Here is a 71,296-nt window from a genome sequence, read left to right on the forward strand (position 1 = left end):
AGCCCAAGTTTTCTCATTGGTAAAATGAGGGTGATCACCCCTATAATACTGCAAAGGAAGTAATGGCCATGGAGGCAAAGCTTCTCAAGTGGGATTATTCCGGTGGCGACTTACTGCTTGGAGCTGTGCTGGGGCACCATGAATATAGGGGGATTTTTTTTTTTTTTTTTTGAGACATGGTGTCCCTTGGTAGTCCAGGCTGGAGTGCAATGTCACAATCATGGCTCACTGCAACCTCCGCATCCTGGGCTCAAGCGATCCTCCCACCTCAGCCTCTCGAGACTGCAGGCATGCACCACGACCTCCAGCATTTTTTTTTCCTATTTTTTTGTAGAGACGGGGTTTTGCTACACACAGGCTGGTCTCGAACCGGGCTCAAGCAATCTGCCCACTTTGGCCTCCCAAAGTGCTGGGGTTACAGGCACGGGCCACTGCACCTGGCCATAGGGAAACAGCCAGTGTTTCCCACACCACCGCCACAGGCAGGACGTTGAGCGGCAATTCCCAAATAGCTACTCTCTGCTCAGGTTAAAAGGGCACCCCCCTCCCAATGGGCAACTTCCTTCGGGTATTTCCTAGTGGCCCCAAAGACCAATATTGGCCCATCCCAGTCCAGAGCTTGTGAACAGTTTGCCCTAAAGGGAAAATGCAAGGCTCAAGGCAGGAGGGGGAGCAGTGAGGAGCTAGAGAGTATTGAAGCCCACCTCCACAGGTGATGACAAAAGAAGGAGAAAACACAGGGTGCTTCTAAAAGCACTGGCCCTGGCCGGGACGGCAGTTCCAGTTCTGTCTGCTGCTATCTTGCTGTGCACCCTGGGCCAGTTGCTTCCTCTCTGTGGAAGTGACAGTTGTTTCATCTGCAAGTGAGCGAGGGAGGTGAGAATTTCTGAGGGCCCCTTCCACCCTTAGAACATTACAGCCATCCTCCCTTTCTCCCACTTTGAGACAGCAGCGGTTTGGGCTTCTGCTTTCTCTTTCCTTTTAGTTTTAAATTAGCCTCCATCACTTCTCCCGATTAAACTTTGGCCACAGAAGCAATCTCCAGTGTCATTTTGGAGAGACTGAGCAGGAGGGACACTCAGCGGAAGCTCCTTAAGCACCAGAACCACATTGGTTCATATGTTTTGCACCTAGCATGTGGCATGGAACATAGGAGCCACTCATTAAGTGTAAACTGCATGCATGCGTGCATGGGGTGCTCTGGTTCAGAACAGTGGCTACTCTCCTCCTCTGCTACAACTCCAATAAAAAAAATGTGGTTTGTTCAGCCGGCACCTGGCTCTTAGTAGGACTGTTGCAAAAGGCTCCCAATTGGCACCCTGCCTTCCTACATTGTCCTCAGAGCATAGCTAGACGCACACCTTCCCCACTCAAGAACTCCAAAGGCTTCCCCTACGTTGTCAGAGAAAATCCTGACATTTAAAGTCCTCCTTACTTGGAGACAAACTGTCACTTCTCATCTTGTGTACCTCACCTCACAAACTCTTAGGGTCTCCTTCCTGCTACTGACCAGTCCCAGAACGCAACTACCTTAACTGAAAATTCTGTGGAAAATGCATGTTGAGGCATTAGGGAGGCATTAGACAGCGAGTGTCCGATTTTAGCTGTCCTCATTCCTGGTTTCTAGGTCTCCTCTTCTGTGTTCCCCTCAGCCCCATGGGCTCTCCTCACTTCTATTCCCTGATTCCACTCTTCTTTCCTTTCTGCCCCAAGCCCATTTTCCTCAGTATATATTTTAAGGCACTTTTCTTTTTGGGTTCAAATGCCTTTGTGATCTGCAGCTGACTGACTTCATGAAATCAAAGCCATAAAGCATCATGGGCTCCACCTTTCAGCCCCTACAACTGAGCCTGGTTCGGGGCAGGTAGTGAGACTGACTCCAAGCCAGGCACGCACCCTGCCGAGCACCTCCACGTGGTACCTCCTTTTATTCCCACAAGGCTACAGGATAGGTGGAATTGGAATGAGGAGCCCTGTCTTACAGAGAAGGAAACTGAAGCTCCTGTGCTCATGGTCAGTTAGTTACAAAGATCTTAATCCAAATCTCTGAACCATTTTGTTAATTTATCTTTCAGTAACAGTTCAATTAAGTTAGACAAATATCCCAAAAAGCTCTTAGCTGGCCTTCAAGGCACTTGAGTTCATAGCCCAGAAGAAAGGAAGTAAAGACACAGTAAGGTAACTTTTCTTTGTTTCAGACTCATTATGTCAGAGATTAAGAGAGAGCTCTTCAAAATTGTTGGATCCAACCCCCCACTATAAAGATGGAGTAACTGAGGCCCATTGAGGGCAATGGCTGGTCTGAGGTCACAAGTGAGGGAGGGACAAGACCAGACTCTCTCACCTGCCTGTTGCTGTCTTCACAGCTATGAAAGCAAACACATGCGCCACACATGGCAGCTCACGCCTGTAATCCCGGCACTTTGGGAGGCCAAGGTGGGCGGATCACCTGAGGTCGCGAGTTCGAGACCAGCCTGACCAACATGGAGAAACTCCATCTCTATTAAAAATACAAAATTAGCCAGGTGTGGTAGCGCATGTCTGTAATCCCAGCTACTCGGGAGGCTGAGGAAGGAGAATTGCTTGAACCCAGGAGGCGGAGGTTGCAGTGAGCCAAATTCACGCCATTGTACTCCAGCGTGGGCAACAAGAGCAAAAGTACGTCTCAAAAAAAAAAAAAGAAAAGAAAACAAACACGCGCTAACCTGCAATAAACTAGTCTGGTCAGCCAGGGTAGGGCAGCGCCCTTTGGCCAGCAGCCAGCCCCATGCCATGGTCACTGGACAATCTTAGACCAAAGCCGCAGACCAGAAGTAGGGCTTGGGGGGCGGGGGGAAGGCAGAGGAACTGCAGTTGCGCCTACTTGCTTATCAGTGACCTGCATGAAGGTAACTTTCCATGCACCTCTCCAGATCAAGATCACATTGGGTGCCCTTGCGTAGTTCAAAAGAGGAAATTTGGGCTTGGTTGAAATGGATGAAGAGCATACAGAAATGTCCAGGCAGAGAGAGGGGATGAGGGGGTCCTGAGGCCCAGAGCACGGCTGGGCCAGCCTTCCCAGGCTTGCTGCAAACTCAGATTCTCCTGTGCGCTTCCCAGGAAACACCTTGCAAGAATTTAAAGATATAACTCACTCCTGGGCAGACTTTACAACCTCAAGCTCTAATGAGGAAAATCCAGGCTGCAGGCTCTAGGTAGAAGACAGAGGCCCTCACTGGAAATATGTTTATGTGTTTGTGCATCTCTTTTTATTTCTTCCTTAGAAATAAAAAGTGTCAAGGGAATGAATCGGAGGCATACTTTAGGATGTTAATGTTAGAAGGGAAGCCAAGATTTTTTTGTCCAACTCTCTCATTGTAGATTAAAAAAATAGAGACTCAGGGAGGGAAAGGGGCTGGCTTAAGGTCAGAAACAAGTGCAAAGCAGATGCAGATTTGAACCCAGGCATCCAAATTCCTGGTCCAGTACTCTAGCGCGGCCTGGATGCAGATGGGTGGTGAAATGGATGAGAAGATTTGTCAGTTTGCCCCAGCACATTTACTACCCTTCCCACCACCCCACCCAGCACATTCAACTGGCCCCTGCCACCAACCCCCTCATTCAAAGTACAGACACTACTCATTTTACAGACAGAGGTTCAGGATGTTTTTGGATCTGACATAGCCCAAACCAGGGCAGAGGCTGTAGCAAGGGGAGGAAGCTGGGAAAGGCTGAGGGTCAGAGGGGAGTGGAGGTGGACAGGATCTATGGCTACGGTTTTTCAGCCGCTCAGCCGTGCTGGGCCCTCGATGGCCCATGGGAGTGGGAGCCTTTCCTAAGCTCCACTGAAGATAAGAGCCCAACCCAACCCCTCCCCCCACCCCTGCCCCTTCCTTAGTCTCTGGAGCTGGAACAATCAGGCTTGGCCATGGCGGCTGGTGCTGATGACCATTTCTTGGCAGAGGTGCCCGCCAAAGCTGTGGCCCTAGTCCTCGCCACCACAGAGAGCCAGCAAGGCCTTCAGGAAGTCTCCGGAGGTGTCACCCTGGCAGAGACAGAGAGCAGAGTGAATGAAAACAGTCCTTCCAGCCTCAATGCCCCCTCCTCCCGGCTGCCCATCTGTCTGGACATCTCCCTCGGCCTCTCTCCATGACCAACATAGGATCCCATGCCACATATAGGCCAGTGGGATCTCCCAGACACATAAATGTGACCACGTCCCTTTTGTTTATCCCCAGGAAGATATGCAAGCTCTTGGCCTGGCTTCAAGGCCCTTTGGGATCTGACCTGTGCAGAGCTCTGCAGCTTCACCTGTTCGTTTCCCCCAGGAGCATCTCAGTCCTCTCTCCACCTGCCACTCCCCTGTCCAGCACGCCCCTGTGCACCCCCAATCCCGTCTGCCAGCGGGGCCCTCTCCTCTGAGAAGCACCCTGGCCACTCTCTTGAGTCAGGAGGCAGAGTGAACTCTGGCCTCCCTTGGTTCCCCTGGCACTCTGCTGATACCCTCCACCATGGCCCTTAGCATATCGTGTTAGGTGATTTCTTATTTGAACAAACAATATTGAGCGCTAACTGCCAGGCCAACTTGCTGGGAATGGGCACAAACACCATCACGCTCACCACATATCACAATGGTCTGGCATACGTTCAGACTGGGCAGGCCAAACTTCCTGACCCATATGGTATGCATCTCCTTTCTGAGGGACTCCTATCATTGTTATGAGACATGGTTTTTGGGATTTTGTTTGTTCTTGTATTTTTTGATGTATGATTTTAAAACATAATATAGTATCAAAATGTGCCAACAATTTACTTACATTCCTACTAAGTCTGTAAGAGACTGCCTGTGAGATGCCCATAGTCTTGTTAGCCAAGTAGAACCAAGCATCAAACTTTAAGATTTTGGCTGATCTCAGCGGTAACCCACTGGGAAAAAGTCCATGGGAATAAAGACTTCTAATCTTATATTAGGGATCTGACACTCACCCCCTTCCTGCTAACCTCTAGCCCCTCCCCTTACCTCAATGGCTTGGTGGAGAGACTTGTCGTATTTCTCAATGAATTCCCGCCGGATGTTGAGCAGGTCAATCTCACTGCGGGAGACCATGATCCTGGTGAGAGTCTTCTCATCTGTGCCAGCACCCTGGTGGAGCCAGGCAGGAGGGAGACACAGGCGGAAGGAGAGACAGAGCCCAGTCAGGCAAGAAACAGTGGTATCCCATCTGCCTTTCTCCCTTGTTCCTTCCAAAAACAGGGCGGATGTTCCACCTCGGTCTTCTGCAAACAGTCCTGACCAAAATCCCCCTGTGCCCAGGACTGGCCAGACTGACATGCAAAAAAGACGTGTATGGGTTGAATAGTGTCCCCATGTCCACCTGGAACCTCAGAACATGATGTAATTTGGAAATAAGGTCTTTGCACATGTAATTAGTTCAGAGGAAGGCACACTGAATTAGATTGAAGCCTAAACCAATAACCAATATCTTTAGAAGAAGAGGGAGGGCACAGACATACACACAGCAAAGTGACTAGGTGAGGACAGAGGCAGAGACTGGAGTGATGCATTCACAGCCAGGAAACACTAAGGACTTCTAGCAACCACCAGAAGCTAGGAGAGGTAGGGAAGTGTTTCTCCCCTAGAGCCTCCAGGAGGACCCAACCCAGGCGACACCTTGATTTTGAGCTTTTAGCCTCCAGAACTATGAAAGAATAAATTTATGTTGTCACCCAATTTGTGGAATGTGTTACACCAGCCCTAGGAAACTACCACTGGGCCAAAGGAGCAGGCACAGGGTATGGAATGTGTAGGCAGCCAGAGCTGCCTCTGACCCCAGGGAGCTACGCTGCCTCTGCCCCCAGGGAGCTACAAGCACCAGCCTAGGAGTCGGAGCTAGGTTCGAGTCCCAGCTCTGCCTCTTAGGAGCTACGTAAATGTGGGCAACGTTTTACCCTACCTAGGCCTGAATTTCCTCCTCTATCAAATGAGGATGCTACCACAATTTCACAGGACTGCCATGAGGGTCAACTGTGGTCAGAGAGATGAAGCCCTTGGCACAGGCTTGACACATAGTGAGTGCTCAATGAACGGTTGTCACATTTGGAGACTATGGGGTGAGGGTCTCAAGTTCCTTCCTACCCTTCCACCTGCCCAGGCTGTCAGCAGTTGAGACTCCAGTGGCTGAGAGGGTGGCCAGTGTCGCTTGGGCTCTCCCGGAAGGGCAGGCCTAGACTCAAGAGGGGAGTGCTTGTGACCTTTGATGACTATTTGTCATAGGAGACCCTGTGTCACCTGATAGATTGTGAGCTCTGGGAGGGCAGAGAATGTGTCCTACCCAGCCCTGTGTGCCTCCAGAGCACATTTCTCAACCTTGGTATTTGGGGCTGGATAATTCTTTGTTGCGCAAGCTTATCCTTTGCACTAAGGTTGTTTAACAGCATCCCTGTTCTCTCCCCACCAGATGCCGGTAGCAACACTCTCCAAGTTGTGATAACCAAAAACGTGTCTGGATATTGCCAAATATCCTCCGTGGGGGAAGGCGGGGGAAATCACCCCCAACTGGGAAATACCATCCTAGAGCCAGACAAGGGCAGATGCTAATAAATGTCAAATAGGAAGAAACAGCTGCCAGGAATCCTGATCTGGGGGATGGTGCACATCTGTTTGTTTGTGTGTGTATGTAAGTCAGTGCTTGAAGGGAAAGGAACGCCAGCATGTTTTCTTACCTTCATGGATTTGTAAAGTTTGTCGGCAAAGAAGAGAGGCTTGTTCTTGACACTTTGAACTGGTAGGAAGAGCAGAGAGATGCGGGGAACGTGGTAAGAGGCTGTGAACCCAGACTCTGGACTGGCCTCCCCCATCTCCCCACCTTGTCTATCCCTGCATGGGTCTGCAGATCATTGTCAACCCCAGCGTCATGCTCAGATGACACCTTCACTCCCCTTCCCCATGCTTCTTCCTCTGGCCCATCCCTAGGCCTGGCTGTCACTTGGTTGCAACTCTCTTCCTTCTAAGGTGCTTACAGCTAACCAAGGTCAGGAGAAGATTCAAAGGTAATTAACTCCTCATGAACCCAAGGCACGGGGCCTCAAACTTTTAAATGCATTGGAATCATCCAAGAAGCTTGTTTAAAACTCAGGGTTTAGGCTCCACCCTAAAGACTCAGATTTTGGAAAGATTTTGAGCAATGCTTCTCAAAGTGTGGTTTCCGGACCAACAACATTAGTATCGCTTGAAAACTTGGAAGAAAGGCAGATTCTCATGCCTCACCCCAGAGATGCTGAATCTGAAACTCTGGAGGTGAGTGACCAGCCTGTCCTAGTTTGCCTGGGACATTCCAGGTTTTATTAGGTTGGTGCCAAAGTAATTGCAATTTTTGCCATCACTTTCAATGGCAAAACTGCAATGACTTTTGCACCAACCTAACAGCGCTGAAAGCCTTGCGCAAATCAGGATGGTTGGCCACCCTACTCTGGTGCGGCCTAATGCTTGAGAGTTACTGATTTAGAGAAATATTGCTCCAAAGAATGACTGCCCAGGGCCTGAACCATCTTGCAGCATTGGCAGCCCCTGCTCCCTACCCTGACCCCAGATAATGCCTGCCTGGTTTCACCAACCCCGCCCTTTCTCAAGGCCTACGGTTCTCTAGCCTTTCGCAGCTGCTTAACTGCAAGGCTCCAGAGCCCATGCACGGGTGTCTCAGACAGCTTAAAAAGGAGGAACCAGACACCAGTACTATAGCTGGAATGACTCTGGATATAATGAGAACAGACGGCAAGAGGCTGGAGTTGCGTACCCCAGTGGCAGGGTCAAGCAAGACTCCTCTGCAACAGGCTCAGAAACCCCGTGGGAAAGATCACATCACACACCTCCCCTCTCCAGCTCCTTACATATCTGCCTACTACCTCCTAAACAAATCCCAAGCTCCTTGGCTTGAATGTCAAAGCTCCTGGCCTCCTTTGCAACCTCATGGCCCTTGCTCCCCCATTCCCAGAACAAACTGCAAATTCCTGTATCTCTCTGTCCTTCCTGGATAGATGCATTTCCTATCTGCCCTTCACTACATTATCTCTCTAAATCAAATCCCATCCTTCAAGGCTGTACTTGATGTCCATGTCCCCAATCATGACATCACCTCCAGGAAGCCTTCCCTGACTTCAGACCTAGGGCTTTATCAGTCTGGCTAAGAAGCACGCTGGGCAGAAACTTCTCTCCTCTGTAACCAACCCCACAAGCCTTCCTAAAAACTGAGCCTGTCCATCTGCCACAGGGGACCCCGATGCCTGCCACTGGATGGAGGGGTGTGAAATGGTGTGTTGTGGTGTGTGTTTGCACATGTATACCTGTTCAAGGTTCAAGGTGGGAGGAGAAAGGGAAGAGGGAAATACACGAGGAGGGTAGGAATCTGAAAGTGTCTCCAAAGGCTAATTATTCTGGTGTTAAGAACACGAGCTTTGGAGGTAGGCAGCCTGTGGTTTGAGTCCCGGTTCTGCTGCTATAAACCTCTCTGAACTCAGTGTCCTCCTTTGTAAAATAAACTGGTAAGAGCACCTGATGAGAATGTAACTAAACCTGCATGCAACTAACTTTGCACAGGGCTTGGTGGGAAACAATACAAACTAACCCTTGCCCAGTGAGTATTATATGCCAAGAGGCACCGTTCCAAGTGCTTTACATATAATTAACTAATTTCAGTCTTACAAAATCCACCCTATGGCCTGGGCACTATTGTTATTTACAAAGGAGGAAATTGAGACACAGAGGTTTTGTGACCTGCCCAAGGACATACAATGAGTAAGTGGCAGAGCAGGGATTCAATCTGGATTCCATGCTTTTACTCACTGGGCTATCCTGCCTCCTAGATATTGCTCCTGGGCGGTAAAGGCCCATCACACGCTAAACAACACCCCTACCACCAACTCTACTTCACCCAAATCTAACACACAAACACACACCCAAATCTAACACACCCAAATCTTCCCCCACATTTTAGTGTCTCTGAAATCAAGATGTGTTTTATAATTGATGGGAATTATGTGAAAATCTTCCACTGACACCTCTTGGTGAGATTTTTTTAAAGTGCATTGATGCAATGCGTTTTACAGTAAATGAAACAAGATACCACTAATGATGAATATTAATGAGAATAACTTCAGCCCTAACCCATATCCACTCATCCATATTTATACACGGTGGAATTAAGATCAAAAAGGGAAAAACCTTTTCAAAGTCAAGAGCTCAAATTATATAAGCGTAACCAAAAAGCCAGGTACTGAGAGGAGACGAGGGTGCGTGTGTGTGTCATCTGCATCTAGCGTGTATGTGTCTTGTATGTGTGTGCATGTGTGGTGTGTATATGTGGTGTGCATGGGTCACGTGTGCATAGTGTGTAAGTGGTGTGTGTGTAGGTGTAGTGTCTTGTGGGGGCGTAGCATGTATGTGTATGTATGTGTTCTGTGTGTGATGTGTGTATGTGTGGTATGCACCTGTCACATGCATATGTAACGTGTTTTATGTATGAGTGTGTGTCACATGTGAGAATGTGTGTGTGTATGTGTCTTGTATATGTTAGGTGTGTGTGTCAAGTGTGTGTGTGGTGTGTGTGTACACACCCTAGCTGTGCAGGACAGCGTGCCCCCTCCCCTGCCTGCCCCAGTCTTCCTGGTCCTTCCCCAGCGACAGTTATTTTCTCACCCTCTCCTGCAGTCTGGAACAGACCTCATGACACTCCTGCACAATCACACATTTGGCAGCACCCCTGGAGGCCAACTGTGACAGTATTTACTTTCCAGTACTAGCTTCAGAGGCTGCCAAGGTTCTATTCTTCCAGAGAATCTGGTCAAGTTCCCAGTGCCCCCAGCCCTTCCCTTAGTCCCTGCCAGTTACCAATGGCCACAAATGCGTCCCTGACATCCCCAGACATCTCCTTCTTGATGGTGTGCTCCACGTCATAGTTGGTCATCTTGATGAACTCCTGGAAGACTGGCCACAAGAGAAGCCCCAGAGGCGGGGGTGAGCTTCAGTGCAGGAGGGGGAGGACCCCTCCTCAGCCCCACCCAGCGCCTCCCACAGGCTGTGCCTGAGAAAGTGGAAGGGCAGCAGATATGGCCACAGCCCAGGCCAAAATGCATTGGGCAAGATCATCCTGATAGAGAAGCTCTGATATCAAGGCTGCCGTGGGCTCAGAGCCAAACCTGTCCCAAGTCAGTCCCCGTGCCTGGCCAATGGCCTTAGAACCTCGGCCAAGTTCTGGGAACCCAGGCTGGGGTAGTAAAAGGAGCACGGGTCCTAGTCATGGTTCTGCCCCAGCTCACTGAGGGACCTTGGGTGATCCCTCTCCTTTCTGGGCCTCCTCTTCCTCCTGTGTCTGCTTGGGATGAAGACACAATGATAACACTCAGGAAACACTCACTGAGTCAGGCATTGCGCCAGTGCTTTATGTGTTATGTTTTTTGTATCTTCACAACAATCACGTGAGGTAGAACTAAAACCCTGATTCCTACGTAAGGGAGCTCAGGCGCAGAGATTCGGTGACTTGCCTGAGGTCATATGGCTGTTAAATGGGGGATTCAAATCAAGGTGGTCCAGTGCCCAAGTCCATTCTTTTAGCCACTATGCTAAAGCACCTTAAATACTGAGAAGTGCCAGACAAATGCATGTTAAAATGTAAATGTCTCAGTGCAGGACACTTCATGATTACCGAGCGCCAGGGCCACTGCATACAGGTGTGCCCTGAGCATGTGGCAGCCTGTGGTTCAAAGATGTCTATGTGGGTCTTGTGCCGCCACCACCTCTTGCTGCCTTGCTCCTGGCAGGCATCGCCAGTGAATCATGACACGGGGCCCCAGAATCCTTCTCAACACAGCACTCTAGGCAGCTACTACCAATCTATCAGAGTTGGCCTTTGAGGTGAAATCCAGTTGCTATACCTAATCCCGGGCATCCCACCTGCTTCCCTAAGGAGAAGAAGGAAGGTGAGGTATAAGTGATAGAGCCAGGACTAGAACCCAGGGCTCCAGAGTCGCCATCACTCATGATATGCTACTGCTGGGTTAAGGTGGAGGTCAGGCCTCACCTCTCCGGAGGTGCGGATAGCTCCGGGTACACAGGATCGTCATGAAACGTGTCTCCAAGGAAGTTTTGTCTCCGCTGGGTGTGTCTGCTATTTCCTGCAGAGCCCCAGTTGGAGCAAGGATTTGGGAGGGGAGACATGAGAAAGCCTTGGTTATTATTCGCTTTCATGTCTTTCCCTGGGCTGAGGGCAGTCAGAAGCTGGGCTCACCCGGCCATCCAAGGGGGCCAAGACTGGTCCCCTCTTCCTTCCTCAAGCACAGTGGCTTCTATACTCCCCTCTCCAGTTCACAAGGACCCTGTGAACTGACACAGATGGGCTTAGCACTGGGTACTTCCATCCTAGCCTCACGGCCACGGGGCCGGGGCTCCTGGGAGGACCCACATAGACTCTTGAGCGTAGCGACTGGGAGTTCCCCTTCCATCCCTCAACCTTTCTGCAAGCCCCTCTGGGAAGTGTGTGTGGGGTCATATGCAGAGAAGATGGCCTGGCCAGTGTTTCCCCAAGCGGGGTCAAGGGCAAACATACCCGATCACACTGCATATTAGTGTTTCCATGGCTGTCTTCTAGGCAGCTACTAGTTCTATTTATACTGATACTAAATTCCCCTTAACTCATTTTGGGTTTAAAAGTGAGTCGATTTAAAGATCAGTATTAACAGCTGGTGGTTACACAGCACAAATCATGCCAGAGATGATTAGCTGAAGTTTGGGAAACACTTGCCTGGCCTATCTTTTACCAAGCGGGGCCCTGAAGGGGAGAGAGAGAAGCCACACAGCAAGCTCCCAAATCACTGCTCGATACTGCCCCGCTCGGCCCAGTAAAGGCAGACTTTACTCAGAGGCCGTTAAAACCCAAATGAAGAACAGGACACTCACCAAGATCTCAGCAGCCACCTGAGAGCAGGGAGGGGAGAGAGGAGGGAGAGAAGGGAGGCAAGAGTCAGAGGAGGTCGGGGAGGCTGGTGCTGGGGCCCTGGGGTGCAGGGTGAGGGGCCTGGCTGGGAGTGGGAGAGGTCCCAAGAGACCCGAGAGAACCCGGGATGCGATGGGAAGGAGGGTTAGGGACAAGAGAAAAATACCTTCCTATGACCTTTTGGGCTGGAGCTCAGAATGCGGATAGGCCTGGCAATAACTAAAAATGTGTTCACTTTAAGGATAAGAGAAAGACACAGAAATGGCGAACTCTGCCCTTCGCACCCCAAAACCCAGAGCAGATTCCAGGCCTTGGTTTCTTTGTCTGAAAGTGGAAATAATCCCTGCCACTTCCTTACAGAACCACTGAGATGTAAATGTGAGCAGTGCAAAGTTCTCTGCACCCAGCATATTCAGACTTCCAAGGCAAGAGACATGTAATTTTAGCCTTCATGTTACAGACAGGAAAGACCAGCCAGCTGAGGCCTTAAGGGGAGCTGACCTGCCTGGGGGCACAGAGCAAGCAGTGATGGGAAAGTCATTTTACAAGGGTTACTTTTAATCACTGCACCATGCAGAGCGCAAAATTCTGTGGTTAGGACACTATTTTGTTAGGCAAATAGCTGTGACTTGGAGAGCCTGGGAACAAAATACTCAGGCTCGTGTACTTAGGCTGCGTTATCGCTTTCGCCTTTCTCCCAGAAACTCTGCTGACTTTATTCTATTAGATAGACTGAACTCTTTATAAGCTTCACAATAGCCTATGCTCTGGAAACCTTCCTCTTCTTTTCATTGCATAATTGGCAATGTCCGTTAAAAGTTAAAAGGCATATGCCATTTGATCAAGCAATTATATTGCTAGGAATTTGCCCTACAGATATACTGGCAAAAGTCTTCCACGATAGAATACGAGATTGTTCACTGCAGCATTCTTTTTTCTTTTTGGAGACAGGGTCTTGCTCTCTAGTGCAGGCTGGAGTACAGTGGCACAATCTTGGCTCACTGCAACCTTGACCTCCTGGGCTCAAGCGATTCTCCTGCCTCAGCCTCCTGAGTAGCTGGGATTACAGGTGCATGCCACCAGCCCAGTTAATTTTTTTTTTTTTTTTTTTTGTATTTTTAGTAGAGATGGAGTATTGCCATGGTGGCCAGGCTGGTCTCGAACTCCTGACCTTAGGTAATCCACCCGCCTCGGCCTCCCAAAGTGCTAGGATTACAGGCACTGTGCCTGGTCAGCATTTTTCGTAATAGAGAAAAACTGTAAACCATCCTGAGATTGACTTATTAAACAGGCTATGACTTATCGAATCAATGGAAACAATCCATGCAGTTCTTACAAAGGATAAGATTATCTACAATGCTGATAAGGAGAATTTCCATTTAAATTAAGTAAAGAAGTAAAGTATAGCATATTTTTGTGTAATATAGTGTTTCTTTTATCTAGATTCAAAAAAAAAAATAAGACACTCATTTTCTCATATTTCCTGGGAAGTACTTAAGAAACTGTCAAGACACCTTTGAGGAGAGGGACTATGTGGGAAAGCTTTTGCATTTTTTTTTTATTCTTCCTGAAAATTTCTTAAATATGCAAATATATTATTTCATTTTAAATTTAAATGTTAAATAAGAGTTATCAAGGCTACTAGGATTAGGGGCTGCTTCTGGTTTTTAAAATATTTTTCTGTATTAAAAACAACCTATGCCAGGCACGGTAGCTCACACCTGTAATCCCAGGACATTGGAAAGCCAGGGTGGGAGGATCACTTGAGCCTATGAGTTTGACACCAGCCTGGACAACATGGAGAAACTCTGCTCTACCAAAAAATTAGCTGAGCATGGTGGCGCACGCCGTTAATCCCAGCTACTTGCGGGGCTGAGGTGGGAGGATGGCTTGGGCCTAGAAGGTGGAGGTTGCAGTGAGCCAAGATTGTGTCACTGCACTCCAACCTGGGTCTCAACCCTGTCTCAAACATCACAAAACAAACACCTAGTTGAACCCTGAGGACATCATACTAGGTAAAGAGAGCCAGTCATAAAAGCATAAATACTGTATAATTTCACTTACATTCCCTAGTCAAATTCACAGACATAGAAAGAATGGTGGTTGCCAGGGGCTGGGGGAAGGGAGAATGGGGAGTGACTGTTGAATGGGTCCAGAGTTTTGGTTTTGCACGACGAAAACAGTTTTGGAGGTGGCTGGTGGTGACAACTGCCCAACAATGTGAATGTACTTAATGCCACTGAACTGTATACTTTAAAATGATTGGCCGGGCATGATGACTCACGCCTGTAATCTCAGCACTTTGGGAGGCCGAGGCAGGTGGATCACCTGAGGTCAGGAGTTTGAGACCAGTCTGGCCAACATGGTGAAACCCTGTCTCTACTAAAAATACAAAAAATTAGCCGGGTGTGGTGGCAGGTGCCTGTAATCCCAGCTACTCAGGAGGGTGAGGCAGGAGAATCACTTGAATCCGGGAGGTGGAGGTTGTAGTGAGCCAAATTGCGACACTACACTCCAGCCTGGGCAACAAGAGGAAAACTCCATCTCAAAATAAATAAATAAATAAAATGATTAATATGGTAAAGTTTATACGTGTTTTTATCAAAAATTTGTAAAAACTTATGCTAAATAAAACTGTATCATTTTTAAAAAGAGAGAGAGAGGGACATGTTCAAAAAATTTAACAGAAAAGAATCCAAAGTCCCAACTGTTCTCACTTAGGCAGGTCAGAGAACCCTAGACATATTCGGTTTTTCAAAGCATCTTTAAGATAATATCTGTAATGTAAAAAAAAAAGTGGTGGGGCACTAAATTAATATTCACCACAAAAGCTTGTTCTTATTAGCCTAGCTACTTCATGCAAAAATTAATCTGGACAGTTCCTCAAATGGTTAAACTTAGAGTTCTCGTATGACCCAGCAATTCTATCTAAGAGAAATGAAAACATATGTGCACACAAAAACTTGTACACAAATGTTTTGAGCAGCATTAGTCATAATAGCCAAAAGGCGGAAATAACCCAAATGTCCATCAGCTGATGAATGGATAATAGAATATTATTTGGCAATGAAAAGGGACTACCAACATGCTACAACACAGATGACCCTTGAAAACACTGTTAAGTGTTTAACATTGTGTTTAAGTTAGTGTTTTCTTAAGTGAAGAAGCCAGTCCAAAAGGCCACGTATTATATCACTGTATTTACATGAGGTGTTCGGAAGAGGCACATCTGGAGAGACAGAAAGTAGATTAGTGGTTGCTTAGGGCTGGGGGGTTAGTAGGATATGAGGAGTGACAGCTAATGTGTATGGAGTTTCTTTTGGGGGTGAAAAAATGTTCTAAAATTGATTGTGGTGATGGTTGCATTAAGTCTGTGAAGATACTAAAAACCACTGAATTGTACACTTTAAATGGGTCAATAGTATGGTAGATGAATTCTATTTCAAGAAAGCTGTCATATTTTTAAAAGTCTGGGCCAGGCATGGTGGCTTACGCCTGTAATCCTAGCACTTTGGGAGGCTGAGGCGGGCGGATCACTTGAGGTCAGGAGTTCGTAACCAGCATGGCCAACATGGTGAAATCCCGTCTCTACTAAAAATGCAAAAAAATTAGCTGGGCATGGTGGTGGGAGCCTGTAATCCCAGCTACTTGGGAGTCTGAGGCAGGAGAATTGCTTGAACCCAGGAGGCAGATGTTGCAGTGAGCCAAGATTGTGCCACCGCACCCCAGCCTGGGCAACAGAGTGAGACTCTGTCTAAAAAAAAAAAAAAAAAGTCTGAGTATTGATTATCTAAAAATGACCACAATCCTTCATTTCATGGTGGGTCTATAATAATTATTTATAATTTATTGCTCAAATTGGGCAACAGAGTGAAAGGGGAAGCTATTAACAATTACTGTGGGGCCACAGTTGGAAACTGGACATATGTTCAACTGGTTAATAGCAGTCCCAGACTTCTAAGAGCTTGAGGGCGTTCTAGACATCCAGAGTGAGAGACCGCCAGGGAGGCAGTGTAAAACAGGCAAATACAAACTGCCAAGTACTCATGTGCATTATCTAAGGGGGAGCTTGACTCGGCCCTATCAAATGCCCTTAATTTTTATATACATTTTGCTCCCACATTTCCATTTCATCTCTGGAAATTCATTCTAATGAATAATTCATGAATGTGATAAAAGAGTTTGCTGCTAGGAAGAAGGCTGGTTAAATAACATGGTAGACTCAGATATGGAACAGTATATAGCCATTAAATGATATTGTTGATTTTAAAATGCACTAATATTCACATAGTATTAATTTTTAACTGTCAGAAATAAAGAATCCACTTTTATATATACATAGGGAAACAACTAGAATAATGTATGCCACAATACTGACAATGCTTATTACCATTAGGTTATGGAGTCTTTTTTGGCTTCTCTTTATTTTGTAGTTTCTATAAAAGAATGTACTTCTAGTTATAAGAAAATGAGCTTGGGTCTAGCATCCTAAATCTGGAGAAGCAGCCGAGTTGGGCAGGGATCTGACTCAAGGGTCCCTTAGCTATTTCCACCCGGATTCTCTCTCTCCACTTCTCTCCTTTTGCGAAGCAGCTGTCAGCAAGGCCCACCACTGCCCCCTGCTAGCGGCAATTGGAAGCACAGCCTCGTTGGCAAATCAGGCACCAGGCAGAAGCATTCCCGGGAAGATCAATTCAGGGTTGGAGGATGGATTTGGGGTGAGAGCTGAGATTTTTAAAAAACTCTCAGCAGCACACAAGGCTGTTCACAGTAATACTTAATAAATGTCTGTTGAATGAGTGAATGAAATGTGGCCTCAGCAAGCCACCCTAGTGTCTGGCTGAGTTCTCAGCCTAACCCCCATCCATGTGCCCACAATGTGGCTGAAATGCCATACATTTAAATGTAACCCTGCAGCTTTTGACAACCATATTCCAAAGCAAGGGTTGGACAACTGGACAACAACAGCTATTTGATGTGGAAGCTGCAGGGGACCTTAACTCTACTAGGTCTTGGAAGATATTACTATAAATGGAATTAAGCATAGACTCTGGCGTCAGGCAAGCCTGAGTTCAAATAAAACCACCACCACTTAGAAACTGTATCACTGAATAGGTTAAGGAGCTTCATTTTCCTCTAGTAAAAAGGGGGAACATAAAAACGTATAGAATAATCTTGGCATCATTCTCAATATATAGTATGCATTCTAATAATTATCATTACAGTTCTGTAACTGTCAGGTTCCAGCTAAGGGTTTTTCTAGCTCAGATGCTATTGTAGCAAACCACACTTCTGTTATGGGACCTGGGAACAGAAAAGTTGGTTCCCTGACTCTCAATCCATCAGTGCTCTTTTCAACTCACCAACTATAAAATAAGGGGGCTGGATGTCTATAAAAGTCTGTGGTGTCTGTGCCCCACATCCTTGGACACAGCTTTTGGGGGGTGGGAGAATGAGGCAGTCAGAAGAGATGGAGATGTGGACCTGGGTCAGGCTACTGGGTGCTGGGATCACGGTGCAGGTCAGTGGGGGACAATGCACTGGCCTCAGTAGGGACTGCCCAGCCACAGAACCCTCAGGGAAGATGAATTTGGGGTTGTCCAACCTCCATAAGAAGCCATTTCCAGACCTCAAGCTCACCAGGCTAAGGAGCAGGGCTGAGGCAGAGCAGCCAAGAGACTCCTAGAGAACCCTTTTCCCTGCTGTTCATTCAACAAATATTTACTGAGCACTGATCATGTGTTACTTTGGATATATCAGTGAACAAAATGAAGATTCCAGCCCTTGAGGAACGGACTTTCTAGGCTAGTCCCAGGACACTCCCTCCATTCTCGGTTCCATTTTACAGATAATAAACCGAGGCCTTTAGCACTCAGGTCCCCTTCTCAGCAAGTTCCCAGACGAGCTCTCTAGGGGTCAATTCTACGGGGGCCACTGATTTCCTGTGTGACTTTCAGAAGTCATTTGCCCTTTCTGGACCTCCATTTTCCCACTGTAACATGAGGGCTTTGACCTGGGTGATCTGCAGGTCCCTGCCAGCTCTGAGGGTCCTGCTATTCACCTAGGAAATGCCAGTAATACCAGCACCACACTTCTAAACCTCACTTCTACAGTCTAAGTATCAGCCAATCAAACCAACCACGCCCCCGCCAGGAGCCTTCACTCGCAGACAGGTCCTGGTGTAGACACGCATAAGCTGGACCTACATCTCAGGGACACCCGGCAGAGGTGACTGGGGTGGGCTGGGGGGTCTTACCTGGGCATCTTCCCGTGCCTGGTCCAGGTTTTCTCCTCCCTCCTCACGATTCCCCTGCAGCAGGAGCAGCAAGAAAGTTCAGTCCCCAAACATCGACCCATCTCCATCTCTGTACCACCACACACCCTGCTCATTTTCACCTCTCTGAACGCTCTTCCCCATCAGTTACACAGGGACGAAAATCCTGCCTCTATAAGGTAGGCTGTTGTGGTCATTAACTGAGAATGTGTGCAAGGCACTTAGCACCAATGCCTGACACACAGCAAGCTCTCGGTAACTGTCAATGAGGGTCTGCCATTTTGGTTATGGGAATTCAAGAGATGGTGACAGAAGCTCCCAGGTAACAACACAGGAGAGAGTCACCCATATGGCTTTGTCCTGTGAGCTGGGGGCCCAAAAAGCCAGGCCAAGGGCCACCAGGGAGGACTGTCTGGAGAAGGTGGTACCACGCCAGCTTTGACAAGTGAACCACGGGGTAGGCGGTGGGACTCCAAGGAGGCAAGTGGGGAGACACCCCCTCTCTATCAGGAGTGCACTTCTAACCCCCGTGCCCTCCACTCAGTAAACCTTCGCTTCCTCCCAGGCCTCCCGATGGGCAAGCCGACCTGGGGCCCACGAATTCACTCACTGTGGCCAGAGAAATGAGGATCCTCCTGAAGTGGCCAGATGTGTCTGAGCTCAGAGCATCCTCCAGGGACTTGTGATAGTCTGAGGCAGAGAAAGGGGGTGTGGGTAGCTGCTGGCCAAGAAGGATTTGGTTGCGGGGAGGGAGGTCCAGGAAACTCAGGCTTGAGCCAGGGCAGTATTGGCAGGGGGAGGTGGGAATGAAAGGGTTTGTAACTGGCTCATGGGGGCATCCAGCCATCCTCCTGCTGATTTTGTAAGACAATGGGCATTCCCATCAACCCATCACCTCCCCTCCATCCCCTCAGCTCTGTCCCAGTTAAGGTCCCATTGCATCTCGCCTTTAATATTTAACAGCCTCTTAAGTCACCTCCCTGTTGTCATTCTCTCTTCTACCATCCCTCCTGCATGGCAGTTGGTATACCCAAAAGCAGAGCTCTGACTATGTCACTCCTGTGCTCAAAAATTCTACCATTTTAAAGCTGCTTATAAGATAAAAAATTTAAATCTTTTTTTTTTTTTTTCAAGACAGGGTCTCACTCTGTTACCCAGGCTGGAGTGCAGTTGGCGTGATCAAGGCTCACTACAGCCTCAACCTCCTTGGGCTCAGGTGATCCTCCCACCTCAGTCTCCTGAGTAGCTGGGACTACAGGGACATGCCACCACACTTAGCTAATTTTTTTGTTTTTTGGTTTTTTTTGAGATGGAGTCTCGTTCTGTCTCCCAGATTGGAGTGCAGTGGCATGATATTGGCTCACCGCAACCTCTGCTTCCCAGGTTCAAGTGATCCTCCTGCCTCAGCCTCCTGAGTAGCTGGGGCTACAGGCGCATGCCACCACGCCTGGCTAATTTTTGCATTTTTAGTAGAGACGGGGTCTCACCATATTAGCCAAGTTGGTCTTGAACTTCTGACCTCAAGTGATCCACCAACCTTGGCCTCCCAAAGTGCTGGGATTACAGGGGTGAACCACCGCACCCAGCCAATTTTTATATATTTTGTAGAGATGGGGTTTTGCCATGTTGCCCCGGCAGGTCTCGAACTCCTGGGCTCAAGCAATCCGCCTGCCTCAGACTCCCAAAGTGCTGGGATTACAGGAGTGAGCCACCGCACCTAGCCAATTTAAACATTTTTGACTGGTACTCAAGATTCTTCAGAATGAAAATATGGGGCCACTTGCTTAAAAATTAAGAATTTCTGGACAGTGATAGCATAGCTTGCAACCAAGTGTGGGGCCCTTCTGGCTGTGGGGCCCTGTAGAACTGCATGGACTACACACCCCTAAAGTCGCCCTCTCTCTCCCGCAGGCCGGAATGTTCTCTCTTCCACTTCCAGCCAAGCCCTCTTCTACCTCCAGGCCTTTGTCCTACCGGGACACCTGTCCTTTCCCCAGACACAGGGATGGGCACACCCAAGAGGTTTATCAAATCCTCAAGGACCGAGGGAAAGGAGACAGGCCAGAGTCCTGGGCAGAGCTGTGGGCTGGGGTTGGAAGCTGGGGGGCTTGGCTCTTCTCCTCCCAGCATCTGGGCCCAGGCCTCCCAAACTCACCCTCCTTATAGGCCTCATTGATGGCCCGGATTTCAGCATTGGTCCGAGTGGCCAGGATTTCAATAAGAGCCTTTTCATCTGTGCCAGCTCCCTGGAATGTCAAGGCAAAGATGATCTCAGCCACAGTTCTGACCTCCTGTGCAGAGGTCCATGGGGCCCGGACGGCTACAGCTCAGGCCAAGCATTCCTGGATTTTCTCCTCACCTCCAGACATGGTCCCCAGGCCCAAGACTTTGGTACAACCAAGGCTGACTATGCCAGCCTCTCAAGATTCCCAGAACCTCCCATGTGAACTGCTTTGCCTTCCAGCCCCCACAAAAAGAAAAGGTATATAGGCATGTGTGTATAACACCACATATACACATGAACATCTGAATAGAAATTTCTGCTTGTAAGTATTGGAAGAGAACAGAAGGACACGCACATGCCTCACAGTGTTAACTAGTGGTTTGGTCTCTGTGTGAGTGAAGGATCACAGATGATTGCTATTTTCTTCCTTTTACTCTATATTTCTTCAAGTCTTCACAGTGAACATGTATTATTTTGTTAGAAGAAAAGAAGTTTTGTGTTTAAGATAAAATGCTACATTTTTTTTTCTTTTGAGACAGAGTCTTGCTCTGTTGCCCAGGCTGGAGTGCAGTGGCATGATTACAGCTCACTGCAACCTCCGCCTCCCAGACTCGGGTGATCCTCCTACTTCAGCCTCCCAAGTAGCTGGGGCCACAGAAGCATGCCACCATGCTTGGCTAATTTTTGTATTTTTTGTAGAGACAGGGCTTCACCATATTGTCCGGGCTGGTCTGGAACTCCTGGACTCAAGCCCAAAGTTTTAGGAATACAGGCATGAGCCATCATGGCTGGCTTACATTTGTTTACTCTTGGATTTGGTGAGTGATTTGTGAACTGAGACATTACATGCCCTGGACTAAGGCAGGCTAGGGACCTGTTATGCAAAGATCTGCACACAGGGAAGCAGGGAAACTATCAGGGAAGAGAGAAGGCAGGCAAGATTGATTGATTGATTGATTGACTGAATGAGTCAACAACTAATTCACTCATTCAGGTACTTGTTAAGACACCTATTATGTGCTAGCCACTATGCAAGGTGCTGGGGCTACAACTACCAAAAAAAAAAAAAAAAAAAAAAAAAGTCCAGGTGTGGTGGCTCACGCCTGCAATCCCAGCACTTTGGGAAGCCGAGGCGGGCGGATCACATGAGGTCAGGAGTTCAAGACCATGCTGGCAAACATGGTGAAACCCCTTCTGTACTAGAAAGACAAAAAAATTAGCTGGGCGTGGTGACAGGCACCTGTAATCCCAGCTACTCAGGAGGCTGAGGCAGGAGACTCGCTTGAACCTGGGAGGTGGAGGTTGCAGTGAACCGAGATCACACAAACGCACTCCAGGCTGGGTGAAAGAGCGAGACTCCGTTTCAAAAAAAAAAAAAAAAGAAAAAGGCAAGATGCAAGACATGTTCTCTGTCCTCAAAGAGGTTACTGCCTAGTGCTCTAATGGTCCTGCCTTCTCAGATCCTAGGAGATTCATCCTGATTGAGATCTTCAATCATTTCTTTGTTAGAAGCAGGTGTGTGGTGAGGTAATCAAGAAAGTCCTGAGACTGGGTCTAGCCCTAGTCTCCCCCTAACTCACTGACTTTCTGAGCCTCTCTGTTTCCCACTTGGAAACTTTGAAAATGGAAAGGATTGAGTTGGGTTAGCTCATTGATCTCTTCTATTTCTGAACCCCATGTCTTTAGATCATTTACTTTTTGGCTTAGGTATTTTAAGAAACAATCATCTCAATCTGCTTAGCCCAGGCAATGTTTTTATAAAGTCCTCTAGCTCCCCATTGCTGCCCTCCTCTTAATGCTCAAGGGGCCAAAAGCACTACTGGTTTTATGCGGTTGTCAAGACAGGCTCTAGAGTCAGAAAGACTGGTCTGAACCTCGGCTTTGCTACTTCATAGCTCTATGACCTTGATCAAGCAACTTAACCTCCAAGTCTCAGTTTCCTTATCTGTAAAATGGGGACAAAATAAGAGCCTTGCCTTGTGGCTTGAGGAGGCAACTAATTGAACTAATGTACCTAACCTGGGATAGTTACCATATGCTCTTTATAAACAGTAGCCACTAGTACAATTGGTACCTTGGGAAGCAAAGCAGTTCTAGCAACTTCTGGGCCAGGACATAATGCTTTCTTGTTTAATGTAGGGTCAGGTCTTCAGAGTTAACAATGCCCTTCATACCTGTGACCTTGATTGACCTGTCCTAGTTCGAAGGGCAGAGGTGACATTTCCATTTCCCAGATGAAGGCACAGAGGATTGGGAAGTGTAAGGAATGGTCCAGTCACACAGTGAGTGAGTGGCAGGGCTGGGCTGGAGTACAGACTCCAACTGCTGCTGCTTTTGGTCGAGACCCACCCCACTTCCTCCAGCGCCTCCAAGAGACCCTTCTGACACCAGTGGGCATGTGACTTAAGCTGAATCAACTTGGAGTAAATGCCAAGACTGTTGTTGGAGCTCCTAGGAAGAAGGAACTCTTTCTGCTGGAGCTGCTAGCTGGCGGGATGGACATATGCCACCATGGGGAGAAAGGCTGCCTGAGAGTGAAGCCATAAGAGAGGACAGCAGAGCCAAGACAGGGGTGAGCCAAGGGTCCACAGAACATCATTTGAGTCTCTGGACTCAGATCTAGTCCTGTAGTTTTCAGTTATAGGAGCCAACATCTCCTTTTGTGTTTATGCCAGTTTGAACTGAGTATGGGAGGAGTTCTACCAAGAAGTTACAGCTAATCCACCTGGGCTTATGAGGAGCACCTGTATCCCTACCGGCACCTGCAGACACTAGACCCTCTGGTGCCACACTATACCTCCATGGCCTTCTTCAACTGCTTGGCATCGTAATGGGCCGGTGGCATCATGAGCCCCAGAATCAGCCTTGCCAGGTCTCCAGAGATCTCAGACTTCAGGTCAGTCATTAAGTCCTGCAAAGGGCAGAGCCACAGTCACGCCAACATCAGCACTTGCCCACACATGACCCAGGATGGGGGAGACGGAAAGAGAAAACAGGGGTTCCACATGAGGGATCATGGAAACTTGTGTCTGTCTTTGCTGATGTTGCACTTATTATTTAGATGAAGCCAAAGAGGGTAGGGAAAAAACAACTGGGAGGAAGACCCACTCTCCTTGACACAGGAGACAGGAACAGGAAGGCAGCAGCGCTGAAGGACACTGTTTCCACCCAGGGGGAAATGCATCAACCTAAGTCAGATGCCACCAATGTGCAATAATCCCTCACACTCAGTTGGGGCCTTGAAGCCAGCTCTCTCTGTGCAGAGGAACTGCAAGATGCCCAAAGCACACTGAAAACAACTCACAGCCCTGAGCTTGGCCCCATGCTGCGCCTCTGAGTCCACTGAGCATCTCACACAAGTGTTGCCCATCACAAGGAACTGGGGGAATGGAAAGATATGTCTGCCCAAACCCAGTGCTGGAGACACTCTGCGATCATATGACCACACAGGGTCCCTCTGCCATGAAGACCCTGGTGCCCAACTGTGCAGAACCGATGGGAACAGGCTGAGCTCAATCAGGCAAGGTGCATGCATGTCACACCCAGAGCCCAGGAGGAGGTCCTTACCCGGCCAAAGTGAGACTTGAAGGTCTGCCGGATCTGCTGCCGTTGGGCATTGCTGCGGTGCGTGATGATATCGATGATTGTATCTTCGTCAGTCCCTGAGTCACCAAAGCCACATGCCTCAGAAGAAGGCCTGTGGCTCTCGGCTTTCCCCTTACACCACCCACTGATGGCCCCTCGTCGATCTTTGTCAGGGTAGAAGCCTGGCTAGGTGGCCATGTGCTCCTGAGTCCCTGCACTCCGCCTGCCTATGGCTCAGGCCACTAATTTCTGCTGGACTCCTCCCTCCCTTTCCTTTTTAACACGCTGAGGAAAAAGGACAGCTTTTTTTTTTTTTTTTGGGAGGTAGAGAGTACTGGGTTGGGAGTCAGTGCCTCTGAGTTCTAGTTCTGGCTCTGGCAATGGCTGCCCACCCTGGGCAAGTCCCCTTCCCTTGATGGGACTTGGTTTCCACATCTGTAACATGAAGAGCCGGAGTAGTTACCAAGGGATCCTTCCAACCCTGACAGTCCAACTCCTGTTAGCGACTCTATGTCCTTTCTCTTCAACTCTCTGGAAGCTGGACCCTGAGTCCCTCTAACCACAGCAGGTTGACTCTGGAAGGCATTAGGATACCACTTCCTGCTTCTCAGATTAATGCCATCAACCACAGATCCAGCACAGGGGTCTTTTACGGCATTTTTACCTCTATCATCCTACAGTCCCAGGTGAGCTTGGCAGGTATCATCATTCCCATGAGACATATGGAAAGGAGGCTCAGGAGGTGATGGATTTAACCTAAAGCCTCCTGGTAGTTGCTGTCAGACAGATGGGGCAGAAAAGGCAAAGAAAGCCAAACCCTAGATGGCCTGTCCCAGGCTGGACTTTCTGAGCACAGGCCCAGCTGATCTGAACCTGTGGGTGCAGTACTCTTCCCCCACTGGTGCCAAATGTAGGTCTGAAAGACCTGCCCAGCGGGGCACACTCCCACCACAGAACTGGGGCTCTTGGCTTCCAGGGTCCACAGCCCTGATTTTACACATGGGGAAATTCAGACCCAGAGTGGCGGAGAGGCTCACCCAGAGTCACACGGTGAGTCAGCAGCAGAGCCAGGGCACCATGCCGATTTTGTGACCTGGTACTTTCTTCAGTGCCAGGATACTGCTCCCAGGAGGCTGGGGGACACCTTGGTCCCTGGAAACGGCTTCTGCCAAGTTCCTTATGAACCCTCACCCGCCCCTCCTCTCTATAGTCCGGGAGCTAGGAGGGTGGAAACTTGAGATCAAGCCTTCCTCATCCTGCAGACTCTAATTCGAAACCTCACTCCGTCCCCTGCCAGCCCACGGCCAAACCCACCACACCTGCTGCCCCGGAGACAAACCCTGCTCCCTTCCCATCCCCCATACCGAGTCCCTTCATGGCTTTCCGCAGCGCTTTGGCATCTGCGTCAGGGTTGAAGTCATTGGCTGGGCGCACAGTTCCCTTCAGCTGTGAGAAGCAGAAAGAGACTCAGCAGGTGTCTGAAGGCCCCCCTGGGGGCCAGGCTGAAAGACAGCATGCGAGGGTGGGAAGCTCACCCCACGAGCCCAAACCAAGCGGCGTGGGTGGGGAAAGAGGCAGAGGTGAAGCCACAGCAGACAGACCCTGCACGAGAGCTGAGAGAGAGAGAGAGAAAGAGACAGAAAGAGAGAGAGAGAGGGAGAGAGGGACTCAGGGCTGGGAGCAGGGCAAGTCCTGGTCAAGGGAAATTGGCTAGGCTCCCGCCTGCCATAGGATCTGCCTCGGTTCTAATGCCCCTTCGCTGCTTATTCCACTGGGGCCTCCCCAATTCTTCCGAATCCTACCCTGCCCCCGAGGCCCCCTCTGCCTCTTAAAGAGTCATTCCCCCTGAAAAGGCAGCAGACATGTTCTGAAATACCAGAACAGAGTTTCCCAAATTTCAGTCACTCCTAAAGAACTTTCACTTTTCCAAATGAGCACACACACTATGCCATCTCTTAATGGTTTTATGTAATTCAACTTCTTTTCTGTCTACTTAAATGCATCCATTTTTGAAGTGCATTTAAAATTACTCCCAAAAGGCAAGGAATTGTTGTCTGTTTTATCCTGTTATATATCCCAGGTGCCTACAACAGTGTCTGACATAATAGGCACACTCAAAAAATAATTGTTAAGTGGATTAATGAGGCTTGGCACCATGCCTCATGCCTGTAATCTCAGCACTCTGGGAGGCCAAGGCAGGAGGATCGCTTGAGCCCATGAGTTCAAGATGAGCCTGGGCAACATGGTGAAACCCTGTCTCTACACAAATTAGCCAGGTGTGGTGGTGTCCACCTGAAGTCCCAGCTACTTGGGAGGCTAAGGTGGGAGGATCACCTGAGCCTGGGGAGGCTGCAGTGAGCCATGATCATGCCACTGTACTCCAGCCTGGATAACAGAGTGAGACCTTGTCTCAAAAAAAAAAAGAATGGATGAAATTAATTTTATATGACTACCATGAATTAGGAAGTTGATACCATGTATCATAAACTGACAATTTACCACAAAAATCAATGTAATAAAAACAAGAGAGGTGAAATACCATGAAATTTAACATGATGCCTCTACTTGCCAGAAGCTCTGAAACTTAAAGCGAGCTCTCTCAGCTTTCTCTTTGTGAAAAAGGAAAATCAGCAAGTGTTGCAGAGATGGCGGCACCAAACCGAGACTCCCTTTTTGACATAATCAGAAACACTCAAGAAAGTGGAAAGGAGTGCCTTTCTCATTCACTCTGTGGAGTTCAGTGTTATTCAACCCTGCCAAACTAAATTCACTTCTCACATCACCTACAATCATCTGCAAAGATCTCTTGCCTTATCATTTGGGGAACACTGTCCTAGAACATCAGAGCTCAAGAGCCCTAAGAGATCACCAAGATTGCCATGTTAACCCCTCACTTTAAAGATGGAGACATAGAGGCCCAGAGGGAGGGGGCACCTTCCAAAGGTCGCACAGCGAACAAGTAACAGAGAGCTCCAAGGTCCCACGCTTTTTTGTGTGGACCAAGTGTTGCAGTCTCTGGAATGGTTTGCCTAAAGTACTTTAGTGAAACCTTTCATTCCTGTCCTTTGTGGACCCCCAGTCTGAGGATGCTCAGGAGGACAACCTGAAATCCTCCAGTGCACCCAGGGATGCCCATCTGTTCTCAGCTTTCATGTCTCTGAGGCCAACTGTTTTGACTCCGGGCAGGACAGGCCCCTCCATGGAACCAGCCAGGTCTCCATTTTAGCAAGCCCTGTTAGTAAGTGGGCCAGAACCCTTTCCAGCGTGTCAGAAGCTAATGCAGAAACCAGGTGCACCCCTCCACCAACCGATTGATCACTCCAACGGAGAAAAGGAAGCTTCAGATGTGAGAATCAATGTGTCAGGTTGGCCACCAGGGGGCAGCTGGGTGCCAACCAGAGCAGCAGGAAGGTGCAAGCAGAGAAGCTGCAGTCAAGAGGTCAAGCAGGAGGAGGGGAAGGTCTGACCTCTACTCGGGCCACTGCACTAAGTTCCCACATCTGATAGGCCACCTGCGCTGCCTCCGGGAAGAACTGGCCAGCAGCACTGGAATGGAGGGGTTTAGGGAGAGGACAGGAAGGAATGTCATCACGGGCAACACTCCACACACCAACACACACACACACACCCCAACACATACACACACGTGCACACACCACACACACATTAAGCTTTCTTTATCTCCTCCATTCACCAGAGTCCTCCCTCCATTTCTGAGAACCTTCCATCTCTCTTGAGACCCCCTGCAATGCTGCCTTTTTTTTTTTTTTTGAGATGGAGTTTCGCTCTTGTCACCCAGGCTGGGGTGCAGTGGCACGATCTCAGCTTACTGCAACCTCTGCCTCCCAGGTTCAAGCGATTCTCCTGCCTCAGCCTCCCGAGTAGCTGGGACTACAGGCACCCGCCACCATGCCTGGCTAATTCTTGTATTTTTAGTAGAGATGGTTTCGCCATGTTGGCCAGGCTGGTCTTGAACTCCTGACCTCAGGTGATCCACCCGCCTCACCCTCCCAAAGTGTTGGGATTACAGGCATTGAGCCACCACATCCAGCCAATGCTGGCTTTTAAGGGCAGGCTTCCTGGCTGCGGAGTCCAAGCAGGATAGGATTTTTCCAATCCTTCAGCCTCCCCTTTCTTCCTTAGAATTTGAGTGGCTTCTACAACTCTCCCCTCTCAAAGAGGCCAATGAGCAGGCTATGGCCATGCCAGCCCTACATCTCCTCCTGCAAAGTGCCTGGATGCATCAGGAACTCAGTAATATCTGCTGAACTGCATCAACCCATAGGGTCCTTACCAAAGGTTCGCAGGAAATTCTTGCATCCCTTCTGTAATTGGATCTTTATAAGATCCAGAGAAAGGAAATCAGAGCACAGCCTGTTCCCTTTCTAAAACACAAATCTGGTCAAGTAATGTCCCAATTTAATATTCTGGGAAGAGGCCCCCAGGCCCTCCCACTTCTCTGCCTTATTTCTCTCTCTAGTACTCCATAAATGCATGACCTCGGACGTATGAATGAATCAGGCTGCTCCTTCTCACTCCTCGGCTTTTCTGTAGGTGATTTCCTCCACCCAAACACTGTCCCCAGACCCTCTTCACGTGGCTCTTCCCCTTCCTCCTTGGGTCTCACCACGTATCTCCAAAGAGCCTCCCCTTGGTCTGGGCTAGGGCATCTCTGTGTGCTTTTATATATACTTTCTACGTGGCTCAGCCAGTTCTCCCCAGCACAGGACTGCTCCCTTCTGGAAACTGGTCTATACCCCCTTCTGGGCTGTGGCCTTCATCAGGGGCTTCCTCATAGGGTCTGCACCCAGAAGGGACTTAACACAAATATGCTGCATAAATGAGTAGGCAGAGCAGGAATGTGTCCTTTTCCCATTTAACAGGTGATAAAACCGAGAAACAGCTATGAAATAGCAGGGCTTGGATGCTCATATTCCAGTTCCTGGTCCTCAACCCCAGATTGACTTTCCGGGTTCACAAGAGCAGACATCTCCATATACAGGAGACCATGCTCACGTTCAGACCCCCACACACGCTCAGACACACAGACCCACAAGCACAGCAGCTACCAGCAAAAGCCGCCTTTCACTTGCGTGATGCTCCTGGCTCAGGGGAATCCCCAGCTCATCCAATCCACCCATCATGATGTGAGCCAGGAGAGTCCCCGCCTGGCACCCCAAGGCCACGCCCTCCAGCCGGGGCCAAGAAGTCACTTACTCATCATCTCCCCCACACAGCTTCAGCAGGGTCTTCTTGTACTCGCCAGAGGTGTCATTCTGGAGAGAAAGAAAGAAAGGTTACCTCTCACCCAGCCCTGGGCTCCTCTCAGACAAGGAGGTGAAGGTTCTGCACAGCCTAAAAGAGGGGAAGGCTGAATGAACACTTATTCATAGCAGCCCTGGCCCTCCTGTGCTGGTTAATATTGAATAACTGGTTCTCAGCGAGCAGGTTGGGGGAAGCCCTAATTTATAGCATTTGCCAATTTCTGTGGTGTAAATACTTCCAGCAATGGACAATTTCAAGTTACCAATATGACTTCACTACCAATATGCGGAGTTGAGAAGAGATGCTCGCTGCCCTTTCAAGCCAGTGCCCCAGCACAGCACTGCCACCAGACAGTCCCCAGCCCAGCCCTTCCACGTGAAATATGCATGGAAATGGGGTTCCATGAGCAAAAATATTGGGAAATGCAAAAAATCAAACAAATATATATTAAACAGATGCACATCTCCGTATAGATGCATATTCTATATCCCTCTTGGGGCTTCATAATGGACTTCAAAGTGTGAAAGGCTGTGAGAAGTTCTGAGGTAAAGAAACTAGCTTATTTATCTTTGCTTATTCTGGTTTGTTACAAACTTATTTTCCCATAGAACATTTTGCACATAACACCTAAAAAAAGTTACCCTTTGGAAACATACTTTGGCGAACACAACTTGGATCTCTTTCTCTGTCACCCCATAAAGCTTTATTTCAGTCATCCAAAAAAAAAAAAAAAAAAAAAGGGAAAACCCCTAGCTTTACATATGTCTCCTGATAAAGCCTCAGGGGCCGGATGTCCCAGAGTCATCACCAATCACCTGGCCCAGGCCGAAGGTTCCCCTTTAACCCTCCTTTGTGTTCTTCAGTGTCTCCCAGCCTTCTTCTAGGAGCCTGTGAACTCTCACCGCCCTTGGGGCAGAGTCTTCGCACTTAATTCAGCTTGCGTGTCCTTCATGACCCAGCCGCTGCCTCCTTCTGTAGCTTTACCACTCACAAACACCCCTAATGCTTGCTTTTCTGTTGAATATCTTTAAATTCCTTGAATGAGCCACAAGGCAGGGGCTCCTGGAATGTCCAAGAGACTCCCACTTCCTAGGACATTTCCTTTTCCTGGGAATAGTCCCCAAGCCCTCTGTCTTGGCAAAAAGCTCTCTGCTCCCTTCTCTGCCCCCATGAGCTCTGCTGACCTTGATCATGCTGTAGAGGGACTTCTCATACTTGGTCCGGAAGATCTCCCGAATGTCGAGCATGTCCAACTCACTACGGGAGACCATGATGCGGATCAGGGTGTTGTCCCGAGTCCCCAGGCCCTGCAAGACAAGTGGGTTTGGGTAACATGGACTTGAGAGGAGGCTGGAGTGCTGATAGCTCCCAGCTTAGTTGAAAATCCTATTTTCATAATAAAAAGTTAAAATTTAGAGCAAAAGAAGCAGACATTGCCATTCCCATTGAAGCTCTCTCTATGCTCCTCTGTTTTTTGTTTGTGTGTTTTTCTGAGACAGTGTCTCACTCTGTTGCCCAGGCTGGAGTGCAGTGGTACAATCTCAGCTCACTACAACCTCTGCCTTCCAGACTCAAGCAATTCTCCTGCCTCAGCTTCCTGAGCAGCTGGGAGTACAGGTACCCGCCACTACGCCTGGCTAATTTTTGTATTTTTAGTAGAGATGGGGTTTTGCCATGTTGGCCAGGCTGGTCTTGAACTCCTGGCCTCAAGGGCTGCCTTGGCCTCCCAAAATGCTACGATTACATACGTGAGCCACCGCGCCTGGCCCTCTCACTGTTATAAACCTCTTCTCTCTTCATGTATAATTTCCACACTTGATTTTCCTTCTAATTTTACCATAGCTTTGTAACTCTAAGCAATACACTTAGATTTATACATTTTGGAACTTTGCAAATATACCACTGTGCATTTATTTTTTTGCCATACTATTCTTGACGGTCACTGGGTTGTTTCTAGCTTTTTCCTAATATAAGCAATACTGTTATAAGTTTTCTTTTTTTCTTTTTTTTCTTTTTTTTTTTTGAAGAGACAGGGTCTCACTCTGTTGTCCAGGCTAGTGTACAGTGGCGTGATCGCACAGCACTGTGTTCACTGAAGCCTCAAACCCATGGGCCCTGTGCTCAAGAAATCCTCCTGCCTCAGCCTCCCGAGTAGTTAGGACTACAGGTATGTGCCACAGACCCTGGCTAGTTCTATGTTATTTTTGCAGAGACAAGGGTCTTACTATGTTGCCCAGGCTGGTCTTGAACTTAGGGCCTCAAGTGATCCTCCCACTTTGGCCTCTCAGAGTGCTGGGATTATAGGTGTGAGCCACTACATGCACTCAGCCTTGTGATGGGCATTCTTATGATTTCATGCATACAGGCAAACATCTCTCTAGGGCTGAGCTGCCCAACCTCATTATGGCACACTGGTGGGCAGACAATGGCCGACGGTCTACTTTGTTCTTTCGGAATGGCCAACCAGGGCCAGGAAGGCCCAAGCTCCCGGGTCTCGGGCCTCAGGCCTCTGGCCTCTGGCAGCAAATAACTGCATTCATTTCCTCCAGTGCATCACAAAAATACCAGTTTCTTTGTGCGTCATATGTGTAAAGGCCTGGGAAGCTTTCTCAGAAACACACCCAGAGTGGAACTGTCACAGGGTGAGCATCATGAGTCTTAGCAGGCAAGGCCAAAGTGGTCTTGCCTACATACGCTGTATATAAACATTCTGGTTGATACTTCTTCAAAGTCCGAGCCGCCAACCCATTTGGCTGGAGGGATCAGGTGCAGGCTGCCAGCCTAAGTCCATCTGTTGACTCATGACGTCAGGCAGGTATGCAGGTGACAGGACATGTGACCAGCAGCATTCCTGGCTCTACAGCTCACCTAGGACAGAGCACCTTCACCAGGGTCAGTCCTGTGGCCATCCCTGAAGGGCTCTCTTTGGCCACTGGATCCCAAGGACTTGTCAAAGAGTCCCAATAGTCCTCTCCCCAAACCCCATTCACATCAGCCCCACCACGCACCTTCATAGCCTTGAAGAGCCTTTCAGCAAAATATTCCGGGGTGCTCCGGATACACTTCACTGTGAAGAGGGAGGAAGAGGTAGAGTTATTCTGGCTGCCTCAGAGGGGGGATGGGATGGCCTGACTCCCTCTTTGTTTCTGTTCCTTGAGGGCCACCTAGCTCAATACAGAAAGAACTGTGGTTCATGATAGCTCACAGCCCCAGAGCACCCCAGACCAACCCACTTTTACAGCACACCCAGGGAATAAACAGGAAATAATCCTTTTGAAGTCCATCACAAAGACCCCCTTTATCTTTCTAGTCCTTTTGGTTTTAACAGGGAATTGAGCTGGGGTGGGGGTAGGGTCTGGGGCGAAGGAGAAAAAGGTGTTTGTTTAGACCTGCTACACCAGAAAGGTACTGGCAGCTGAATCATTGTGAATCCCACTGAATCACTGTGAGTCCCACTGGCTGACTACTTCAAACAGGGAGGGCAGGGGATGGCTCTGGGAGGGACGATAAAGGAGCTGCAGGTTTCCCCCAAGAAATACAAACACACAACATATCCCTGACTCAGACATGCTAACTGCTGGAATGCCGGAATTGCAAGGGCTTCTGGGGAGGCAATTAGACAGTCCATCCTTCCTGCCCCCACCCCATACCCCACTTAACAGATGAGGAAATTGAGGTCCGGCAAGCAGAAGTGACTTGCTCCAAGCCCATTTGGGAGAAGACCTGGTTTGAATGTTGGCTCCACCACTGACTAGCCAGCTCCTCACATCCTCACGTTCTCAGTACCCCCAACTCATTACAAAACTACCCCTCAGCAAATGATCAGCCTGGTGAGACTCAGTCTCCTCATCTGTGAAATAGAGATCATGGCAGTGGCCACTCCTGGGTCTTTTTTAAAGATTACACACTCAGCACAGTGCCTGGCACGCAGTAGACGCTCCACAAAAGTCAACTATTATGATCATCATTATCCTCAACCCAAGTTCAAAGCTCTTTGTCCCCCTGCCATGGTGGAGAAGGGAGCTGGAGGAAGTCAGTACCTGAGGCTCAAACCCCCTTCCCTTCCCCAGCCTCAGCCACACTGCCCTGGAGAAACCTGTAGAATTCACGGCCCACCTGGTTTTCTCCTTCCCAATTCTATACCATGTAATTCCCCTTTCCATTCTCAGCCCCTTGTTCCTAGGCCAGTGTTCCAGAATCCCCTAAAGCCCCCAGGAGTGCAATGTCAGGACATACCTACGGCCAGCATTAGCTTCTCAAAGTCCCCAGACAGCTCCCCTCGGATGCTGGCTTCGATCGGCTTCCCTGTGGTCTTCAGATACTCATCGAACACTGCGTCAGACAGAGACAGGGAGGTTTGAGAGTGCCTCTGTACCCCCGAGAAGAAATGAGGACTTCCAGAGCAGTGGGGCGCAGCGGCCAGGACCTGACTGTCCACCATGAAGCTAGGGCTGGTGCTCTGATGGAGGCGACTGGGAGGTCACGCACATCACCAGCACTGTGCAGATGAGCTTCATAGCTGGTGAGGGACTGTGCCTCATCCCCTAACATGGAGACAGGACTGGCACTGAGATGGAAGGCCAAGCATCCTGTTAATGACTTTGCTGAGGGACTATACAAACTGCCGTCTGATATTAGGTTGGTGCAAAAGTAATTGTGGTTTTTGCCATTACTTTTAAAACGGCAAAAACCGCAATTACTTTTGCAGCAACCTAATAAACTCAGGACTAAAGTTTGGATTGGGAATGAAGTAGGTATCATGTTCCATCAGTGGTCAAGAAAAGAAAAGAGATAAAGAAAGGCATTATTGGCATAAACCCAAGGGAACAGCTTTAGGTCTCCTCTGGAGCTTACCCAACCGAAGATGCTGCTTGCTGCGATTTCCCAAGATGTAAATGAACTGGGCTTCATCTGTCCCCCATTTCAGTTCCCCTGCCTCGTATAGGTCCTAAAGGGGAAGAGGTGGCACTTGACTGAAAGAGGAAACCTCAGGAGACAGGACACGCTGACCAAGCCACTCAGAACTGCTGCCTGATCCCTGAACACACCAGTAATTGGTAGCCTGAGGACCTTTGCATATAAAACAGTCATGCATCATTTAATGATGAGGATACATTCTGAGAACTGCCACTGTTAGGCGACTTTGCCATTGTGTGAAGATCACAGAGCACTTGCACACACCTAGATGGCATAGCCTACTACACACCCAGACTCCATGGTATAGCCTATTGCTCCTAGGCGGCACACCTGTTCAGCATGTTACCTTACCGAATACTGTAGGCAACTGCAACACAATGGCAAGAATTTGTGTATCCAAAGATAAATAATCATAGAAAAGGTACAGTGAAAATATGGGGTTATAATCTTATAGGACTAGCATCATATATGTGGTCCATCATTAACCAAAACGTCATTACATGGTACATGACTATACCTATATGCCTTCCTTCCTTTCTTTCTGGAGAAACTCCTACTCAACCTTCAAAGCCCAGATTAAGTATTCCATTTTTTCTCAAAGTACTTCCCGATGCTCCCAGGCAGAGTTCTATTTCCCTCCTTTCCTCCCTCTTCTGGGCTCCCGTAGCTTTCTACTTCTTTATCACTTTGATCTACTGTATATGATAATGATTTCTTCACATGTCTATCTCCACACTATTGCATGAGCTCCTCAACAACAGGGACTGTGTCATAGCATTCTCTGTATCTGTCCCTGTAGTGCTGCTGGCATGTACTGGGTACTCAAAACACCTGCAACTTACAGTGTATTGATAGAGAAGGTGTTTGTGTGATTAATGTATGCCTGTCTCTCCCGGTACCACTTGATTTTGTTCATTAGTGATTTCTCAATGCTTGGCAGAGTGCCTAGCACATGCTAGGCATTTTACTTCAATAATATCTAACAACTGAATGAATAAAGAAAGCTCCAAAGTACATCTCACCAATATACCAATATTACATATGGGATATACCTTTGAAAGATAACTTATATCTTTTCTTCAACAAAGCACCGGTATACATGATAGCTGTGGCTGGGCTATTTCTGGTATTTGATGCAAATGACTTCACCTCCAGCCCTTCCCAGGGCCCCAACCTCTCCCCTCCCAAGGCTCTTCTGCTGTGCCTCAGGGACTTTCAATGGTGCTTGTTTACCTGGACATCCTGTTGTACCAGGTCCTCGCTCACTACGTCATCCTCCTCCCTGGTTCCCTGGGCAGAGAGACAAAGAATATGTGTTTCAAACACTGCAAAGCCAGGAGGGAGGCCTGGATGGCAGTGGTGGAGACAGGGAAAGCAGGAAAACCCTGGTGGCCCAGATGCGTCCGGAAGCAGTGACTGCTATTGCATGAAGACCACAGTATCTATTTTGTGAGGCAATCAAAGGGTCCCTCCCTCTGGCCTTTCCCTTCCTTGTCAGGGCTGTGTCCACACAGGACAGTCCCAAGAACAACCAAGGTTCTTCCAGGTGTCCCCAGCCCAGAGGCAGGCAGAGCCTTGCCCTGAGGACCTCTCTGAGGACAGGGCCCCAGGTTCTCGAGGGTCCCTGCCACAGATCCTGGCATGGCCCATGACACTCCTCCAGCAATGATTCCACAGGGGCAAAGGATCTGAACATTTGCATTCTATTAGGAGCTCTTATACCTTAACTTAAAGAATTCACCAATAAGGATTTGGGACTCAGGTCCCAAGATCTGAGCTCACAAGCTATAAAGTCACCAAATCCTAATGGTGCTTCTGTTGTTCTGCCCATGCCCTTTGCCCCATCTGATAGAGGAAGCTTACAAACAGGAGGATGCACAAAGGGAAGAGGGACGAGCAGTACTCAACTCCTTCTTACATGGGCAGAGGTCTGCAGGTGGCCTGGAGAGGTCTATGGCCATCCCCTCTTTCCCCTGGATTGTGCATTCCAGGATCTCAAACCCCCTGGGTTCTCTTTGGGACTGAGCAGAAGACAGGGCTGGCAAGCTTACAACGTGTGTCGCACTGCTGCTTACTGTCAGACCTTGAGGATACAAAACACTTGACTCCAAGATACAGGGATAGGACGCTCCTCTCCAGAACAAGCAGCTTTGAAAATGGGGCACAGGTCACACTGTCCCACTCCTGAGGTTTCTCCTGATCATTCCCCAGCTGGTTAATATGGGATTGTTATGGCAATGAGAGGAACAGAGTTGGAAGGAGCTGGTATAAAAGGGAAATGGGGGAAAGAGGAAACATAGTGGTGGCTTAATTTATAGGTAAAGTTTCATAACCATTTGGTCCTTGGAGCTGAGCTTGAGACATCTCAATGCCTGTTCCCACCGTGCTTGTGGTCACAGAGGTACCTACAGAGCCAGGTAGGTAACATTTAGGTGAAGCGGACAGGAGGCATATGCTCTCCAGCCCACTGCAGTCGTGCAGAATGCAGGTCTGCTGCTACCACAACTTTCAATACATTAAAAATAATCCAGAAATCTGGTTTTTGAGCAAAATCTCACAATTTTTAAATGTTAGCAACTAACTCAAACTTGTTTTGCTTTCTTTCTTAAAACACATTGTATGAGAAAACAAACAAAAAAATCCAGCTTAGCAGGTTGAATTCAGCCACAGACACCAATTTGTAGCCTCCTAATAGTCTCTTTGTGATATACTTTGGGTGGGCTGTAAGAAGGCAATAAGGCTGGGATGTGGGAGACTCCACACAGCAGCCCCAGGAATGCTAGGGTCCAGAAATGCTGCACGTGCAGCTGCAGAAGCAATGGCAGGAAGGAGGCCCAGGGAGGAGGGGGAGGAGCGAGTGTGGAGAGAGGAAGAAAGTCACAGCAGAAGACACTCCTGGGCACGAGAGGACTGTGTGCCAAAGGGAAAGAGGATTAGCCAAATACACCTGCCTGCGCAAACCAGGGGAAGCTGACCAGACCCCTGGACATTCAGATCTACACCCAGGTGAGCCAGACAGAAGCTATCCCAAGCTCCAGAGGAAAAAAATAGGCTGTGAACCAACCTGGAGCAGGACCACAAGCATCTTCTGGAAGTGGCCAGAGGTGTCGCCGATGATGTCAGCCTCCAGGTCCCGCTCGTAGGCTGCAGAAAGGAACGCAAGCTCTAGTCTCATCCCCAGAGACCTCAGGGATCCAGGATAAAGGCCCCTGCTACCCCTAGAATGATCAGATATTTTTAAGAATTCCAAAACCCAGTCTACATGTCCATCATGGCAAGACCCAGGGTATATTTTCACAGCTCTTCGTACTGACCATGATATGATGAAACGGAATCTGTTCACTCTCTCTAGCCCACCTATACCATGATGGCCCACCTGGACAGTGGCTACAGCTTTCCGATGGTTCTCTCCTTCTCTATTCTCAATTCCTTTCCAACCCACGGCAACAAGGGTGGCTGTCTTACAACCCGTATCTGATCATCATACTCCCCAACTTCTCATTAGACTCAGAATAAAATACCATCTCTCTCTTGGCCTGCAGACTCTGTGTGACCCTGCCCTGTCCTCTACCTGTCTAGCCTTGTACCGGCTACCAGGTTCATTTCTATTTCAGGGCCTTTGCACTTGCCGTGACCTCTGTTGGAAGGATCTTCTCTCCATTCTTTATACAATTGGTTCCTCATTTCCTCCCAAGATCTCACTGGTAAAAGTTTGATTCTTGTTACCTTATTTCCTTCATAACACTTAGCTAAAATCCATCATCATTGTGTTTATCTGTTTACGTGTTTATTGTCTGTCTCCTTCATTATCTCATTATCTCATTGGTCTAAGAGAGAGGGACCCCTTTGGTTTTATCCTGAGAACCTAGCACATCACCCAGCACAGAGCAAGTACTTATTGGATAGATGAATGGGTGGACAAATGGATCAGAGGAAAGGAGGAGGGAAGGTAGATGGCTAGAATCTTAGTGTCCCCACTGTTGCAATCATCGTCATTTTGTATCTGAAGATCCTAAGCGGCCCCTCCTGCCCATCTCACCATCTTTGTATGCTGCCACCAGCTGGTGCATCTGCTCATTGGTCCGGGAAGCCAAGATCTCAATGAGGCACTTCTCATCAGTGCCAATGCCCTGGGAGTAGAAAAAGAGCATATGAATTAAGGGCAGGGATGGGAGGCCACTGGACACAGATTGGGATCAGGGAGTGGCCAGAGCTATGACACCCCAGGACTCAGGAGGTTCCTACCCAGCTCTTAGGCACTGATTGGGAACTGCTGCCTTGAGACTCATAAGACATGGTCATATGATTTGGATGTGTTTCCCCACCAAATCTCATGTCGAATTGTAGACCTGAATGTTGGAAGTGGGGCCTGGTGGGAGGCGATTGGATCATGGGGGTGGTTTCTCATGAATAGTTAGCACCATCCCCTTGGTACTGTTCTCACGATCGTAAGTTCTTGTGAGATCTGGTTGTTTAAAAGTATGTAGCACTTCCCACCTCCCGCCTTGCTCCTGGCTCCCACCATGTGAGATGCCTGCTCCCTCTTTGCCTTCTGCCAAGACTGGAAGCTTCTTGAGACCTCCCCAGAAGTAGAAGCCGCAATGCTTCCTGTTCAGCCCGCAGAACCATGAGCCAGTTCAACCTCTTTTCTTTATAAATTACCCAGTCTCAGGTGTTTCTTTATAGCGATGTCAGAATGGACTAAAACACAAAGGTTCTAGTTCTGCCTCTTCCAGCTTTGTGAATTCTCTTCAGAAACTATCTTTCTGGGCCTCAGTTTTCTCATCTGTAAAGTGTAGATGATACTAGTTGCTCTGCCATACTCACAGGGAGATTGAGAAGATAACAATCTCACATTGCTAAGTGCATCAGTTTATAAAATGAATTCAAGCTTAATAGCTCATAGAAAAGATCATAGCACTTTAGAGACTGTAAAGTGCTAGATACACTTAAAGGGCTTTGCCTCTCTTCTTCCTAGGGGGCAATTCTCTACCTCTACCTCAACCAGGCTGAGCTACTCCTCATACCCTAAACACAGGTCCACAACTTCTCCTGCCATTTTTACACCCTGCAATGACCTTGACACTCCTATCCACCAAATCCTCTCTGGGCTTTGGGGCTTAACTTGATCCTATTATCCTTTAAGATGCCCTCTCAAACAACCCTTGGCCCAGGGTCATGTTGATTACCTTCAGTGTGCCCTTGGCCTCAGGAGTGTTAGACACAATTTGTCTCCATGTCCCTATAACCTGTATCCTTGGACTACAAGCTCCTGGTAAGGGGGTCTGCGCCAAGGGCCCCTTTCATGGGGTCTGCATCACGTTGACATCTGTCTGCATCTCTCTGTGTGCGGATCGGGATGCTCCTCTGGGATAAATTTAGATGTGTCTTTGAAGCAGGACACATCTGCTGGGTGGGTATGGGGCTCACCAGTTGCTTTTGGAAGAGCCCAGAATCTTCCCATTAACCACACCCCACCCCAACACACTCATACACCCCCACTTCTTACTGAGATGGCATCTTTAATTTCTTTGGCATCACAATAGGCAGGTGGCCTCATCAGGCCCACAATCAGCCGTTCAAACTTGCCCGTCAATTCATACTTTAAATCAGCAATGAGGTCCTGGCAGGTGGGGAAGAAGAGGAGATAGAAGAGGAAAGAGGAAGAGTAGTTACAATGGTAAGAATTACACTTAATGAGCACTTACTCTGGCAGGTGCTGGGCTAAGTAATCTCATTAAATCATCACCCTTGGAGGTATGTACTGTTACCAACCCTAAGAGACAGGCTCGGAGACAACAGGGGTCTTACTCCAAGTCATGCTGCTAGCAAACGGCTATGCAGGGTCAAGTCCACAGCCCTGTGCCACTTCCCCACCACTGTCTGTTTCCTCGTTTACTGTGTATCTCTCTATCTGGCAGTCCACAGAGTTGACACCTCGCCCACCTTATTCACTAGCGCAGCCCTAACGCCTAGCACGAGCCCAGCATACAGCAGGTGCTATGGGTGTATTAAAGGCTGAAAGACGCCCAGCTGATGAGAAGAAAAAGAGCAGGGTAAGGTGTCAGCCCACAGGCTAACCTGGAGTGCCATGTCCAGGAAATACCTGAACGAGCACACAGGTGAATGAAATCATTCTTCCACCCACACCCCATGGGCCCTCCGGTTGCTGTGGTTACCTTGCCGTAGAGGGACTTGTAGCTCTGACAGACCTCCTGCCTCTGCCTGTTGCTCCGTGAGGTGATTATGTCCAGTATGGCCTCCTTGTCACTGCCTGGAATAGGGGAGAGCAATCATCATCCTACCCACCCTGCCTCCAGGAAGTCCACCAGGGCCACTTCCTTCCCTGGACACAGGCCTAGTAGCTCCCTGCAGGCCTCAGCATGAGCCTTCCGCTCATCAGGTGCTGGTGTCAGGGCAGAGGGTCATGGGGACTTATTAAGTCACGACTGAAAGTGGACACAGCACACACAATATCTGTGCTCAGAAGGCCCCTGATCCAGCTCCTCACTGCACAAATCAGGAAATTAAGGCCCAGAGAGGGGCAAGAACTTGTCCAAGGTCTCACAATGAACCTGGCTTAGAAAAACCCAGGTGTCTTAACACCCAGTACAGGGTTCTTTCCACCACAAGACAAAGAATATAAGCACCACCTTCAGATCGTGGCTGCCTCTGAGCGAAGGCAGCAGGCGGCATTATCAGGAGGGGGATCTACCAAAAAAAATTCAACTACACCAATGAAGCACTAGTTCTTAAGTTTGGTGGTAAATCTATGGGTGAAATTTCTATTATTCTTTATACATTTTTTTTCTGAAACATTTTATTATAACATCATGAAAATTAATAAACACAGGAGACCAAAAAAATGAATAAGTGCACTTCGCCATTTCACAGACCCTACCACTGCCACCAGAAGGGCTCTGGGCTGTGTCTACATTTGGGGGATACCCCCCAAGCTCCCATGAAGCCTGGCACCCACCAAAGCCCTTCATGGCAGTGTACAGAGCCTCGGCATCCTGGTTGGGGTCAAAGCCTGGGAAGTCATGGATGGAGCCCCGGTACTTGGCACCCTGTGGAGAAAAAAGTAGAGGGTGAGCTGCCAACCCCGGACTGAGACCAAGCTCCCAGCCCCAACCTCGGGTCAGATGCCTACCCTGGTCCAGGCTGAGCTGCTTTCCCTGCAAAATCCAGTGCTGGCCACATACACCCTGGGGAGCGGTGTGGATGACTTTCCCATACCACCTGCTGCAACCCGCCCAAAGGACAGTGCCATTTCCCCAAGGGAGGGGGGCTTGGCCAAGGCCTGCAGCCCTGCACCACCTTCCAAAGCATCCAGGAGAGGTTAAAAAAGCCTGGCTGAGTGTAGGAGATGAAAATGATCCCTGCAAGAATAGTGAGAGTCAAATATATATATATACACACACACACACACATATGTATGTGTGTATATATATGTGTATATATATACGTATATATATGTGTGTATATATATACGTGTGTGTGTGTGTGTGTGTGTGTGTGTGTATATATATATATATATATTTTAAGAGATGGGGTCTCACTCTATTGCCCTGGCTAGTTTTGAATGCCTGGCCTCAAACAGTCCTCCCACCTTGGCCTCCCAAAGTGCTGGGATTACAGGCATGAGCCAGTGCACCCAGCCAGCCCCTCACATTTTTACGGCATTTTATGTTTACACTTTCACCTCTGTGAATGTCATTAGTGTAGCCATTTGTAGACGCTCTTAAGATTATTTCTATCACGGAAGCCAAGCCCAAAGAAGAGCCACTTGTGGGAGGTCACACAGAACCCAGACCTTTTCCCTCTGCTCTCCAGCCCTGCTCTGCTCTCCAGCCCTGCTCTGCTCTCCAGCTTCAGGAACCTTGCAGGTGCCAGCTACTGAGGGTGGGGTCCTGGGCACAGGGGGCCCAGAGACACCCTCAGTTCAATGCCAAGACAAGGCGCTGCCCCTCTGGGCCCAGTAAACTGCGCTGTGAACTGGCATGTGAGGACAAGCTGGCTTGGTCTTTGAAGGGAAGGAGAGAAGCGGCAGAGAGCCAGGGGATCTTAGACATCGAACCCGAACCTGAATGCACAATGGGACTGGTTCACAGAGAAGTCAGATGTGGGTCAGTTACACGGTACTGAGAAGTGGGGGGTCTGGGAGAGCAGCCGAGAGCTGGCAGAGTGGAGGATGCCAGAGGCTGTCACCAATCATACAGCACAGTGACACGGCACTTCATCTGAGCTAGGCCCTACACTAATGGCTGAGGAACTGGGGAGAAAGGGCACCCAATTCCTGTCTTTCACGAGCTCCTGGCCCAGTGGCAGAGACAGACAAGCACATCAATTACTATAAAGCTTGTAGGAAATACATTAAGACAAAAATAAGGTAATGTGGGAAAACAGCAGAGGCTGATCCAGCTGCGAGGAATCAGGAAAGAATCCAAAAAAGAGGGAATTGAGGGTGGTCCACATAGATCCTGCCTACAAGGAGTCAGAGGTGGAGCAGAGTGAGCCCTGGACCGCCTCCCCGTCTCCCCGTCTCTGTGCCTCCCAGTGTCTGCGCTGCAGGACCCTGGCCAGGCCTCTGGATGCTCTCTGGTCTCTGTCTGCAGAGGCTGGCTCCTCTGAGGTATGCATGCGTGGGCGTGGAGTTACTATTTAAAGTTCTGACCAGAAAGGAACACAGCTCTCTTCCTGCCACTGGGAATCCCCTGCAACCTTACCACACCCCTGGGCAGAGACTTAAAGAGTAACACATGCCGAATACCCAGAGCAGGGTGCCTTGCAAGGAGCTCAGTGAGCGCAGGATGGGGGCTTTACTGCCAGGGCTCCCCTTGGCCTTACTTCAGACCTCACGGCCAGAGCCTGAGAAATTCCTGCTGCCTTCTCCACCCCTGCGGGCAGTTTGATCCAGAAACCTCTGAGAGCAGATACCAGACCCATTCTGCCCACTGCACAGAGATTAACCAAAGGGGGCACTCAAGTATTTGCCACATGAATAAATGAACAAGAACACAGAACAACTGGGGTCCTCCAGGAATTTCACTTCTAAATCCTTTTCTCTTTCTTTCCGGACACCTCCAGCCCAGCAATATCAAAAAAGTACAGCAGACAATATTAGCTTCCAGGATGGATGGAGAAACAAGAGGTGGCTGGCATAGTGGCTCATGCCTGTAATCCCAGCACTTTGGGAGGCTAGGCGGGAGACCACTTGAGGTCGGGAGTTAGAGACTAGCCTGGCCAATGTAATGAAACTCTGTCTCAGCTAAAAATACAAAAATTAGCCAGGCGTGGTGGCAGGCACCTGTAATCCCAGCTACTCGGGAGGGTGGGGCAGGAGAATCACCTGAACCTGGGAGGCAGAGGTTGTAGTGAGCTCAGATCGCATCACTGCACTCCAGCCTGGGTGACAGAATGAGACTGACTCTGCCTCAAAAAAAAAAAAAAAAAAAAGGAAACAAGAAGGCTCAGAGGCCCAAAATTATTTCTTTGCAAGGATCCTTAAAGACCTTTTAGTTCAGCTTCCCACTCAGTTATTGAGTCCATGGAGAACGGAGACTGTCATGAATAAGACAAATCATTCCGCCTAAGAACCGTGGAGCCCCAGCTCTAGCACAGGCTTGGCATAGAGGCTGGAAGTAATTGTGACTGGGCTAAATGAATGGATGGAGACACCCGTCATGGCCCAAGCTCTGAGATGGAGGACGCCGAAGGGGAAGACGGTGAAGGGAGACCTCCCTGGCACTGGATCCCTAGCAACGCTGTCTCCAATGCCAGGGCCTCCTAGGACCAGTGTGGAAATATTAAGCTTTGGAAGATGCCACCAGGGGCAGGTCCTCCAGGGTCTGTCCGGGCCCTCTGCAGGCTAGCCTGTTGCCATGATTCATGGCTGTTTTTCCTTCCACCTGTCTGGACCAACCTGTCCTAACCCACAGTAGCACCAGCCTCCAATCCACTTCAGTCTTAGGATGTCCCTCCCACAGCTCACTTGGAATAAGAGAGGGAAAGGACTTTGAGAACCACAAGCTTCGAACTAAATGAGGAAGGCAGGTCTATTACCACCTGTGTCCCAGAAGACCCAGAACAGAGAGGGCAGGTGACATGTCAAGACCACACAGCAAGTCAGAGGCCCAGCTGGGAAGGGAATCCAAGGCTCTTTCTAACAGACCAATCTCTCCCTTCCCCTCAGATTCCATCTGGGTGGGAGCTGGAGATAAGAAGGGACAACCGCCACATAGCCCACTGCTTCCTCCTGGTCAACCATGCCAGCCTGCCCCTCTCCTTGAATACTGAAGCATTTGAGTTATTGCTTTGTGCTGTTTGCCTCTATGCCATTTTGACCCTATATTCAAGGCTATAAAAAGGCAGCAATGCTGTCCAATCCACAGCATCCTAAGTGCTTCTCACATTCAGATACTCACAATTCCAGGGCAGCTAGGGCTACTCTACCATTCATTCATTCAATCAAGCAAGCAAGCAACATTTACTGAGAGTCTACTAAGTAGATGCTTAGAACCAGGGACCACTAAGAGCTCAGAATCTGGTAGAGAGATACATGACAACTTCAACTACAAGACAGCGTGGTGGATACGATGCTAAGAGCAGCATGGGACCCAGGAAATATTTCCTTTACAAGCTCTGGGAGGGCAGGGACTGTGTCTCTCTTGCTCACTGATGCATTTCTAGCACCAAGTACAGGGCCTGGAGCAATCAAGCACTCACTGAATATGTTTCATAAATGGATGGATGAATGACTGTGAATATATTCGAAGCAGATCAGAGAAGGCTTTCTGGAGGTGACGTCTAAGCTGAGTCCTGACGGATGAGCAACAGGCTGGCCCCAAGGAGTAAAGGAGGGAGGGGAAAGGCGAAGAGGAAGAAGGCATCACACAGAGGAGACACATGGCAAAGACCTGGAGGGAAGCAAGGGGCATTCGGGAAAGCCAGCCCAGAGTCTCCAGTGCTCAGAGCAGATGCTGGCTGTCACTAAGTTCATCCACTAGAAGCAGGGAAGGCAAAGAGATGAGGCTGGAGAAGATGATGGGGATAAACAATTCAGGCTCTTGTAATGCTAGCAAGGGCAGCTCTAGCCCTGCTGGGCTGGCCTGGGCACAACACCTAAGTCAGGACCTGGGTAAGGGCAAGGCTCTAACATCCTGGCATGGTTTTCCTTATCCATTAAACTCAGCTGACCGCTCACAACCCTGTCCCTAGTATTTGGCATTCTTTACTAGGTTGAGCCATGTAACTTGCCTTGTATGTAGATTAAAAACAGTCAAACAGCAGCAGATTTCATATGGTTCATATGACAGGTATTTCATACGAATACCTGTCTGGTTGTTATGTGGGATCTAGAAACTGTTTTAACTTGTCTGCTGGGGCAGGGGTGTGTGGGTGGTGACAAGTACTTAAGATATAGTCTGATTCTTCAGAGCTCACAGATAGATGCCCAAAGTTGCTAAAGTCATGGGATTGTAAGCTGCCGGGAAGGGATGCAGAGAAGAGGGAAGCACGTCCCCAGGATGAAGGGCGGGGGATGAGGCAGCATGCAGACCCCCCTTTCCTATTGCTGGTCCTCCGCCTCCACTGTTCTCCCCCTCATACAATGTGGGTGGTCACAGCAGTGTGTGGAGAAGGGGCTGAAGTGCCATGCTGGGGGAAGGGTGCCTAATGCCCTACACAAGCCTTGATCAAAATGCTCACTTAGAGACAAGCTTCTTGAGGAGCAAGCTCGGGCTCCTGCACAGTTCTTTGCACAGGACTAATAAGATCTTCCAAGTGATGACCTACTAGATTAGTTGTCCCGGGACCCCACAGGATCATAGCCACTAGAAGCAAAGGTGGGGGGCTTAGCACTGGTCACATCTGGAGATTCAGAGACAGCCTCTCAAATCATCCAGGCCCAGGCTTCCCACCGTGTCATTCTCACAACAACTTCATGAATTCTGCATCTCTAAGCACCACCTGTGCAACCGCACAGGCTTCTCCTCACCTACCCCACCCTGACTGCCTGTCGCACCTCTGGCAGACAGGTTCCTGGCTGCAGGAACCCATAACCAAGGCAGGGGACAGCAGAGAAGGGACTTTCCACCCTGAAATATTCAGCAGGTCCTGGTGCCAGCTGGTGAGCAGCCGGGCCCTGGGGCTCTGCGGGGCTGGGCCCCACCCAGGCTGCTGCTGGAGCAGGAGTCCTGGTGGCCTCTTGGGAGCAGAGGTGATGTCCCCAGAGAGACAGGTACATGGCCAGGACTCCAGCTGAGAGCTGCCTTGGCCAGTCCTGACCCAGGCCTCACCTCCACATCTCCCAGAAGTCCCAGGCACAAGCAACTGCCTATCCTGCCCTGTCCTCAAGGTGTTTTTATGTTCATTATTGCATTCAAACCAAGAACGTCCCTGTGAAATGGAGGCCACAGTGCCATGCCTCCTGGGTCTTCCATGACACCACCCTATTTCTTCATGTCTTTGGGCCTCAAGTTCTCCTCTTCCAAAAGGAGAGATAGGGAGAACAGCACAATAACCACAGTGGAAGGAACTGGGGGGTGTCTAGGCCAGAGAAGAGTGAGCAGTTTGCTGCGTGCATGCATATCTGTGTATGCATGCATGCATGTGTGCATGTGTTGGAGTTTTGGAGGACACCAGATTCAAGCTAATAATTGAAAGCCGAGCTAATAACTGGAAGCAACAACTTCAGCTCAATGGCCGGGAGGCTTTTCTCACATTTCTCTGTTATTGTCTTCTGCAACCCTCACCTCTCCCCCAAACCACTGCACCCCAAGCACACCAAATTACTTTTACTCCCCTGAGCATGCTGCATTTGCTCTCCCTCTAGCCTCTGTCCCAGTTGTCCCTACCAAGACCACTCTCAGCCGCCTTGTTCCTCCCCTGAGTAGCTCTCCCTAGGCAGCCTCCCCTCTCTCCTCAACCTGGGTGGGGTGCCCTCCTGCATGCCCCAGAGCTCCTTTACTGCCCCACCAGAACACTGTGCACGGAGGGTGCCAACTCACCCCATAGGAGGAGGGTTCCCTAAGGCCCTGCCATCCTGGGACTCACTTGCAGGAGGTCTACTGACCCCCAGTCCATGGCAACAAGAAACCACAGATGAGCCAGGCAGAAAGCATGGCCCAGGAGCACTGGACCAAGGTCCAAAGATCTGCACCCTAGGTCCTGGCCTCTCTGATCTCCCAGGGCCTGGCCTGTCCACTTGGATCATCTAGAATCCTGCAGTTCAAATGCCTTTCAGGAAGTAGCTCTAGTATGACTACACATAGGAAATGGGAACAGTGAAAGTTCCACCTTGGATTTTTGCCCATAATCAGTAACATTCTCTCCTCCTGGCCAGAGAGGCCCCTTGTACACACAGTATACTCCTCAGTGGCTGTGAGGAAGGCCACAGCTAGGACTTCTCTGAGGGTACTGATCCCATAACATCCTGTGCCCTTCAGAAACTGTGAATATCCTATAAGCCCAGGTTCACTGGGGGCAGTCATGATGTCAAGGATGGATAGAGTTTTGTTATTACTGAGTTCGACCATTCCATAAGGGGGACATGAGGCCCAAAGACTTCACAGACAGCTTCTGTCTGTGCATTCTGTGGCCAGTATTTCTGGGTTGGAGTAAGGGACAATGGGACCAAGTCCCATGATTTTCTTCAAGATCCCCAAGTTTCTTCTCCCTGCCAATCCCATCGTCACACTGACTGCATGGCTTTCTCCAATGCCAGCCAAAAGACAGCACCCTCAGGCAAACCCCAACAGAGTAGAGTGAGGTTTTTTGTTTTTTGAGACTTGCTCTGTAGCCCAGGCTGGAGTGCAGTGGCATGATCTCAGCTCATCACAACCTCAATCTCCTGGGATCAGGTGATTTTCCCACCTTAGCCTCCTAAGCAGCTGGGACTACAAGTACATGCCACCTTTGTATTTTTTCTAGAGATGGGGTTCCACCATATTGTCCAGGCTGGTGTCGAAATCCTGGGCTCAAGTGATCTGCCCACTTCAGCCTCCCAAAGTGCTGGGATTATAGGTGAGAGTCACCGTGCCCAGCCTCAACAGAGTAGAGTCGAGGTCAGAGTCCTACCTCTGACCGTGGCCAGAACCTCGTCTCAGCCACATGGGAGTAAAAGTTCTCATGTGCCTCCAATTCTATTGCCCGGCAGAGTGGTCAGACATGAGAGACTGAGGTTAGAGTCTCCCAAGCCAAGGAAATTCAATCCCAAATGGGTGTGACAGAGAACATTTCCATGTCCAGAGCAGAGAAGCCCCTCGATTGCCTTTTTGCCTGTCAAGTATCCATTTCCCTTCCTCAGGCCAAACAGTTCAGGTGGGACCAACTCCACCTCCTTGCTCCAAGAAAGAACAGGTTACTCAGGCCCAGCCAATGAGAACCAGACCTGGGCCTTCCCCTGGAATCACTGGGCATGAGTTACGTTGTTTTCTCCCTGGGCTGCCAAGACAGCAGAATGGAAGCCTGGAGCTGCTGATGACCACCATGCCAATGCAAGGAAGAACCTACCCAAGAATGAAGCCACCGGAAGAAGCCCAGCTCACACAGGCAGAATCTTGACACTATCATTTGAACCCCCAGATTCAACCAGACCTGAAGCCCTGGGCCTCCTGTCAGATAAGCCAATACACATCCTTTTCTGCTTAGGATATTGTGGGTTATATTACATTATGGTGACCTGCATCTGAAGAGCCGTGACTTGTAACAGGGGCAAGCAAAGCCTAAGAACCTTTCCTCCTTCTTTCAAGCTGAAGGTACCAGGGGTCTCTGCAGCAGGCCTAGTGACTCCAGGAGGATCCCAGGCCCAGAGAAGGCAGAGTACCACCTTCAGGAAAGAGAGGCCCCTTACCTGTGCTGGTTTGGCCATGGTCTCCGGTTCTGCAGCAGAATCCACTGTGGAGAAGAAAGAGAGCATGTGAGATTTCCCCCAACTCTAACCATCCCCTTTCTTTCCCTTGCATTTCCTCCCTCTGCTATTTTCTAGCTGCCCCCAGCCCTTCGGGTTAAATCAGACCCAATGACCCAGCTCAGGGCCAATCACATTTTTTTCAGAAGACAATGGACAGACTAGATTGTGTCCAGATATTCACAGCAGGATGGGAAAGGGACGCGGATCCCCGAGGGAGGGCGGGCATGGCACTGACCCACCACTGACCGCTTGACTCCTCCAGACTAGGCAGGGTACCTGTCGTAGCACCGTCTCAGTTAATACTCACAGAAATCCTTCCACACATCAGATTCTCCTTTTTTATAGAGAGGAAACTGAGGCTGGAGCATCACAATAAATGAGCCAAGATCACACAGCTTAGAACTGAATTCAACAATTTCTAGATCGCAGAGTCTATACTATCTGCACCATGCATGTCCTCTTTTCAAGTCAACAAGGATGGCTTCAGAACCCAGAGCTTGACCGCCTGCAGATAGGACTCAAAGTGCTTCCCACCATCTGCTGCAATATCTGAAGGACTGTCATTCCTGAACAAGTCAATCTGCACTCACTTAGCACCTGCTCCGAGTCAGGCATTGCTCTGGGCACTGTGCATACAGAAATATGAGAGATTTTTAAAATTCTGTTTCTCTAGGGCTTATGCTGTAATGGGAATGAATAACAAATGCACTCATCAGGCTGAGATAAGAACTACAGAGAAAAGACAAGGCTTCGTCAGGAGAGTGACAAGGGGTGTAGTCCCAGGTGGAGGGGTCAGAGGATCTCACGAATGCGACTGGGGGCACACCACGGGGCAGTGCAAGTGAGGAACCACCACGAGCTCAGTGTGGCTGATGTGGTAGCCAGGAGTGGTGTGGTAGGATGTAGGATCTGGGACCAGTGCCTGAGGCCACTGTAAAGACTGGATTTTTCAGGCTGGTCGTGGTAGCTCATGCCTATAATTCTGGCACTTTGGGAAGCTGAGGTGGGAGGATAATTCGAGCCCAGGAGTTCGAGACTAGCCTAGGTAACATAGTGAGACCCGATCTCTATTAAAAAAAATAAATAAATAAAAAATAGCTGGACATGGTGGCACATGCCTATAGTCCCAGCTACTTGGGAGGCTGAGGCGAGAGGATTGCTTGAACTCAGGAGGTGGAGGCTGCAGTGAGCCAAGGTTGCAGCACTGCACTCCAGCCTGGGTGACAGGGCAAGACCCTGTCTCAAAAAAAAAAAAAAAAGACAGGAACACACAGGAAAACAGGACACATATCTCATTGAAAATGGATAAGGAATGTGGGCGGAGGATATCAGGAGACAGGGTCTACAGTGAAGGAACAAAGATACGATACGTAAAAATAAATGCAAAAAGAGATGTAACTGATTTGGGAAGGATAAGAGAAGCAGGTGGGGAGCTGGCTAACGAGCACTCAGGAGGGCAACAGATGAAAGTTTAACAATCTTCTTAAGAGAAGGAGAAGAGAAACAAAGGACCACTACTTTCCACTTTAAGCAGGTCTGGGCAATTTGATCTCTTTTTTTTTGAGATGGAGTCACCCAGGCTAGAGTGCAGTGGCGCAATCTCAGCTCCCTGCAACCTCCACCTCCCGGGTTCAAGCGATTCTCCTGCCTCAGCCTCCTGAGTAGCTGGGATTACAGGTGCACGGCACCACACCTGGCTAATTTTTGTATTTTTAGTAGAGACAGGTTTCACTATGTTGGCCAGGCTGGTCTCGAACTCCTGCCCTTGTGATCTGCCTGCCTCAGTCTCTCAAAGTGCTGGGATTATAGGCATGAGCCATCAAGCCCGGCCTGATCTCTTTTAACAATGTCTGTGTATTGCTTTTTAAAAGTAAACATAACAGAGGCCAGGAGCAGTGGCTCATGCCTGTAATCCCAGCACTTTGGGAGGCCAAGCAGCGAGGACCACCTGGGGCCAGAAGTTTGAGACCAGCCTGGCCAACATGCGAAACCCCGTCTCTACGAAAAAATACAAAAATTAGCCAGGTGTGATGGTGTGTGCCTGTAGTCCCAGCTAGTCAGGAGGCTGAGGCAGGTGAATCGCTTGAGCTGGGGAGGCAGAGGTTGCAGTGAGCAGAGATGGCACCACTGCACTCCAGGCTAGGCGACAGAGTGAGACTCTGACTCAAAAAAAAAAAAAAAGTAAACATAACAAAGTCAATCAGATTTACCCAGTAAGACCTAAAAGGAACAGAACTAGGAGAGTAGAAATCATGGAGACATTTCAGCTCAATGCCTTCCAGTTCTCCACATATTCCCTGTTCCCCCAAGACTTAGGGAAAATCTTAGCCATGTGACCGTGGGCTTATTGCTCATTTTTGAGTTCAAGGTGATCTCAAGCACAAAACTGAAGCTTTCCCTTTTCTGCTTTGTAGGGTTGTTGGAGGATAAGACCTAAGTTATGTCAAAGGCAGCACATAAGAGGCCAGGCACGAGACCTGTTCTTAGTAAATGGTGATATTCACTGTGCTGGTGGGAAGTTGAGGACAGGGTCTCTGTCGTGTTTGCCTCTGTGTCTCCACTGGCTGATTATGAGTTCCCCAAGCTGCAGTCAGCAGAGGACAGTCATCAGATGGGGTTGGGAGTGGAAGGCAGAGGATGGATCTGCCTGCAAATGCAGCTCAGCTCAGCTCAGCTTGCGGAAACCTTGCTGTTTCCCTGGCAACCAGGGGCCCCTTGGTACAACTGTGCAGCTCTCACCAGGAAATGGAAACTGTACCCCCTTTCCAGTGTGTGTTGGAGGGGGAAGGGGGCCCACATCTACCCCAGGATAAGGCTGGAGGCCAGCTCTGTTTCCTCTGACCTGGGGGATGGTAAGGGGAGACAGTGAAGGAAGCCTAAGGCTAGCAGAGAACCAGGGACTGAATGAGACCCAGGAAGTTAGTTGACACAGACAGAGGGAGGGCTGAGCCAGCCTCGAAGCACTTTCCTTTGGGCTCGTTGCTGGCAATTTCAGCTGCTGGCTGCAGCCCAGGCCCATCTGGAGGAGCTCCTCTTTCCAAGGAGAGATGGCTCCAAGGAGGGGCCTCTTACTCTTTGGGAAAATATTCTCAGCTCTGAGAGCAGTTTCTGTGTGCCTTGTGTGAGTGCACGGTTCATATGTAAAAAGCAAGCTCCTTCCAGAACTAGATGTTCAGACTGCAGTTCTGAGGCCAGTCCCCCTGCTGATTCCACAGCCCCTCCTCTGAGGGCTCTGGGAAGCTCCTGAGCTAATCATAAATACACCATTTACCCTGGCTTTGAGATGGCTTCTGATCCCTCCCAGAGCAACCCAGACCACACTGCTCAAATTGGCTGAATATTTTACATCCAGTGTTTCAGAATTCCAGAAGGGCCCTTAATAATCCATGACTCCAAGACCCTCATTTTCTAGACGGGGTAAAGGCATCTCAGAAAGGGAAAGTGACATGCCAGGGCCCAGGAAGCAGCCAACATCTCTGCCTAGCAGCCCTCGATCATAACAAGCCCCCACACAACTGTGGGTCTTGGCTGCAATGGGACACCAGGAAGAGTCCAAAGAATAAGACCCTGGTTCTGGTTCCCAGTCTGCCCCCATGTAACCTCAGGCAAGCCAGATCCCTCTCTGAGCCTTAGTTTCTTCATCTCTAAAGTAGGGACAATACATCACTCCCTCTTTGGTAGGATCTACAGTTAGAGGCTTTTAGAGACTTCAACTCAGGATTTTCACAGCAGAATATCAGTCCTAGGAGGGTTATCTCCCAGGCCACAGGATTCCTCCCCATCTCCACCAGCCAATATGCAATGTTCATCATCTTGGTTGAAAGAGCTGTTCAAGACTAGTAAACAAGGTCATTCCAGACCTGTGCCTCTTTCCTCCCAGGAACCCTGATTCTCTCAGATTTAGATGAGATTCACTGTGATGACTTATCATGACTGATCATTCCTGAAACCCACACAGGAGCAGAACGAATGTCCTGGGTGGCTTTGTGCTGCTGTGGCCACCCCTTGCCTCATCCTTTTGCCTGCAATCAATCATGTTTTCTTCCTTCCCCTTCAAGAGCTCCAGGCTGACTCTAGAAGGAACAGCTCACCACTGCCCAACCACAGAGATGTGGATAGAGGAAGCGTTTTGTCCAAGTCATGTGAAGGCATGGGCTTTCAGGCACAGATGTTGCCCAGCAGTTTGTGATGTAAGTAAGTTACTTAAACTGAATCTCAATTTCCACGTCTGCAAAATGCAGATAGAAATAACTATAGGTACTGAGAAATAAATGAAATAACAGGGGGAAAACACTTAGCACAGTGCCTGGCACACAGTCAAGGCTCAAGAAATGGTGGCTTTTATTATGATAAGCCCAAACATTTACAATGGAGGCAATGTGGCATTAGAATCAATGCAGGCTTTATGGTCGATGCCCAAGTTCAAATCCTGACCATGCAAATTCCAAGCTCAGTAACTTGGGCAAGTTATGGAATTTCTCTGCCTCAGTTTCTTCATCCTGAAATGACCCTCTTGTAAGGTTTTTGTGAAGATTCAATGAAATAAGGCAGGTAAAATACTTAGCATGGCCAGGTACAGATTAAATGTTTAATAAACGGTGACTTCTGCTGCCACAATTGTCATTATTACAGCAGTAGTCTCCAAAGTGGGGTAATGGGTATGACAATCCACTGGGGTGCAAGACAAGAATATCACCACTTTCCAAATGTTTTAATCTTGCCCTTTTATGTCCCATTTTTATTTGGTATACATGTATAAATTTAAAGAAAATATTAGGGGTGCAGGCTGATAGAGGTGCACAGTCAAAATCTGGATTCAATGGAATGGAGGCAGGGGCATGCCAGGAAGAATAGTAACACCAGGGTAAGAAAAAGCATTTCTGTCCTCGAAAGGTAGCTTGGGCTGTGGAGGAACAGAGTGCACTTTTGAGGGAAAGGAGATGTTGAGCGTAAGGGGGTGAAACCAGGTGTGGTGGGAGGGTGATTTAAGAAAAAAGAAATAATATGGAAAATCATGCAAAAAACCCACCCAGACCTCTGCCTCAGGGGAGTGCCCGAGGGACTACAGCCTGAGCCACAGCACTCCTCTGCTCACAAGTCTCCAGTGCTTCCCCTTAATACTGGGCCTCTAAGCTCAGCAGTCGAGGCCATCGGTTCTCCTTCCTGACTTCTTTGCCATCACCACCTTCCTCTTCGCCCTCTCTCGCCTGCTAAACCAGGAGTGCCTTCCACCAACATTTTTAATCCAGCTTTCCATAATCTATACCAGTGCTTCTCAATTCTAGCTTCACTAACAGAACCTGGGGAATTTTTCAAAACTACCAAAGATTTAAGGTCAGCCCTTAGAGATTCTGACTCAATTGCTTGGGTGAGGCCTGGCCTTTGGTAATTTCTAAAAACTTTCCTAGGTGATTTTAATGGCAGCCAAGGAGGCTAAGAACCACTGTTATCTGCTGGATTCAAATGCCGCCTTTTCTAATAAGCCAGAAGGTATTCCTCCCTAGGGTGCTCTGAAACCACCTTGATTTGACTGGCTTTGGTCAACCACTGTGGATTTATCATTTCTCCATTTATAAGGGCTGCTAGCCTCCAAGGTATTATGGGAAAGAATCTGTACTTCAAAGGAAAACCCTCCAGGTTGTCTGACTCTAGACTTTCATTGTCTTTGAGCTATTTTACAGGTCAGTAAGTTGCAAATAATTGATGGTAACACAAAATAATTCTAATATATACTCCTTGCCCTATCTGGTAAAGGTCCAGTTGATTTCCCACTCCCTCAGGTAAAAAATGTTTTGTCTCTAATTGCACATTTCTTTCAATACAAATGTGTCTTTTGAGCTGGTTATAACATCTGCCTGGTGTGGTCATTGATTAATAAGTAGAACAGCACATGATCATTTTTGTATCTGTATGAGTCATAATTTTACACTTTTTAGAAAATTACTGCATATGCCTCTTTCTTGCACCCCCTCCCACAGGGCGTGGCTCCTAAGGATGGTTGGGGGTAAAATGCACTAAGTGGCTTTCATGCTTTCTTTAGTGACCTCAGCAAATGGAACCATCTACTGTTGATTTTCAGACTGTGCTTTACTCCTTTTTCTATAGCCAGGAGATAAACTAGAGAGGTTAAGTCACTTACCCAACATCAGAAGAAAATCAGTCATCAAGCAGGGGCATGCTTTTCCATAAACATTTATTTGAGCACCTCCTACAAACTAGGCCCACTGGTAGGAGTTGGGGGTCGAACAGAAAATGAGACAGACAAGGCTCCTGGCCCCACAAAGCTGGTGATAAGGTGATGTCATATGGCAGTTTGCAGCATATATATATATATATATATATATGCAAATATGTATATATATATATATACATATGTATATATTTTGATCCCATACACAACCCATAACCAAGGAAAAATTGAGTATTTACCATGATAAACAGAAATAAACTTTTAAAATATGACATTAAAAGTACATTTAATAAGGAGTCCAATAGTTTCTTCCTGTACCCCCAAAAGAACATCTTCAGTGCATCCTAGGGTATATCCATCCCACTTAGAAGGCCCCTGGCCTATAAAATCTAGATCCTTCCCTGTTTCCCCTTTCTTGCTGGCTTCTCCCCTGGTCTACAGGAAGACACCCAGGACCCGCTCCATAACCCTCCAGGAGCCTTGATTCTGATGAAGCTGGGGTAAATGCCATCCCCGGCTCTGTGCGTGGGCACACCCCCAGCTTGATGCACTGGGGTTTCTTAGACAGCAGTGTCTTTTCCTCTCCTGACCCAGAACCATTGATCCTAGGGCTGGACAAGGCTTCAGGAGATCATCTGTCTGCCTCAGGATTGGAACTAGTCTAGCCTAGGTTTGAACCCCAGCTCAGGTCACTTTTGTGAGAGGCAGCAAAGTAGTGTCTCACAGTGTAGAGGCTGGAGCCAGACTGCCTGAGATTGAAGCCTGAAGGCGATATTTAGTAGCTGTGTGGTGCTGTGCAAGTATTGAGCCTCTCTGTGCCTGTTTCATATTTAAAAAAAAAATGATGGGATAAAAATAGCACCTCCCTCATGGGAGTTACGACGAGGATAAAAAAAATTAAGACAAGTCTAGAGCTTAGAAGAGGACCTGGCACACAGGAAGCACTATATTTTATAAGCATTTGTCATTATTATTTCTTCCTTACTGTTAAGTAACTGTTAAGGGCTGGAGTTTCCACATCTGCAAAACAGGCATTAATAACAGCGTCTAACATATCAAGGCTTCAGCCAGGGCCTGGCAAATTTAAGGGTTCAAGAGGTAATAGTGGTCACCATTTTATTGCTATTATTTAAGGACCACCAGGACATGGGTTTTTCAGAAGAGGAACTTGAGGCTCAGGTCGCCTGCCTTCTCAAGCACCACACCCTTTCGAGATAACACAGCACTTTCATATCTGCCATCTTACAGCCTCATGAAGGTATCGATCTCATTCTCATTTTGCAGATAGGCGGGACATCTAAGGAACCTATGGACAGTCAGTCCTCCATAGCCAGTCTCTGTGGGGGCTTCTCAACTCCAGGAGGAAAGGGAATGAGGCTGGATTCCAAGTCAAGTTTATAGGCATAAAGACACCCGTCCGACTTCCTCTCCTCTATTGGCAGGAGAAGGGTAACATGCATGCTCAGGAATCATGGTAGAGACCACATCCTGTGCTTTGTCGCTACCCAGGAAGTATATCGGAGAGGCTGGGTGGGGTGAGGCTGGTGACTCCACTTGGCCTCCCAGAAAATCCTAAAATGGTAGAGCAAGAGCTATTCAGACCCAACTCATCTTATTAATACCAGTGGTGTGTCCTGGGTATATGTCCTATCCCTGTAGAGAGGAAGGGGCTAAGCCCCAGAGGGGTAGTAGATGTGCCCAGGGTGCCTAGCTGATTAGTGGCAGGGCAGGGGCTGAGTCTGAGGCTGGATCCGTGGCCCAGGGCTCCCTCTGGATGCTGCAGTGCGGATGTGCCAGTCACTGGCAGCTACCCAGCACTGCAGTCTCCCCCACCTCATCCCAGGAGTCAGTCTCAAGAGGCCAGGCCTTGGGCTTCCCTGGCCCCTCCTCTGCACACTCACATCTACATTTTGCCCCAGCAACAGCTGTGGCCCTTATCCAGAAACTGCAAATATTTTCTGTATCTCAGCAGATGCTGCCTTAGGAACAAAGGGTAGATAAGGCAAAGAAAGATGGATGAGTGATTGTCACAGCTGCAGAGGGTGATGAAAGCCTCTGCCTCCTGCCCTCCCCAGCCCCATCCAGCTCCCAGAATCCTAAATCTTAGAATAGTTGAATCCTAGAATGTCTGCACTGGAAGTGGCAGCCAGTTTAGCAGACTTTGCTCCAGATGGGGCACAAAGGCTTAGAGAAAGGGCTTGCTCAAGAAGCCCCAGCACATCTGGACTGTAACCGGGCTTTCCTCTGACCCCAGGCCAGTGCCCTCTGCATGGCTCAGGGCCTGCCTGCTAGAAGGTCAGGGTCCACAGGGGCTGAAACTGGGGCGGTCATTCACATCACCATGAAGGGCTAAGCAGGTCAGGATATGCCATCTGGGTCAGTGGAAGCAATCCCAAGCATGTTTTGGGCAAGGGGGAAGGAATAATGGAGGGAAAAGGGTGGACTCTTGGGGGGAAACCAGAGTCCTTTCACAAACCCGGGAGCCATATGTCCAAATTTGGAATTGTCAGAGAAGACCCACTAGAAAGAATCTAGGGAAAGGAAGGAGGAGGCAGGAAGCCGTGGCCAGATTAGTTGTCCCAAAGGACCTCCTACCCTTTCCCCTTGTAGGGCCTACAAGGGTTGCACCAGGCTTCCCAAATCTATAATCAAGACTCCCAAACCTGCAATCATTCCATACAGCTGACAAGTAAATCAATTTTCAAAGCCATTGTTTCCTTTGAAAGAGACTGGGTTTCTCAACTATGGACCTGGAGAAGGAAATCCGGGCTCAGAGAGGGAAAGCCACCGCCCAAGGTCACACTGCAACAGGGGCTGGGATTCCGATTCAGGGTATTTTGCTCCCATGCTGGCATATGGGGAATCATCTGAAGCCCCCAAACTTTGGGAAGGCCTAGACCGCTTAGGGGAAGCAAAAAGAAGCGTAGTGCCCCTGCCTCACCATAGGAGGCCTCGGAGCCCCGTTGGGAGACTGCATTCATAGACAAGCAGTGGCCCAAAGCGGATGGGGTCCAATGAGGCCCCGAGGTATGTACGGCCGGACGTTCAGCTCTCTGCAGGCAGACAACCCTCCCCCGACACCACACACAAGCCATTTTATAAGCAGCTGGAGGGTCCAACGCTCCTGCTCTCAGTCTTGGGCCTCAGCCACACCCTTCTCTGCGGGTCCTTAGGCTGGCGTCCAGCTGACCCCAACCCCGGGCCTTCAAAGTCTCTTGAGCCCCTCAAATTAAGGCCGGCAGGACCAGCCCCTGGCTCAGCTCCGGCGCCCAGGACCCTCAACCAGACCCTCTGCAGCGCCGGGACTCCCTCCCCTCCCCTCTCCTCCCCTCCCCTCCCCCAGCCAGGGCGCCCTCCGCCCGCGCCTCTCTGCCCCGGCCCCAGATTTGCTCCGCTGCGCTCCCCAGACACACCCAGTCTGCGACACTCTCGGGTTACCGCGCCCTCCCGTCCCCGCTCCTGGCGGGGGGTACCGATCAGCCGATGACTGGACGCTTATTGCTTGTGTCCCTGCAGCCCCCCGGGAAGGGGTTCCCAGAGCGACTCCCCTGTCCAGCCTCAGCCCACTCACCGCGCAGCGGAGGCCTTGGGTCGCGGACGGACGCACGGGCGCAGGGACTCGAGGACGCAGCGCTCGCTGGATCGGAGCCCGTTAGCCCAGGAGCAGCCGCAGCGCGGGGCGGGCCGGGAGGACAGCCGTGGTCTCCGAGCCGGACACGTGGCGCTCAGAGGCCAATCCGGCGCGCCCGCCTCCCTCCTCCACCCCACCCCTCTAGCTCCTTCGCTCCTGGAATCTTAGAATGTCACTAGCCCGAGGGGCTTGCCGGGAGAACCTCCTCGGTTTCCAGCCCCCGGATCTGAGACCGAGAAGGATTAGGGGCTTTGGCCAAGGTCACGCGGCCCTCCAGGGCTAGAAGTCAGGGCTCCTGACTCCCGGTTCTGGACACTTTCCCGCAAATCCTTACAACGCGCCAAAGCTTTGTTGAGAAACAGAAAATTGAGGTTTGCCAGGGGCACTTTATCTGCCTGATCAGATTCCATGCCTCAACAGCCTCATTTGGTCGGTGACATTATTTACCCACTTTCAGGAGGAGAGCCCAGTCCAGTTCCTGGACCAAGGTCACACAAATAGTGGGTTGCGGAGGCACGCTTCTTCGTGCTCTGGGAAGCAGGGGAAGGCAGGCAGGGAGACCAACAGTTGTAATCCAGCGCTAGAACAGGAAAAATTGATAAACTGAGAATACAGAGGAAACTGAGAATTATTGTCCCCAGGGGGTTGGTAAGGAGACGCTAAGGAAGTTAGAAGAATTGGACAGATACCTGTGGAAAGTGTTCCAGGCAGAGGAAACCGCTGGAGCAAATGCTCCTAGCAGGAGGCCACCTGGCGCCTCCAAGGATCAGCAGGGGGGCCAGTGTGGCTGGAATGGAGTGAGTGGGAGGGAGAGGAGAGATAAGAGGGACCCAATCAGGTGGGACCTCCGGGGCCCTTGAAGGCACGCTGTCTTTTACTCTGAGTCAACTGGGGATCCATTGCAGGGTATTGAGCAAAGAAAGGATATTATTTTTGGGTAGATGAAATCCACACAACATAAAATTAACCATTTTAAAGTCAACAATTCAGTGGCATTTTGTACAGACACAATGTTGTTCATCCACCACCTCTATCTAGTTCCAAAATATTCTCTTCACCGAAAAATAAAACACTATACCCATTAAGCAGTCACTCCTGACTTTCCCTTACCCCTGGTCTCTGGCAAACACCAATTTGCTTTCTGCTTCTATGGATATGCCTATTCTGGATATTTCATATAAATGGAATCACATGAGATGTAACCTTTCTTGTCTGACTTCTTTCATGTGGCATTTTGTTTGTTTGTTTTTGTTGTTGTTGTTTTTTCACTCTTGTCACCCAGGCTGGAGTGCAGTGGCGTGATCTCGGCTCACCACAACTTCTGCCTCCTGGGTTCAAGCGATTCTCCTGCCTCAGACTCTCGAGTAGTTGGGATTACAGGCATGTGCCACCACACCCAGCTAATTCTGTATTTTTAGTAGAGACGGGGTTTTTCCATGTTGGTCAGGCTGGTCTTGAACTCCCGACCTCAGGTGATCCACCTGCCTCGGCCTCCCAAAGTGCTGGGATTACAGGCATGAGCCACTGCGCCTGGCCTCATGTGGCATGTTTTTGAAGTTCATTCACACTGTAGCATGTATCAGCACTCCATTACTTTTTTTTTTTTCGGTTTAGTTTAGTTTCAGTTGGAGCTTCGATCTTGTTGCCAAGGCTGGAGTGCAATGGTGTGATCTCAGCTCACTGCAACCTCTGCCTCTCAGATTCAAGGAATTCTCCTGCCTCAGCCTCCCGAGTAGCTGGGATTACAGGCATGTGCCACCACATGTGGCTAATTTATTTTTGTATTTGGTAGAGATGGGGTTTCACCATGTTAGTTAGGCTGGTCTCGAACTCCTGACCTCAGGTGATCCACCTGCCTTTGCCTCCCAAAGTGCTGGGATTACAGGCGTGCGCCACTGTGTCCGGCCCAGCACTCCATTCCTTTTAATGGCTGAATAATTTTCCATTGTATAAGTACACCATAGTTTGTTTATCCATCCATCTGTTGAGGGATAGTGCATTGTTTCCCCCTTTTGCTGATTGTGAATAGTGCTGCTAATGAACATTTGTATATAAATACTTATTTGAGTACCTGTTTTCAATTGTCGCTGTGTACTTACCTAGGAATGAAATTGCTGGGTCATATAGTAATTCTACATTTAACTTTTTGAGGAACTGCCAAACATTTTTTCAGAGTGGCTGCAACATTTTATTTTCCCATCCGCCATGTCATGTATGAGGCTTCTAATTTCTCCATGTCCTTGCCAACACTTGTATTTTATTTTTTAAAAATTTGTACCCAGCCAGGCACAGTGGCTCACGCCTGTAATGTCAGTACTTTGGAGGGCCGAGGTGGGTGAACTGCTTGAGCCCACGAGTTTGAGACCAGCCTGGACAACATGACGAAACCTCATCTCTATAAAAAATTAGCCAGGGGTAGTGGCGCATGCCTGCAATCCCAGCTACTGGAGAGGCTGAGGTGGGAGGATCCCTTGAAGCTGGGAGGTCGAGGCTGCAGTGAGCTGTGATCACACCACTGCACTCCAGCCTGGGCGACAGAGTGAGACCCTGTCTCAAAAAAACAAAAGTACAAAAAACTTGTGCTTTAGTCATTATGAAATGGCATCTATATTTGTGTTTTTGATTTGCATTTCCCTTCTGACTAATGATGTGGAGCATCTTTTTTGTGTGCTCATTGGCCGCTATTTGTATATCTTCTTTGGAAAAATATCTATTCATGCCTTTTGCTCATTTTTAAATTGGATTGTTTGTCTTTTTTGTTGTTAAGTTATATGAGTTCTTTATATATTCTGGATAAGACTTTTGTGTTTGTTTGAGACAGAGGCTCGTTCTGTTGCCCAGGCTGGAGTGCAGTGGTGCCATGTTGGCTCACTGCAACCTTCACCTCATGGGTTCAAGCAATTCTTTCTGCCTCAGCCTCCCAAATAGCTGGGATTACAGGCACCTGCCACCATGCCCAGTTAATTTTTGTATTTTTTTAGTAGAGACGGGGAGTCACCATGTTGGCCAGGTTGGTCTTGAACTCCTGACCTCAGGTGATCCACCTGCCTTGGCCTTCCAAAGTGCTGGGATTACAGGTGTGAGCCACCACGCCCGGCCAAGACATATTTTTTAAAGGGTCACTGAAGCCTCCTGTGTTGAAAATACTGAATACTGTTAGGGGGAAGAGTAGAAGAAGGGGATCTGCTAGGAGATTTTGCAGTAAGCCAGGCTAGAGACAGGCTGGTATAAATGCAGGTGGGGGAAGTGGTTGGAGATGGGATATATTTGAAGGTTGAACATGATTTCCGAAGGATCAGTTGGGAGATGAGAAAGAGTCAAGAATGGCTTCAGGGATCCTGGCCTGAGCCACTGGAAGGATGGAGTTACTATCAACTGAAATGAGCAAGGCTGCAGGGAAAGCAATTTTGGGAATTAGAAGTGGGGAAAAGATCAGGAGTTCAGTTTTTGACCAGTTTGTTGAACATTTGTTGACACCCAACAGGAGATGTCAAGTAGGCAGTTGGCTAGTCAAGTCTGGAGTTCAACAGATGAGATCCTTAAGGGAGAAGAGAACTAAATATGGAGTCCTAATTCGGGAAATGGAGTCAGGCTGGCGGGACCAAGGGAAAGCAAAAAGAGAAAGCAGATAAGCTATAAGTCTGCCTTTCTTCATGGCCCAGGATGCATAGCCCTCCTGTGCGAATAACTCACAATCTTATCTGAGCTCAGCTATCGCCAGACCCTCGTCTGATAGAAAAATGCACGCAAGCTCCCTTCACCCTTGATATTATCAGGACTGCACAAAGCCCTCTTCAGCACACAGCGCAAGCACCATCCTATAAAATCCTTAGCCAGACTTTGTTTTCTTGCAGTTAGCTTCTGTTTTGCTAACTTGCCTGTTGTACCCTTGCAACGTATTTTCTTTTCTTTTCCGTTTTTTTTTTTTTTTTTTTTTTGAGATGAAGTCTCACTCTGTCTCCCAGACTGTAGTGCAGGGGTGCGATCTCAACTCACCACAACCTCCGCCTCCCGGTTCAAGCAATTCTTCTGCCTTAGCCTCCTGAGTAGCTGGGATTACAGGTGTGTGCCACCACACCTGGCTAATATTTGTATTTTTAGTAGAGATGGGTTTTCACCCTGTTGATCAGGCTGGTCTCGAACTCCTGACCTCATGATCCACCTCGGCTTCCCAAAGTGCTGGGATTATAGGCATGAGCCACCACGCCTGGCAGCAACGTATTTTCATACTTGCTCTAATAAATCTGCCTTTCTTTACCTACAACTGCCTTGGTAAATTCTTCTTACTGCCTGTACCACAAGCCCCAAATAGTTGCTGATCACCCATGACACTAAAGACCAAGTCTGAGACACTCTTATGTTACCATTTGGGGAGAGGCCGGGCCCGGTGGCTCATGCCTGTAATTCCAGCACTTTGGGAGGCTGAGGTGGGTGGATCACTTGAGGCCAGGAGTTCAAGACCAGCCTGACCAACATAGTTAAACCACATCTCTACTAAAAATAAAAAAAATTAGCTGGGTGTGGTTGTGCATGCTGTAATCCCAGCTACTTGGGAGGCTGAGGCAGGAGAATCACTCCCAGGAGGTGGAGATTGCAGTGAGCTGAGATTGCACTCCAGCCTGAGAGACAGAGTGAGACTCTCAAAAAATGAAATAAAATAAGTTAAAAAAAAAAGAGTTGGGGAGAAGAAAAGAATTCAGCAAAGGTGACTGGGAAGGAGATTGTAGTAAGATGGGAGGAAACTACCCCAGGAGAATGTGGCAGCAAAGTGAAAAATAAGGGAGTGGATCAGGTGTGTCAAATGCTGCTTTTAGGTAAAGTAGGACAAGGTCTACAAATCTATCACTGGGTTTAGCAATTGAAAGCCAACTTATCTCTTGCTGTGAATTGCAGAATGTTGGGGGTAAAGGCCTGATGGGAATGGTGTAAGATAAAAAGCCTAAACTAATTATTCCGGGAGTTTTGCTGCAAAGGCCAGCAAGGGAATGAGGCAGTGTCTGGCAAGGGAATTGGTGTCAAGAGAAGGGCTTTTGTTTGATTTTTTTAAAGATTGAAGACATAACAGCATATTTGTATGCTGGTGGGAGTTATCATACAGAAGGTAAAAAAATTGATGGAGGAGAGAGAAGGGAGAATTCCTGCAGCAATGTTTGGAGACAGAATGGGCTGTAGTGTACAAGTGTCAGGGCTATTTGTTTTCTTAATTTGCAATAAAAGTAACTGAAATTTTTGGTCTTTGCCCAAATTCAGCCCACGTGACTGAAGCAGGATTGGAAGCCAGATTCCCTTGACTGCAGAGCCCAGGGCCTTAATTCCTGAGCTACGGCAGCAAGTAGGAGTAAACACTAATATACTGCTCATTCTCTTTGAGCTAATCATCACTTACAGGAATCAATCCTAAGAAAATAATCTAAAATATAGAGGAAGCTGTAGGCCCAACACTGTTTTATGGTTGTTGTTGGAGACAGGGTCTCACTCTGTCACTTAGGCTGGACTGCAGTGGTGTGAACATGGCTCAGCTGCAGCCTTGACCTCCCCAGGCTCAGGTGATCCCCTCACCTCAGCCCCCCAAGTAGCTGAGACTACAGGTGTATGCCACCTGCCTGGCTAATTTTTGCATTTTTTGTAGAGATGGCGTGTCACCATCTTGCCTAGGCTGGTCTCCTGTGCTCAAGCCATCCTCCTGCCTCAGCCTCCCAAAATGCTGGGATTACACCTGCATTGGTATAATGTCAGCCACCATGCCCAACTTTTTTTTTTTCTTTTTTTTTTGAGACAGGGTCTCGTTCTGTCCCCCAGGCTGGAGCAGTAGCACAATCTCAGCTCCCTTCAGCCTCAACCTCCTGGGCTCAAGCTATCCTGACGGTTCAGCCTATGGAGTAGCTGGGACTACAGGTGTGCACCACCACGTCCAGCTAATTTTTTTCATTTTTTGGTAGAGACGAGGTTTCGCTGTCCAACACTGTATTTTTAAGGTTGTTTTTTATTTCAATGGTTTTTGGAGAATAAGTAGTTTTTTGTTACACGGATAAGTTCTTTAGTGGTAATTTCAGAGATTTTAGTGCACCTGTCACCCAAGCAGTGTACACTGTACCTAATGTGTAGTCTTTTATCTCTCCCCACTCACCCCAGAGTCCCCAAAGTCCATTATATATCATTATTATGTATTTTTGTCCTCCTAGCTTAGCTCCCATTTATAAGTGAGAACATATGATATTTGGTTTTCCATTCCTGAGTTGCTTCACTTAGAATAATGGTCTCCAACTCCAATGCAGGTTGTTGTGAATGCCATTATTTCATTCCTTTTTATGGCTGAGTAGTATTCCATGGTGTATATATATCGCATTTTCTTTTTTTTTTTGAGATGGAGTCTTGCTGTGTCGCCCAGGCTGGAGTGCAGTGGCACAATCTTGGCTCACTGCAACCTCTGCCTCCCAGGTTCAAGTGATTCTCCTGCCTCAGCCTCCGAGTAGCCGGGATTACAGGCAAACGCCATCGCTCCCAGCTAATTTTTGTATTTTTTTTATTAGAGGCAGGGTTTCACCTGTTGGCCAGGCTGGTCTCGAACTCCTGACCTCAGGTGATCCGCCTTCCTTGGCCTCCCAAAGTGCGGGGATTACAGGTGTGAGCCACCGTTCCTGGCCCACATTTTCTTTATTTACTCGTTGATCGATGGACATTTAGGCTGGTTCCATATTTTTGCAGTTGTGAATTGTGCTGCTAGAAACGTGTGTGCAAGTGTCTTTTACATATAATGACTTGTTTTCCTCTAAGTAGATACCCATAGTGGGATTGCTGGATCAAATGGTAGTTCTATTTTTAGTTCTTTAAGGAATCTCCATACTGTTTTCCATAGTGGTTGTACTAGCTTACCTTCCCCCACCAGCAGCAACACTGTATTTTTTAAGTGCTGCAAAAGGGAAACAAACTACACCTCCAGGAGCTGTGGAATTGCAAGCAAGCCGGGGTCACGCAGCCTTTCTTCCAGGTGGAAACAAAACCTGGAAGGAAGCATACATGGGTTGGAAACACATGAAGATGACCTCATCTTTTTGGCACTTCCCAGGCCCCTTCCTCTATGGAGTGGCCTGTCTAGAGGTGTCTTTAAAGGAGATGGCATGATGCTGTGATTTGGGCTGAAACAATGGACTGAGATTCCAGATTTTCTCACTTCCCTTGTCAGGGCTGTAGTTTCTCTGATTACAGGAGAAGAGAGTTCAAGATCTCCCAGTTGCTCTCTGAGGAAGCTGGAAATGGTCAAATATTGCCACCTGCTGGCAAGTTCCAGCTCTGCCTGGCTTCCGTCAGAAGAGGGTGTAGGTTCCCAGAGACAGGTCTTACTTCAAGCTCACTAGACGAAGGGGCCCCAAGGGATACTGTTCAAATGACTACCTGGAACACCCCCTTCCTCCACAAAAAGTCCCTTTAAGACCTCTCTCGGTGCCTTGAATTCCTCCCTAAGGGTTGAGGATTGTTTGTTTTTATACGAGAGAAAATAAGGAGATTCTAACCACTTAGAATGAAACATTATTTTCTACTTTGAGGTCTCAGCAACGGGAGGCCAAGTTGTAGGATGGCAGGGGCCCCTGTGAGAAGGATAGGCCTGAAAACAGCTGAATTAGAAAAAGCAGGGTGGTACAGTGCTTTCCAGTACAGCCTTTACATTTAAAAGAAAATGAACGAAAAAGCCCTGGGCTTCTGCTTCCACCACATTCTAGCTCAGTGACTGTGAACCATTTATTTATTTTTTTGTCTGAGTTTCTGTTAGCTTAGTTATAATAATGAGTATTATAAAAGTATCCACCTTGAAAGATTGTTATGGAATGCACTGATATGACAGCAAGTCATTTAGTAGCAACTAGCACATAATAATGAGAATAAATATAAGCATTACTACTACTATTAATTTAATAGATGAAGTCCTGGCCTATTCATCATAAGAGGTGAGAGCTAGTTCTAGCTGGGTTCTATTACCTTGCTCTTGAGTTTTGTTTGTTTCTATATGTACAGAGAGGGGAATGGGAATGAATTATGTCTTAAGATTCTTTTTGTGTTCATACATGATGATTCTGAGTCTCTAACCATCTAAGAGTCCATTTCCCGGTTGAAGAGTCTGTTTCAAGATTCTGTGACTCTGAGATCCTCTTTCTGGAATTCCAGAGTTCTATAACTCACTCAGAATTCTACCGAAAGGTTCCATTTGCACAAGTCATTCCCTCTGCATGGAATGAAAGTTCTTCCAAGCCTGGAAGAGCTTGCCTCACTAGCTCTTATGGCATATTTCACCTTAAACAGCACTTCTCAGAAATTCCTTCCTAATTCATCCTCCAGTGTCTTTTATTTTTATTTTATTCTGTTTCATTTTTTATGCGACAGGGTCTCATTCTGATGCCCAGTCTGGAGAGCAGTGGCATGATCAACCTCCATCTCCTGGGCTCAAACAATCCTCCTACCTCAGCCTCCTGAGGAGCTAGGACTATAGGCGTATGCCACCACGCCCAACTAATTTTTGTATTTTCTGTAGAGATGAGGTTTTGCCATGTTGCCCAGGATGGTCTTGACCTCAGGGGCTCAAATAATCTGCCTGCCTCGGCCTCGCAAAGCGCTGGGATTATAGGTGTGAGCCACTGTGCCCAGCCCTCCACTGTCCTTTTTATTTATTTATTTAATTTTTGTTTATTTATTTATTGGTAGAGATGGGGTTTTGCCATGTTGCCCAGGCTGGTCTTGAACTCCTGAGCTCAAGCCACCTGCCCGCCTCGTCCTCCCAAAGTGTTAGGATTACAGGCTTGAGCCACCGCGCTCAGCCTCTCGATGGTCCTTTACGCATCCCTTCCCATTGTCTCTCCCAAAATTCTAGTTTTTTCCATGATCATACAGATCTTAATTGGTAATTATATTTTTATTTATATGATTTTGGTTAATGCTTATCTTCTTTATGTTTCCATTGCTTGGTAAAGTAGATAATAACTATTAGATGAATGAAAATTAAATGAATGAATGAATTCTACAATTCAAAGATTCCATGAGTGTTTATTCCCAAGGTCTTCTATTTCAAACACTCCATACCACATGCCCCACCTCAAGGTTGACACCTGGGAAGGGAGTGACCTTTCTAATTTCATAACATTGCCTGGACCGTGTGTGCCCTACCGGCTCGGTTTCCCACCCCTCCATTATTGGCCTCTTTGGATTAGAAGAGAAGACTGAGCCACGTCTCTGCTATTGAAACCAGCCTGCAGCAGCTATTCATTCACAGCATATATTTGTCTAGTGCCCACAAAGTGCCAGGTGCTGTGCTAAGATACTGGGGACAAAGCATGAGCAAAGCAGACCTGGTCCCAGCTTTTGGAGAGCTCAGAGCCTAGGAGCCCAGAGACAGACATTCATGACTCAATCACACAAATTCCATAAAATTACAAACCATGATAAGTGCTGGGGGACTGAGAGGAACAGGGCGCTCTGAGAGCGTACAACAGTTCACAGTCTAGACCCAGGACCTTGGGCTCAAGGGCACAACGGGGTCTTGGGCGGGTCCTGCGTGAGCATTATCCGGGACACATGGATACTCTTTTTGTGGAATCTCTGCCCTGGGAAACCATCAGCTAGAACTTGGGTTCAAGGTGGTGGCCTGCCAAGCTCGCAGCACTTTCCTTGAGATTCGTAAGCCTGTGAGGCTGGAAGCTAAGCAATCACCTCTCAAAGCCCTTCCCCTCCTTTTCAGTGGACTTGGTCACTGAAAAGAGAATGGTAAAGCCCTGGAAGGCCAGAACTCTAGGCGTCCGACACCCTCCTTGAACAGGCCAGGAAACTGGAGCCTAATGAGAAGAGGCTGTGCAAGGTCACACAGCAAGGGCAAAGCGACAACGAGAACCCAAGCTCCCCAGCATCCCATTCTCTGCTGCTTTCTACCCTGCCTCCCTAGTTCCAAGAATGGTCATTGATTTTATAGAGGGAATACTGTTTCAACCAGAACCTGGGAGGGTTTCCACTGGCTACAAGCAATAGTTAGGACATAGACAAAATTCCGCAGGAGAGCAAGAATCTTACAGCTACATTTGGAAAGGTTTGCCCTGTGGTGGTTACTTAGGACACAAACACACATGAGGGAAAATACATCAGGTGACATGTTTGGATTGAATAGCATTCTTTCATTTTCTTGAAGGAAAATGTAGCTATTTGAGCCTTGAAATGCTAGTTCTTGCATTTTGCAGTGTTGTTTCCAGTAGCAAAAAACTGAAACAATCTAAATTTCCTTTGGCAAAGGAATGGATAAACTGTGGTAAAGCTCAACCTTAGAGTACAATGCAGCATTTAAAAAATAATGAAGGTTGATACCAGGAGCTTGAGACCAGCCTGGGCAACAGCCTGGGCAACATAGTGAGACTCAGTTGCTACAAAAAAAAAAAAAGAAAAAAAAATCCAGGCCTGGTGGCATGCACTTATGGTCCCAATACTCAGGAAGCTGAAGTGGGAGGATTGCTTGAACCCAGGAGATTGAGGCTGCAGTGAGCTGGGATTGCACCACTGTACTCCAGCCTGGGTAGCATGGTGAAACCCTGTTCAAAAAGAAAAAAAAAGGCAGGTGGTAGGGGGGAACAAAGGTAGGTCTGTATAGGGCACTAAAGAACATTGTTGAGTAAAAAAATGCAAATTTTAAAAAACGTATATATAGTATAAAGCCATTTACAGAAAAAAGAACTCATGAAAATACTGTATTTTTCTATAGATACACATATAAGTACATAAATGCAGAAAAAGGTCTGAAAGGAAACAGACCAAGGCGCTAACCTCTGAGGAAAGGTGGGGATGGCCATGTGTATTGGGAGGGGGCTGATGGGTTGGTCAAATGGAACTTAAACTTTATCTGTATTTTTTTGAGAGTGAATTTTATTTCTGTATTATTTAAGTGAGATTGTTTTCTAGAAATACCATACTTTAGCGCAAGTGCCAACAAACATTTTCTGTGACAATGAAGACAATAAATATTTTAGACTTGGTGGGCCACACAGTCTCTGCCCCAACTCTTCCATTCTGCTGTTGTAGTGCAAAAAGAGCCATAGATAGGACGTGCAGGAATGAGTGTGGCTGTGTTCCAATAAAACTTTATTTACACACATTGAAACCTGAATTTCATACAATTTTCACGTTGCCAAATTTTAATTTTTTTTCAACTATTTAAAAACGTTAAAACCATTCTTAGCTCACAGGCCATGCGAAAGCAGACAACCAGCCAGATTCAGCCCACAGCTTTAAGGCCAGTTTAAGCCTCACCACCTTCCTAGCCCCACTCACCTATTTTGTCCTCTCATCTTCCTGTCCTTCAGCACCCCCATGACCTTCCTGTGACCTTCAATGGCCCCTCCAGCTGCCGCCCAGCCCTGTCTGTCTGCCCTTGGGGACCCTCTTCTCCTGGCTGCAGGACTGCTTTTTCCTGAGCAGGTCTTTAAATAGCTCCATTCGCCTTGGCAGGGGGAATCCAGAGAAAGGAATTTTGTTTGGAGTCCCGAGAAGCCAGGACTCAGGACTTTGATTTGCTTTTGAAATTAGGTCCCCTCCCCTCCCATGGACAGGGGTCCCTGGCCACTTCCCTGAGCATGCCCCAACAGTCTCTCTCCTGCATTCCCTGCTACCAACATTTGCATCTTGGCTCCTGGTTGCTCCGCCATGGACCCCAGAGTTCTCTGCTTCTTGGCCTGTTGCCTGCTCATCTAGGTCATTTCAGGTATGGGCATCTTCCATCTCAGCAAATCTTTTTACTCCCCTGCAGTGTCCTGAGGCCCCCGTCTCTTCATTTCCCAGGAGCACTCCAGGCTGGAGTGCAGTGGTGCGATCACGTTTCCCTGCAGCAGCAGAAGGAAGGGTGATGAGCACCAGAACCTGATGTCAGGAGGCTGAGTTCCCAGCTCAGCTCCTTTGCTCACTGTGCTGTTTTGGCCAAATCACCTCTCTGAGCTCAGCTTCTTCATCTATGCAATGACAAGGTTGAACTGTGTGCTCTTCCAGGTCTTTTCCAGACCTAATGGTCCCCTCTGATCTGAAAGATCATTTTTAGTCTAGCAATCTAGGACTCATGCCATGGTTTGGAGAGCATGTAACTCTGGAATCTGATGGAACTAATTCTGGCTCCTCCACTAACTGGCAAGGTTTAATGAGACTGAGTCTCTAAGACTCAGTTTACTTACGAAAATAATGGGAATAACAATAACCTCAAAATTACAGTGTGGTTTTAAAGTTAAATGGTGTATATAAATGCTTAGCCTACAGCCTAGTACATAAACACTCAATAAATAATAGCAATATTATTTTAATTTTAACTACCCTGAGTCTAGC

At 48.4% G+C, this 71,296-nt stretch overlaps 1 protein-coding gene across 2 annotated transcripts; it reads right to left on the reverse strand.

Moving 5' to 3' along the window:
- Positions 1–3,225: 3,225 nt before the first annotated feature.
- On the reverse strand, positions 3,226–59,030 carry ANXA6 (annexin A6). Of its 2 annotated transcripts, XM_032158393.2 has the most exons (26): positions 58,904–59,030; positions 49,083–49,126; positions 41,208–41,298; positions 40,408–40,502; positions 39,738–39,851; positions 38,268–38,358; positions 37,293–37,372; positions 35,462–35,518; positions 34,166–34,259; positions 33,548–33,643; positions 32,320–32,378; positions 30,496–30,618; positions 29,264–29,322; positions 27,514–27,592; positions 25,411–25,492; positions 24,029–24,123; positions 23,259–23,372; positions 20,393–20,483; positions 18,848–18,927; positions 18,220–18,273; positions 11,927–11,944; positions 11,052–11,145; positions 9,863–9,958; positions 6,703–6,761; positions 5,000–5,122; positions 3,226–4,024 (listed from the first exon to the last, which is right to left on the reverse strand). In XM_032158393.2, exons 2-26 carry the CDS (start codon positions 49,098–49,100, stop codon positions 3,965–3,967), a joined length of 2,022 nt encoding a protein of 673 aa, XP_032014284.1. In that variant the 5' UTR covers positions 49,101–49,126; positions 58,904–59,030; the 3' UTR covers positions 3,226–3,964. The 2 variants fall into 2 exon arrangements, with proteins under 2 accessions (XP_032014284.1, XP_032014286.1); XM_032158395.2 differs by lacking the exon at positions 11,927–11,944 and having other exon boundaries at positions 58,904–59,019.
- Positions 59,031–71,296: the final 12,266 nt, after the last annotated feature.

The sequence above is a fragment of the Hylobates moloch genome, unplaced genomic scaffold (genome assembly GCF_009828535.3).
Source record: "Hylobates moloch isolate HMO894 unplaced genomic scaffold, HMol_V3 SCAFFOLD_6, whole genome shotgun sequence".
Taxonomy (NCBI): Eukaryota; Metazoa; Chordata; class Mammalia; order Primates; family Hylobatidae; genus Hylobates; species Hylobates moloch.

Excerpts from the sequence above, each read along its gene's own strand:
- ANXA6 (XM_032158393.2), bottom strand. Across the intron at positions 32,379-33,547 it reads GAAGCTAATGCTGGCCGTAG|TGAAGTGTATCCGGAGCACC; the intron begins GTATGTCCTGAC and ends CCCTCTTCACAG. Across the intron at positions 18,928-20,392 it reads CAATGAGGCCTATAAGGAGG|ACTATCACAAGTCCCTGGAG; the intron begins GTGAGTTTGGGA and ends TCTCTGCCTCAG.